This window comes from Castanea sativa, chromosome 1 (assembly GCF_040712315.1).
Source record: "Castanea sativa cultivar Marrone di Chiusa Pesio chromosome 1, ASM4071231v1".
Taxonomy (NCBI): domain Eukaryota; kingdom Viridiplantae; phylum Streptophyta; class Magnoliopsida; order Fagales; family Fagaceae; genus Castanea; species Castanea sativa.
In genome coordinates, this window is record NC_134013.1 from 18,913,526 (window position 1) to 18,985,614 (window position 72,089).

Sequence of the window (72,089 nt, forward strand, 5' to 3'; positions counted from 1 at the left end):
GCAAGTTCGTAGCTAGTTATTAATAGTAGGCTTATACCAGAATTAGTAAGAACCAATGAACTATCTATTGATACAATAATAATTTCTAAAAATATTATAAAATAATTAGTGAATATATCATTGATATTTTTCCTTAAACTAGACGTATACTCATGACTGACATCATTTTTAACTCACACTCCCACCACTCTAAATTAGGAAAAAGTTACGGTAAAAATGGTGCCTAGATTATTGAACTTTTATACCGTATGGTAGGTCAAACCTGCTCTAGAGAATCTTCTGCTGGGTGCAACCCTAGGACTCCCACCACTCTAAATTAGGAAAAAGTTGCGGTAAAAAACTAAAAATGGTGCCCAGATTATTTTACTTTTAAACCGTGTGGTGGGTCAAACCAGAGTGTAACCTTAGAACTACCACAATTTTTTAATATCTGTCATCTGCCTTGAAATGGTTCTTTTCCCTATCTGATATCAAACTTTGGAAGGAATTGGAGTGTCAAACTAGTTCTATCCTCTTTACAAGAATTACTTGTTTCCAAAGTCAAAGGTGGTCTAAGCAGAAACCATACTCCATTTAGCCCAATTGATAAGTTCTCAGTTCTGACACTTTTCCTGAGGGATTTCCATCAGCTTGAAAATACCCAGTTCAGGAAAAACAACTCAGATCAGAGTTTCTATTTTACTTTCAATCTTTCCTGACTAGTTATAGGATACCCAAGTAAGAAAATACCATTTTGTGAACTGGGATGGTGTTGTTTTTCAAAAATATCTAGTGCAGAAAACATAACAGAGACTCCAGGAATCCCAACTTTTCCTGAGGATATTCCAAAAAGTTTGATATTTACAGATCAGGGGTGTTGTTGTCTTGTTGTGTACACTTGTATCAGCAGGAGTTATGATGAAGGAAGAAAATCTTGAAGAAGCCTCTGGTGATACTGTGGAGGAACATGAGTCCGAAAGGGGATTTTGTGGTTGTTGCTGCATTCCGATCCATTGGTTTAAAATGCTTGCCACTGAAATGCATTGGAGTTTTGTACTTGGGGTGGTGGTTGTTTATGGAATAAGTCAAGGATTGGGTGGAGCTCTTGGTCGTGTAGGCACAGAGTATTACATGAAGGATGTTCAGAAGGTGCAGCCTTCTGAAGCTCAAGTTTATGGAGGAATTACTTCCATTCCCTGGCTTGTCAAGCCTATCTGGGGCCTTCTTACAGATGTTCTCCCAATTTTTGGGTATCGAAGACGGCCTTATTTCATTTTTGCTGGTAACTGACACATCATTCAACTTTCTCTTACCCCTAAAGTCAATATTGATTATGCAATTTAGCTTAATGGGATAATTTTTAGCTTCCAAATAAACATTCATTTATATACTATAATTAATTCTTCTAATGATTCTGAAATTGTCCAATAAAGCTATGAAGGTAGATAATCTGCATTGATTAGTTTTTCAAGTAGTGTCTTTTTTTTTCGCATGTGGGTGGTGGTGTTGTTAGGACTTAGGTTTTTGAGTTCCTTATCATATTTTATGTGGAAGCATTCACTGGATTTTATGCGAAACAGGTAAGAGATAAAGTGAGGATGGTGTGAGCAGAGTTACTTACCTAAGCAAGATTAGTTAGTAATGAAAGATCAAATTATTTTATATTTAGATGTAATGGGGTCTGATGTGTGAATGCTCCAAGAAGATGGACTTTTAATTGTAAATGTGAGACACAGAAAGTGGGTAGATACTGGGTAGGAAGTATTTTTTGGGTAGGGGCTGATGGTAGGAGTGAATTTCATGATTCTGGAACTGAAGTAAAGTAAGGAGAACATTCTGTCTAGTGAGGGATTAAGGTAAATGCTTTGCAACACCACAAAGAAATGTTACTGTACTTAATTTAGTAGTACATGAAGATTATATATGTTTTTGCACTCATCATATTGTAATATAAGATGGGCCAGCTTGTAACAATTGATGGATTTTATGATTAATTGCAGACAGGGTATTTCCAAATTTAGTTGGCAATACTTGATAAGAAGTTCAAGAGAAATATTTCCTTTCAAAACAATGGATAGCTTGAATGGAACACATTCTTTCTAATAAATAATATAGACAATGGATTAACCAAGTAGAATTTTGTGTTATTTTAAATGCAGTTTTTAATAGGTAAAATGATCTATTTAAGAAAAAAGGAAGCAGTTTGAATACACAATATGTGCACCAAACTACACCTGAAGGATTACAAACTTAAGTTCAAAGAATCTATAAAACGTTAGGATGCTTGACACCTTAAAACGTTTTGCTATTATGCTCATGCCAAATTGCCCCCAAAACACACAACAAAACCGGTATTATTCTGTGTCTTCATAGTTATCCTTGAAGAGATGGTCTTTTACTTCTGCCTTTTTGGGGATACATGCACATGCATACCTTACACGTATATTCTCACTCATCTTGGGGTCCTTGCATTAATCACAAGGGTTCATAATCATGACACTATCCCCAGAAACTCCTATGTTATGAACTTGACACTTGTGTTGCATATTAAATTGCATCTGTTAGATTGCATTGTCCTTATAATTTAGCATTCAGGGCTTAACATCTTAGGACATATTTGGGGAATCTGACATGTACCACATCTTTAGGCAAAGAAAGGTTAAAGGTATAGATTGTAAGAATGCTTTCCCTTGTCATATGCAACTGCATACAATATTAAACATATCTACAGTTTGATGTTGCTCCCTATTCACTAATGTGTTGTAGGTGTTTGTCATCAACATGTTCTCTATTATGTACAAATTGGAGGGTACTACAACTTCTAGAAATCTTAACATAGCTTACAAAATTATCTCAAAAAAAAAAAAAAAACATAGCTTACAAAAATGAGAGAGGGCCCTAAGGCAAGAGAAGAGAGAGCAACTAAGGTTAATTAAGAAAAACAGAGAGAAGAAATAGATATTGGTCCAATTTGTCTCAATAGAACAGATAGATTTAAATTACTCGTGAATCAGACTTATGCATTTGGGTTACTTGAGAATCTGACTTATTTTGCGATTAGAACCATAGTCTACACTTTGAGGCTTGTCATATTGACTGGAAAATGAATAGAGGTTTCAATTATGACAAAATTGACCTTATTTTTTGCCTAATAGATGTCAAAATTCCATAGTGTTACGATGCAGAAGGAACTTATTTCAGAGGGTTTAAGCATCCTTTAAATCACACACCACAGAAAGTACAGAGCATCCAATACCTATTCTGGTGATTAATCTTTGTTTAGTATATGAGGAAAATCTCTTTTGCATGGATCTCTACCTATCGTTTAGGTGGTCCAATTAGCCTGAGCAACTAGTGTTGAAATTTCCGCTTTCCCTATGTGGAAATTGTAGTGACAACAACATCTATATTGTGGAATGTACAATATAGTTACTTCACATTATTAAAATATAAAGAGAAACCTAAAATGGGGAGAGCAGAAAACTAAAATTTGAAAATTTTGCAGTTCAATTAAGTTTTGCACTTGCTTCAAATGGGAGATGACCACATAATCAGGAGTAATGGAATCTCAGACCTGGTTTGTCTTTAAGTTATTAATCCAAAATTTTGTCCTTTATTTAGCTAGTAACCTTATAGGCCGAACCTTGGTGCGATGGCAAGTGCCTTCCACCAATAGTACTTTTTAATGAGAGTAAGGTTGCCTACCATAACCTCTCACAGACCTCACAAAAGTGGGAGCTTTGTACACTAGGTATACTTATTTCTTTTCTTTTTTTGGTTAGTAACCTTGAACACAAAGGATTGACACAGTTGTCTCATTAAATATTTTCTCTCATGTTCATTCAGGTTTTCTTGGTGTGATCTCCATGCTCTTGTTATCATTGAATGAAAAGCTTCATCTCGTGTTGGCCCTAATGTCATTGACAGCAGGAAGTGCTGGGGTAGCAATAGCAGATGTGACCATAGATGCCTGTGTGGCACAGAACAGTATACATCATCCTTCTCTTGCAGCTGATATGCAAAGCTTGTGTGCCTTGAGTGCCTCTATTGGAGCACTAGTAGGATACTTCATGAGCGGTATCTTTGTTCACCTCATAGGCCCTAAGGTTAGCTTAATATCTTCAAATTTAAAAACCTTTCTTTATCTTTCATATCTTCTATTTAAATTTATGATTATATTTTTATTTTAAAGATTTTTTTTTTCTTTTCCCTGGTAGGGGGTATTTGGTTTGTTGACAATCCCAGCTGGACTTGTATTTTTAATTGGAATTCTGCTTGATGAGCCTTCTATGCCCAACTTTGATTACAGACAGGTATTCTTTTGCCCCTGTTAAATCTAGAATTCCTTTTAAGCTCATGGTCTAATATATGTATGCTGGACTCAGGTAAACCAGAGGCTTATTGATGCTGGCAAGGCTATGTGGACAACAATGAAATGCCCCGACGTTTGGAGACCATGTTTATATATGTACATTTCTATTGCAGTGAGCTTGGATATCCATGAGGGAATGTTCTATTGGTACACACAAGACTCAAAGGATGGTCCCGCTTTCTCCCAGGTATTTGATTTAGCAATTATCTTTTCCTGGACTCCCAGTCTTGAAAACTTTTAAGGGGAACCCAAAACCTTGAGAATCCTGATTGTGAATTATATTGGCAGTTTGAGTTTGAAATTTGGGATGAAGTCAAAGGAGTTGCTAAGCCATAGGTGAGAGTGAGTTCCATCCAAAATTCATTCTCAGCTATGGCTATTATTCAGAGTATTGTCCAGTATATTTTCAAATGTATATGAGCATACATGATACACACTAGCACACATGGAGATGATATTGTATTGTCTGGGTATTTCACACCATGAGACATGATTGAATATATGTCCCAGTGGTTTAATTTTAAGTTACTATGTAGTGCACTAGATGCAAATCTTGCTTAACATATTTGGCTTATGATGCAGAGAACTTTGTGCGGTGCTGGTAAAACTTATGTCTTATGATTAATGCAGGAAACTGTTGGTTTTATATTCTCCATTGGTTCAGTTGGCTCTCTTTTGGGGGCAATCCTTTACCAGAATGTTCTGAAGGATTACCCATTCCGAGACTTGCTCTTCTGGACTCAGTTACTTTTTGGTTTATCGGGAATGCTGGATTTGATCTTGGTGTTGCGATTGAATTTGAAATTTGGCATATCAGATTATTTTTTCATAGTGATTGATGAAAGTGTATTTCAAATGATTGGAAGGCTCAAATGGATGCCTCTTCTTGTACTCAGTGCAAAGCTTTGCCCCTTAGGTATCGAAGGAACCTTTTTTGCTCTGCTTATGTCAATTGACAACGTTGGACTTCTCTCAGCAACATGGGGAGGAGGCTTTCTCCTCCATGTATTGAAGGTTACCCGGACCAACTTTGATAGTCTATGGTTGGTCATATTGATTCGGAACCTATTGAGAGTCAGTCCACTTTGTCTGTTATATTTGGTACCCAGAGGTGATCCTAACTCTTCATTTCTTCCTGCTGACTTCTTGGTAACGAAAGAGGGGACTGAACCTCAAGCAACTGAGAATATTGAATTGGTTTCCCTCATAAATGACGTCGATGGTAAATAGCTGAACACAAAAGTCATTCACATCAAAATCTTCGTAGATTTTCAATCCCAAACATGCCCAGATAAAGCCAAATCACTCAGTTTGAATCTGCAGAGGCGAAAATTCTTGGAATTTTGTGGGTATCCCTAGTGTACAACTTCTAACATTTACCTTTTCATTAATATTACCCGTCAGCTTTCATTACAATTTTTTTGAATTAATGGTAATAGAAAATTGATTGGATGAACAAAGAATATTGATATTGTTAGTGCTTTTTTTGACACATGATACGTAATTTTAGTTGTATGTTAAAGATACAAGCTTGTCGGTCTTTCTTTTCAACCTTTGTATGCATTTATAGTTTGTATTTGAGAATATGATATTAATTTTAAAACATGTCAAATTGTGTTATAAGCAATGCAGTATGCAATTGATAATTGGGGTATTGTTTCTGTAGGTTTCTTGTTCAGAAATTTTCCAAGTCTTTTTACTGTTTTCTCTCTTGGTTTGGAAACTTTCTAGATTTATTAATTGCATTTCTTCTTACTTTTGGAAAAACTTGACATCATTTGAGTCAGATTTTGGCCGGTACATCAGCATAGAATGGAAATGTTTCTATCCCCAGAGACAACCTGCTTCTTGTTGAAGCTAACGTTTACGCTGGTAAGGTCGGATTAAACTGAACAAAATCAACAGTTTGTGTCAAAAGCTTGTAGATCAATTGGGTGTTTCCGACTTAAACATCCAGGACTCAAATTCCTCCTCTTCTAAAGTTATAACTATTGAATTATCAAAAGAAAAAAAAAAAAAAAAAAACAATTTGTGCATTTAAATCAGTAAAAAGTTCAAAGAATATTACATAAAATTATAAACAATTAAAAACCCATGTTCTATGGCCATTTAGATATACATTAGGCCTAGTTGCCAGACAAAACTTGCACGTGCATGTTAACAGGGTCCAAACTTTTGAATAAGAGTGGCTAAAGTGTTTAGTGTACACGGTCTTGTCACTTACCTGCGTTCCATATAGTGGACCCTGGCAAACATGTGGATCACATGCACATATGAATCCACACTTTGTGACTTGCTCCGCGCAGAAATATATCCCCCCAGTTTTAGTCAATGACCTTATCAACTCACCATCTAGTGGCAATTTTATCATTGTGATAGCTCAAATTGATCCCAGGTGATTTCATATAGTATTTTAAAAAAATTCACACAAGGTTCTAACTGGAAACATTAATAAAAAAATTGTACAAATGTTTTGCATGATGTTTGTAATAAGAGAGTCTATGGACAAAACTTTTGTGTCCCAACTTTGATGTGGTGGAGAAAAAATGACGGATTTATGTAAAAGTAATTGTCCACTATTCACAATCGACCACTTCAACAAGTTGTGATACGTAGTGTGATCCTAGAAGAACTGTTGTAACAACACCCGTTTACCGACCCCCATAGTTGAGGCTTGAGGTCATTGATGGTTGAAAGGAATGACCTTGGGGTGGAGGGATTGGCTGCAGCAGGGGATCATGCATGTCATGTGAAAGCTCTGGCAGTGGTGATTCAAGCAGAAGAACCTTAATTACTTGTCCTGTCTTTGGCCTTTCCTTGTAGTTTGGATTAGTACACCACAATCCCACAATTAATAAGCGTTTCATTTCATCCCTGTTAAAATTCATGCCCAATCTCTCATCAGCTGCATTTAGAATATCTCCTGCAAGGTAGAGCTGCCAAATCCACCTCACCAGTGATACATGAAATTCCCCATCTTGGTAAGTCCTCCTCCCGCATGCAATTTCCAGAGCCACTACACCAAAACTAAATACGTCTGAAGCTTTACTCGCCTTCCCTTCATTAGCATATTCTGGGGCCAAGTAGCCACAAGTCCCTACAACACCAGTACTTTGAGTCCTCAACCGAGGATCTACCAACTTAGCAACCCCAAAATCACCAAGTTTAGTACTGAAATCTGCGTCTAGTAATATATTAGCTGACTTGATGTCTCTATGAAGTACACAGTTCTCTGCTTCTTCATGGAGATAATGAAGGGCCGAGGCCAAGCCTAAAGCAATCTTGTATCTCGAATTCCATGGCAAGATTTCTCCATCGCCAAAGAGATGATTGTCAAGGCTTCCATTTGACATGTGCTCATAAACAAGTAAGAATTCACCTCGCTCATGACACCACCCAATGAACTGTACCAGGTTTCGATGTATTAAACGGCTTATTATCTTTACTTCGTTGATGAATAGACACTGAGAGTGTTGTGATTCCGTGAAGATTCTCTTGACAGCAACAGGGCGGTCTAAGTCACCCAAGGTTCCTCCGTAGACTAGGCCAGAACCTCCTTGACCTAGCCTTCTATCATCTGCAAAACCCTGTGTGGCTGCAAATAAGTCCAAGTAAGAAAATTTTTTAGGCAACGCTCCTCTCTCAAGATCTGTATTTATGGAGGAGACAGAATCTGTGTCACCTCCATGGCTATCATTCTTATATCTCTTCCTCTTCGCACCTACTAATAACCAACTGATGACGCCCACTACAAGCATCAAAATCAAGAAACACACTGCAACAGACACGACCACAATTGTCCTCTTTTTATTGTAGCATAGCGCCATGGACTCAAGATTTGAGTGAAATTCCCATGAATGAATTGAAGTATGCCACTTATGCTTTGAGCTGCTGGCAGCAAAGAAACCAATTGTAACCCATTTGGGAAGAGTTTCTTTTAGATCAATAAAATTGCTGCTAGAAAGATAAGACCTCCCACTAGAGGAGTTTTTCTCGTATTTCCAGAACGCATCAAGGTTCTTGGTTTTAGCATTGTAACTAATCGAAACATGTCCAGTCAAGTAAGCATCCCTAAGTGCACAGTCTTCTGAACAGGCTGTCTTTCCATTGATTTTAATCGCAATGCCTGAATTTGGATTAATTTCGAACTCAACCACCACGATATCTCCACGTGCAGTCAAGTTGAGTGGATATACCGGGGGAGCAGGAGCCAGGAAAAAGGAAAGGCTGGCACTGGCATCAACATTGTCAATGGTGAAAGAGAAATTAGTGCCGAAGTTTGCCTGAGACCTTGTTGGGCAGTCCCAAAGGTGCATGCTCTCTGCATAGACAATAATTCCGTTTGATGAATCAGAATCATCTGAGTTGAATTTAATTGCTCCGTCGGAAGCGGCAACATCACCTTTATAGGTAATTTTTGAATCATTGTAATGACTAAAATCAGTTATCTTGAAGGAAAGTGGATTAGCAAAGGAAGGTAGAAAGGAAGAGGAAATGAAGAGACCAATGAAACAGTGACGAAGTCTGGTTAGAGACATGATAAAAGTGTTGTGGGTTATGTCTGTGTTTTGCTTTTGGTTTGTGAAGGTTTTGGCACTCCTTGCTCTTTGGTTTTGTTTGCAGCTATGAATTGTAAAGAGCAAGGAGTGTGACCCGTTAAGAAGTAAAGGTATAGGATATTGGTCATATATATAGACTTGGATTTAATTAATTTAACTTTTGTCTGAAAAATTAATTATTGAGGAAAAACTCACAATCAAGGAGTCAATGAAAACTCAGTCCTCGCTACCACTAGAAATGATGAAAAAGCGGATCCATCAAAATGGCTAGTCACTTCGACTGGCACATTGAAATTGCCTTCCTTTCATTCACATGTGAGTAATAGCATTTCGATTGTAATTAGAGGACCAATAAGGCTGCTAGTAAACGAAAAATGAGAACAAGCACCAATAAAATATCTGAAACAGAGAAGATATTATTTACACACATTCTATACATAATTTTTTGTGCATGCCTTCCATTAGTAAAATTGATTTTTTTTATTTTTTATGTATAGGAAAAAAGAATTTTAAATAAAGTTCTTTTTTTAATAATTTAATATTTAGAGGCAAAGCAATTTGATTCTTAAAGGTCTACGCTGCAAACATAAAAAAGTGTGAACCAATTGCACCACAACTCCACATTTTAAACATAATTGAAGTAAAGAAAACGCTGAGAAAGCCGAAAAGAACTACAGTACAGTTGAAATAAGAAAAAGGACTATACGTAAAACATGCATTTGCAACTTTTACCTTTTATCTTTAAAAAAAAAAAAAAAAAAACTTTTATGAATATGCGGGCATTGTCACACTCCTTAATTAGGTTGTCGTCATTTCACGGGAGATGGTATGTCCATAATATTTTTACAATAAATCATAATTAATTAGTTGTTATTAATTTAAATTTGAGTCTAATACTAAGATGATTTTTTTGCCCTAATAATAACAACCAGTAACAACTTAACACTTATAATTTATTGTAAAAATGTTATGGACATATTATTTCTCTTCCAACTTTGGTTGGTCTTAATCGCAAACCCAGTTGACTTTTCAGCCATGTTTGCCGTACACAGTTCGTATAATAATAATATACTATCTTAATGGCTATTTTCTTTGAAGTTGCATCAAAATTCAAATGGCTATTTTCTCTCTGCCACAAATGTCTACACCCTCGTTAAAGGGATGGAGGCAGACTTGGACCAATTTTTTTTTAATATTGGTACAAGTATTATTCCCCTAATTTTTTTAATATTAGTATTATTTTATTAATTTTATTTTATAAAATTACACTTTATCCTCTTAACAATATCATTCATTCTTTTAAAAGTAATGTTATAGATACAAACTTTTTCTACATCATTGGTTCTCACCTGTACTCAAAATCACTCACCACTTTTTTACTTACTAAAAAATCACTCACCACATTCACAATTTGTGAAATTTTTTTTTATATTTAGTTTTAGCATTTTCCTCCTTTTAAAGGCCATAAAAAATTTATAGGTCTAAAATCTAAAATAAATTATACGAGCCCAAAAAAGTTAGCCCAACAACAAAAATTACCAATAGTAAAGTTAAAAACAATTAAGCTCAATCAACCAATTTTATCCAAAACAAACTATCCAACTCTTTAAAAAATTTTAAATAAGATAATTTTGCCCTTAACTAGCAGCAATGCATACATAAAAAACACACACACACACACACACAAAAAAATAAAAATAAAAAACCCTAAGCAATTAAGCAGCAAAGCTGGCTGCACATAGCCGCCTCCCTTAACTCTAAATCCTGACTTTGTCCCTGCTCATTAAGTATTAAGATAGTTTACCTTATATCAAAATCTATTACCAATAGTTTACTCTTGTCTTTCTCTAACTGATTTTCTTCTTTCTTTAGATGGATCTTTAATACTTACTTACAATTTTGTTATGAGTTTATGAGTTTTGTTGTTTTTGACAACTTTACTTTAGGTTAATGTGTTTTGGTGTTATGTTTCTTAATTCCCCATTACATGTCCTCTCTCTCTTTCTCTTATGACTTTGGTTTGATTTTAGTTTAGGTTAACATAAAATTGTTTTGGAAGTGAGAATTTAAGTATATATCAAAATACAATCTACTTGAAATGTGTCTATCATGCAATTGTTTGAGGAATTGATTACTACAAATTAAATTCTTATACCTTTGATTTCATTTTAATTTTGGTTACTATTAATGGGTTTGATTATCATGATAATCTTTTTCAGAGTGAGAAATTTGAAATACACCAAAATAATAAATTTGAAACTTAAAAATTTCGGTTGTATGGGAAAAAAATCTGAAGACAGAACCCACTATAACATAACTTAGAAGATATTTGGTCCATCTGAAAAAAGAACAACATGAAACACACCCAAGATATGCAACTAAGAGTAAACAACATTAAAAAGTAAATAGAAAGATACATTTGTAGAGACATTGCATTCATGGATAGAGACTAAATAAATAAATGAATGATACTTAAATGCAATAAGCAAAAAGAGAAAGAATGAACCGGGGTGACTCAAGAGAAAATTGATTATATTTCTCGATTAAGTGAATTTATTTCTTCTAAAAATGGTTAGCTTAGTCTTATTAATTAGTAGAAGTTGGAGGTAAAATTAATTTGGGTTTTAAGCCAATATAAAAAAAAGCATTAGAATTAAAATTTCAAACTCTAGTAGCAACTATTAATGCAACAAAAACGTTAAGACTATGAAGAAAGAAGAAGAAGAAAAAAAAAAACTTTAAGACTAAAATTGAATATAGTTCACCTTAAAAAGAGTTACTATTTCATAAAAAAACAAAAAGTTGAGGTTGCTAGTTATGGGCGTTCCCACATGTCTCACTCTCCCCCTATGGGGAATATATATTATGAGGAAAATTGTTAGTACTTGGTCTTCTCATATAAATAATAGATTTTACTGTGAATATAATTAGTGGTGTTTAGTGTTCACTTTTACGTGAGAGGAGAAAGTAAAATATTGTTATACTTTTAAAGTATTGAATAGTTACTCCTATTATGATAACATTTTCATACTTCTAACAATCACACTCTCAAAATAAATAAATAAAAGAAGAAATTATAATATGTTAAGTTCTTTGCTCTTATCTTATTATGTACACTTATTCTCAAAAAAAAAAAAAAAAATCTTATTATGTACCCTTAAGGAGCACCCAAATAACTAAATAAGGAAGAAATAGTAGAATAAAGAAGAAAATGACCTAAATAACTAAAGATGCACTTAATTTTTTTTTTCCCTTTCTCATGCATGCTACTATGCTAGCTATATTATACTTAAGATCATGCATGCTACTATGCTCTATTATATTTAAGATTAAGTCATTAATTATAATTTTTTTTCTTTGATAATTTAGTAGTTACAATAAGAGGGATTCAAACCCTAGACGTGTTCATTAAAAATACTAAGAGATGTCAATTTAACAATAAGGTTCTTGGTATTAGTGACTTTTTTAATTGCATCAAGTTTTTTTTTTTTAAATTGTCCAAACATTTATTTTCCATGATGCTCACTTGACACATATAATGTTTTTTTTTTAATTATAATTTAATAGTTGGAGGAATAAGATTTGAACCCGAATATCTCTTCTGATAGTTACACAATGAATGGCATGCATTTCACATATTCACACTCGGAAATGCATCTAGCCCATAGGATCATTTCCTTTCATATAATAGTTAATGGGGCTGCTTGGGAACTGACAAATTAATTAAACAAGCGAGGAAAGTGGCAATAAGTAGAGAAGACTAACATTATAAGGTTTGGTTAATACGTGTTTTTAGAGTATTTGTTAATGAATTATTTTAGGAAAATTTTAATACTCCTTTTATATGAAATATTAAAAAAATGTCAAAAAAATTATTTTCTTTTTCCCCTTCCCATAAAAATTTTATAAAAGTATTTTCTAAACGAATGTTCTTTGAACATCTGTTAAAAAAATCCATATTATAATGATGGCTAACACTTTTTTATTTTAAAAAAAATGCGCGCACCTCAACTTATCCAATTGAGTAAGGAAAATGTTAAAAGAATTATGAATTTCACTAAATAAGTAATGAATTCGATTAATAAATTTTGAAATGTAATAAATAAATATATAATTTAAAAAAAATTATAATATCCCTGACAACATGAAATTCACACATGATCATAAGACATATATTATATTTTGTATTTTTTTTCATAAATAAAAATATAAAATATAATAATAAAGAACTATTATCATGAGCTGACGTCACAAATTAAAAAAACAAAAAAAACTTGCTACTTACATCGATCGTTTACTATCGACGTAAAAAGGATGCACTTTCCTAAAATATTAGACAGAAAAGATAAAGTTGGATGGAACGTGCTCCATGTACAATATTCATGCACTTCCAAATCAATCATCACAGCACACGTGTTGTGATGTACATGCTGTTAAAATGCGCGCGCTTCGTACGCTTCTTACACAACAAGATACGCGACATAACAAAGCCGCCATTTTTTATTTAAAGCTTGTCAACTGAGAAAGCCGTTATTAATTTTTGTGTTTCAAATTCCAAGCATGTTTGGTAAAGAGAGGTTTTAATTATGAGTGGATGACACTCGTGGCAATTTGATTGGTCCAAATATGTAGAAATTGTAAATGGTGCTAGCTAGCTGCCTAGCTCGTAGACTCTGGGAATGAACCCCGTATGTGCTCCGAAGCTGCGATAGTTGTGGTCGGTCTGAGAGTTGCCTTTGCCTCTTTTACTTTCGGTTGACATTGCAATTTGCAAAGTCATGCCTTAACCGCGTAGGTGCCAAAATGAAATTGAATGCATATCATTGCTATCACCATGTTTCATAGGACGGTGCATCCAAGGTCCAGAGGAGTGAGGAGTACTACATTAATTAATGGTTGGGTTTTGGGATGCAAAGTCTTAAATCCATAAACAATTAAATTAAGTGTTTGTTTAAATACCGTTTATTTGGTTGAAAATTAAAAATTAAAAAAAAAAATTTTACTATTTGAGTTTGATTACTATTCATATGTTTGATTGTACTGTTCATGTAATTAATGGTTGGGTTTTGGGATGCAAAGTCTTAAATCCGTAAACAATTAAATTAAGTGTTTGCTTAAATACCGCTTATTTAGTTGAAAATTGAAAATTAAAAAAAAATGTTACTGTTTAAGTTTTGATTACTATTCATATGCCTGATTGCACTGTTCATGTCTCATGAACAGTGCAACAAGTGCTGGACTTAAAAAAAAAGAAAAAAAAAAGTCAAGAACGCAGACAATCTAAACACAAATGCCAAATCCAAATGGAGCTTAAGTCATCCACCAAATTTAACTATAAAATTGGTTGTAGTATAAGTTTATAATCTTACTCAATAAAATAAACATGAGTTGTGTTAATTGGCACCGCAAGCTACCCGTTAACAACTTTTTTGAACTTTTTTTGACAATATTTGTCTTTTTTGCAACTTTATACCATTTTCTCAACTATCTTTTTTGACATTTTTTTGGGGTCTTTTTTTGCTTTTTTTGCATCTTAACAAGTACCGGTCCGTGCTTGTTAACATTTCCCAATAAACATTATTACATATTTTGAAAATTTAACTGTTAAATTGTATATTCTTTACGTGCTTAATACACATGTTAAATTTAGTGTCAAATTGTCAATCATATATTATTTATTATATGATCTATTAGCTTATATTTTATGCATGATTTTAAACTACAAAAACTTGTAATTTAAACGATTTCTCGATAACATATATATTGATATTTAATTTTTTAAAAATTTTGTAGCCAAAGTTTGTCAAAGTAGTAATAATGCAAGCTGAATGGGATTATAATATATTTTGATTGATTGGAAAATTTGTCAGTCTGAATCCTACCCATGGGTTGGTGGGAACATCCTTTTACAAGGGGATTAGGTCCTCATCCTCTCTATTTTACTTTCCACAATGAAAAAAAGAGAGTCAATTTTAATTATTACGTGTTGTTGCATTTTATCATTAATTATCAAATAACTTGTTAGATTTCTTATATTGGTGCTATTTATTAGGATAAAGTGAGTTGGTAAATGAAAATGTGTGGGAGTTCCAGTTTGTTAATGGAGGGCTAGTGACTTGCATTCTAATTTATGCTCTTTAATTGGAAACTCTCACCATGATAATAATGGGTATAATATTTATGTAAACCAATAGGTTATAATTTCCACTAATCCAAAGTAGATCTTATAAGCCTATAAATTAACTCATTTTCACCATCCCTATATAAAATAAAATAAAATAAAATAATAGAGTACAATGTTCATAGATATACCAGATGAATTTATGTATAATTCTATAAAGTACTTGAATAAAGAACTGTGATTTATTTTCCTGAGCTTTGGACTAAGCTATCAGTAAAGAATTAACTTCAGTGTTTCTAAGGGTTAGGTCATTTTGAATATACACCACTATTAGTTTTTTTTAAACCTTCTCTCATCTTTCCTTGTGTGTGTGTATTAAAATATTTAGTACTTTCAACAAAAACAACAACAACAAAAAAAACTTCAATCACATGGCGATGAAGTTGAGTTATTGTATCCTGAAAAGGATAGGTCAAATGGAAATTTTTTGCACCTGTTTGCTAATCATAGAGAGCTTAAATTTTTTTAAGACTGAGATTTCTATGTATCAAGATGATCAAATTTTTTTCTCAAAAAAAAAAAAAATTGTTCTAATTTGGCTAAAAAATGTAAAACGGCCCTCTAGAGTTTGGGTTAGTTGCAAATTGACCCCTATACTATCAATTTTGTATTATTATTATTATTATTATTATTTTGAGAAAACAATTTTGTATTATTGAACCCTGAGATTTAAGAATTGTCCAAATTATATCAATTCCTTTAACTATAATTGTAAAAAAATCGTCATGCATTATGCATGTATTATTTTTTAAAATTTTATTTTATAGTAAATTTGTCATACGCACACCATGTTACTCTTTTTTTGTCAATTATAGTTAACAAAATTAAAATTGAGGGATCAATTTGGACAATTCTTAAACCTAAAAGACAAATAATATAAAATTGACAGCACAAAGATCAGTTTGCAATTAACCCAAATCTCAAGAGGTATTTTTCCATTTTGACCTAATTTTTTTATTTAACAACAGTGGGTTGGAGCAAAATAACTCAATTGGTTTTTCAAAATAAAATGCAAAATTAAAATTTATGGTCTTTATAAGTTTCTGTCGCTTTTGGCTAAAAATAAAGGCCTTTCTTTTTTGTTTTTAGTTAATATGATGATGTTAGTATTCAGGGTTGGAGTTCCAACAATTGCTTTTTGAGACTAAAAGGTAGAGTTTTACTCATTCAAATGGTAGTCTAATCGTTTACATTAAGTCCTTATTGAAGGTGGATTAAGAAGCTACAACTTCTCCAAAAAAAAAGAAGAGAAGCCAAATGTACGAGAATCTTACAAAAGAAGTTTTGGATGATAAAGTTGTTTGCAATTTTTTCTCAACAACTTTCAAATGTCAAATGTATGGTACGGTCTAAACACATCAATTATTATAAATAAATACAATCAGCCTGCATGTACCACAATTGGTAAGGCAAAACAATTTTTCACATATGTTATCTTTACAGAAAGAAAAAGAGAGAGATCAAAGATGGGTTGAAAATGGCGTTTCGTCTTCTCTCAGCGCCAAACAATTTTTTCTTTTCAAACGTACCTAAGTGGGCAAACGACATTTTTAGCATTTCTGTCGGCAAAACTTTGGACCAGTCCTCTCCTCCCCGAAGTCTAGTCTTGTCCTTTCCAGCTTCCGCAGGTCGTTTGACCAGCTGTGTTTCAATTTCACGTGCAGATAGAATATAACTTAGTCTATACACCCACAAGCCAGATGGCATGGAGATGTAAAATAAGAAAGAGAATCCCTATCTCATATGCAAATCGATCGAATCACCAAATTTTAGACTCTCATATTGAAATCGAGATTTTCAGTAGAAAAGGTGTGAATCTTATATCTGATATGGAAAGACCAGATTTAGATTTGCATATCGAAATCGAGATTTAGTAGAAAGTATGCACTAACTTTTTTTTTGGCAAAAATATAAATTACATTATTTAAGAGAATATATTTATTTTGCTGAAATTGAAATTTTTTTACTGAAAGTACTGTAAATAAAAGTAAAAATTAACTGAAATAGTACAGTGGAGCCTATGAATAATACTAAAAAGTGCAGTGAGACCTATAAATAGTAGCAAAAATAAACTAAATAGTAAAATAAACCGAGTATTTAAAATTTAAGGCTCTAAATGAGCCGAGTTTTTAAAATTTAAGTTTGTTCATTTAATTTTTTTTTTCCGAACACAAGCTAAGCTTGAGCTCATAATCAAACAAGATTTTATATTCAAGTTTGACCCATTTTTTCCAATATATTGTGAAACCATGACTAAGATTTTTACTTCTTCACACTTCTATGAATTTTTACTACAAATAATAATTTAATATCAGATGAATCTATTGACAAATTTATACAATCCAATTTTAAGTCTATATAAATATATTTTAAAAAAATTATACATATAAAAATATGATATTACATATAGTTAAATCGAGCCCTCATGTTCATGAACACATTATTATGTTTGATCTTGACTTGTTTAATAATTGAGTTTAAACTTAAGGCTTGAACTTGATTTGACTTCTAAATTAATGAACATAAACAAGTTTTTCCCTGAGTCGAACTTCATTTGTAGCCCTCCTAAATTCATAATACTAAAAAATAATTAGTTTTATATTTTTAAGTAAAATACAAATTACACAGTTTAAATTTGTTCTATTTCCTTTTTGGTAAATTGCGTTCGTTTGATGGTACTTTTTTTTAAGTCGACAATTTGGATTGGGGGGAGGGGGGATTTGAAATATTTGCTATCACTATTAGTCCTTAATGATAATTTTTTTTTAAAGAAATGAGGAAGGAATTAAACCTGTAAAAATTGGACAAGGACAAGTTAACTTGGCTCGAACCTAAGATTCTTTTTTATCTAAAATAAAAACAGGTTGACCCATGACCTAACACCTATTTATCTTATATATATAAAAGTAAGCAAATTACTCCAAATATTAAATCATATAAAGGTGACACGATGTCAACCATTCAAATGTAATGACATTTAATCAAATAACAACCACTGAAAAGTTTTAATTATAATTTGACCATGGGTCTATGGGCAACATGATTCAGAGAAAATAAGTTTACATTATAAATTTTGAGAGCATCAAAGTAGCTTTTAGATTGAAACAACATTTCTATCCTTTGGTGTGATAAAAAGCTCAAAACATTGGTCTAAACCCTAAATTTTTACAATAAAATTCATAAGATCCTTGCTATTGTTAGACTTATTTGCTGCGAGAAAAAAAATTTTGTATCTAAAAGGAAGAGAGTCAAAGGAATGCACCGCTAGCACCTAAGAATATCACTAGAGTACCGGGCATTTATTGTCCCATTTATTTTAAAATATATGGATTAGTTTTAATGTAATAAATTTGTTAAAAACCAAAAATATGTCAATTATGAGCACTTAACTGCAAGCCACCTAACTTTTTTGGCAATGATATAATGAGTGAACTTTAAATTGTGTAAACTTAAATAATGTTTATGGAGTGTGGGGGTAATGGCCGGGGTTTAAGTCTCCGGGAAGAAGTTTCACACACTTATACACTTAGATTAGGCTAGAATAGAAATTCTATTTTGTATATAAAAAAAAAATCTATGTATTATTTAACTTTTATTTTTGAGTATTTTGTTATTTTTGACATTTAGTATTTTTTTTGTTCATTTATTATTATTATTAATTTTTTACATGCGAAAAATACATATCAACCGGTAACCTGATCCAACACGCCTGCAACCCATTTATTAGGACCTGAATCCAATTAATTCAACTCGACCCAACCCATTTGCTAGGTCTAAAGGACGGTGACAGCAAATGAAAACTTACAATACCAAAATGACAAAAAATAAAACTTGTAAGATCAAATTGATAGTCAACCAAACTTAAATGGTGTAATTTGTGTGGGTTCCAATTAGTTCAGGTGGTAAAGTCTCTGATGGTTGTATAAAAGATCTGAGGTTTAATTCCCGTCTACACCAAAAACTGATTGATATCTTGGTCTGATAATAAAGAGTAATTATCAAAAGCGGACAACATAAGTTGAAACTCTCTCTCAAAAAAAAAAAATATTGGTGTAATTTGTAATGATTTTTTTTCCCTGTCGTAAAATACTTTTTTCTCCTTCTTTTTTGGTTTTTCATTTCCCCGCGTGAGTTGGGCTAATCTGAGCTATGGGCAGCCCATACAATGCAATGATAAGCACTTAAAAAGTTGTGAATGAGGTGGGCTTGTTTCACACGACGCAGCCCACTCCATTTGAAGCTCTAGATCTACATAGTAGCGCGTGAACAGAAACACACATGACACAAGTACGATACAATACACAGAGGCTTTCCTCTCTCTGTGACCAAACAGCTGGTTCGTTTTGCTCTTATTCCGGATTAGGGTTAAAACTCTTCACAATCACAGACTCTCTTAGCTAAGCCGCGCCAACTCTCTCTCTCTCTCTCTCTCTCTCTCAGTACTCAGTACAAACAGGTAAAAATCTCTTACCGTTTGTTTCACAATTATTTAACAACCTCAAAATTTCATGTTTCTCTGTCTTGCTTTCATTTTCATGGTACTACTTTGTTGTGTTTGGCATTGCTTTCTTTTGTTTTTGTTTTGGACAATGCCATTGTTTGTAGGAAAAGTTTGAATTGTCATCCTCGTACCTTCAAATTTTAATTGTGCTATTTCATGTTTGGACAAGTCTGATATCTAGGATAAGTAGATTTATTAATTGAGCTTGATTGAATTCTACAATTGAAACTTAATTGGTTATGGCGATCTTCTTGAAGCTGTGTTTTGAGCTTTTTTTCTTTTTTTTTTCTTTGAATTTTTTTGCTCATTGTTCTTTAAGCAATGAAATTTTGTGAAGTTCACACTGTGCTACTCTTTAGAATGAAGGTTTCAACTTTCAAACGGTCAAGAATTAGAGTAGTTTTTCTTTCACTGTGTGCTTGATTGAGTTTGACAAAACCTTTCGAATTCTAGCTGTTATTCTTTCTGGGTTCGTGCATTCATAATTTGGATGTACACTGCAGAGGTCTGAATAATCAATTTTAGGTTTGATGAATGTGCTATGTAGAAGCAAAATCTTAAATTTCCATTTTGGTTGGATTTTCAAAAAATGTCGATTGGCTTAAATTCGTAAGAAGCGTAGAAGATAAGGATTGGTTGGATTAAACTTAATTTCTTATTATTTGATCCGATCATGTTGAGATGTGAGGAATCAAAATTGTTAGCTCCTCCATTTTGTTTTCCATAAGAAACAGCAGAAGTCTTTAAAAACAAATCCGCTTATGTGCATTTTCTAGTCATGTATTCTGTTAGTAACAAAGCTTTATCTTTTCTGAATTCTCTTCATCCATTCACTGAAATGTCTCGTTGGTGGTGGTCCTGGTTATGGAAAACTTTAAACAAACCATCTTATATTGCACCTCTAGTCTTTTTTCCCTAGTTTCATTTCATGCTATGCGCCTATGCATGAAAATCGGTTTAATTTAATTTATTTTTATCTTTAAGCTATAGATGATAGTGATACATCATTTTTCAGATAATAATTAGTAAGGTATGTCATTCTGCCGCACCTACATGAACCTGCATTACTTTTCCCACATTATGACCTTATTAAGATGGTCATTTTGATTTACTTTTATAAGAGTATCCCAAAATATACTAACTATATGTGTTTGTGTGGGCACCCTAATGTGATTCACATAATTATATTAATAATTAGAATTCTGAAAGAATTATTAAATTTCTTAATATTCGTAGAGAAAGATTTTTCCATAGCATTAATTGTTATAAAATAAGCCTCTGACAATCTAAAATATAAAGACAGCATCAATGTAATTGATGAGGACATATCTTTTTGTGAAAGTAAGAAATCCTACTTGGTCTCTACTAATCCGACAGAGATTTGTTTGGAACTGGATATATATATATCCTTTTTAATAGGGTAAATCTACTGCTTGGCTCAAAAGGTAAATCAAGCTACTTGACGTTGGCTTGGAAAAAGGAACCATTCAAATAACCTGTTGCTTTGGCTCAAAAGCTAAACAATTCAATCCTCAAAAAATTTCTACTTGCCTAGATGTTTTATGTCTTGAAAATTCAAGCTAGTTGAGCTCTGAATAAGAAATTTTTCAATAACGTTCTTCAGACAATACCAATTTAACCCACCTACTAGGCTCATTTCCTGTACTATCTTTGTAGGTATAGCAGTCAACTACAAATAATAATGCATACCATCTCAATGATGAATAGTCAAATGTAAAGTAATAAATATGCTTTTGATTGGTACCATTATGTATGCGTATACAAGTTATTATTTTTATTAAATGAAGTTTTATTACTTAATGAAGCACATAATTGAAACAAAAAGAGCAAGGACCTTTTCTCTTGCTTGTGGTTGAGTCTGGTTTATTATGTTTTTGGTTTGTTGGGTTGCCTTCTTCTTTAGTTGTATTTGATATGGTTTAAAAGGAGTCTATTGTGATGTCTGACGTAAGAAAATCCTTGCTTAACAATGATGGCATGCCTAAATCAATTACCTTAAATAAATTAAATGGTTTTAAATTATTTAGTTTGGACACACGCTATGAACAACTTTCTATGTGTAAAACAAAATTGAAATATTTGACAAATGATCCTTCCCAATTTAGGCTTATGATTGGATTGAAGATTCTATTGTTATGGGATGATTTTGGCATAGTAAGTAATCCCATATTGTGACGACAGTCAAATTTTGTGGCTTTTCCAATTCTAGGACTCTTCTACACTTTTTTTTTTTTGCATCAGAGTAATGTTTTTCCGGTTTTTGAGATATTCGAGAAAAAATTGTCCATTACCTGTTTGGAAAATCATTGGTTGAATACTACAGTACCCTTAATAATTTATGGAATCATTTATTGCAATATCAACCCCTTAAGCGATATTGCAATAAGCGATTGATTTGATTTGAAGCAACATGAGCGATATTGAGCTTAGATTCTGATCCACATGGTTTTAAAGATCAGATTCTTTCTAGTGAAACCCTCACTTCAGCTGCCAATGTTTATTCTCATTATTGTGCTCATGCTTAGGCCAAGGTTCTATTAAGACAACCTTAGAGTCTTTTGCTTTAGTTTTTAGCATTGGAGGTTGTAGTAGCTTCTAGTGGTAATGGTCATAAAGGTGGATGTGGTGACAAGAAGTGATCATTATGGTGGTATGAATCATACTAAACCTTATTGTTGGGTGAAATACAACAAGACAGAGTACGTGCATCAGGTTATAGATGGTGTTAAATAATCACAGTTTACTTCTGTTCTAGTTGGGCATACGGCTCCTAGCACTGGTATCATGATGCACTCACTTCTCAACTTTGCAAACTCATTCAGAAATTGAGTACTGCTCTCCCTTCTTACAGTGTTACATTAGCTATTTCAAATAATGCAGCCCAATCTTCTCCACTGTGGGTTATTGACTCCAGCGCGAACAAACATCTATATGATATATTGTCTCTCTCTTTTACTTCTTCTTTTTCATCCTGTTAAACACAATATTGGTTTAACTAATGGTTCATCTCAACCTGTCCTTGGGAAAGGTGTTCTTCATTCTACAAGACATTATCTCTAGTCTCAATGCCCCTGAATTTTCTTCAATTTGCTTTTGTTAGTCAATTGACGAAAGCCTTACACTGGTCTTTAAACATTGATCCTACTTCCTGTGTCTTTCAGAACCTCAAGACCAGGGAGATGATTGGTTCGGGGCTTGAGAAGGATGGCATTTAGTTCTGGATCCTGATGGCTTGTTCTCCCTTACTCTTTCAGCTTTGAGTGCTACCATGTCTCCTTTCCAATGGAAATTTTCGTATGGGTCACCTGTCATCGACCAAACTAAAGTTTGTGACTTCTTTATTGAGTCACGTGTCTAGTCTTGAATGTGAAGCATCTGACTTAGGAAAACATCATTTTAGTTCCTTTTTGAGTGGTAGTTATAGTCATCAGTTTGAGTCATTTAATGTAGTTTGCATTTGCACTAGCATATGGAGTCCTTCCCTCACTACCATTTTGAATGGATTCCTTTATTATATTTCTTGATAATTTTTCTCATATGACATGGTTATTTTTTATTAAGGAAAGATCTAAGTTACCTTATATTGTCAATAAATTCTATTATGATATCCTTGTTCAATTTAATAAGCACATTAAGGATTTGGAACGTTCAGAGGCGCAGCTCAAAGAATTGTTTGCTGGGACTTTGTTTGACTGTTCTCATTCTGGGGGACTCACTTCTAGTGATTCCATTCCATTGTTCATAGATTCTTTATTTTCTTGTATATAATCTCTTTTTTGTTGTTTTCCTGTACATATTTTTTATTCTGCTTCATTTTTTTCAAATGAAGTAGTACTTTCATTTAATATGACTTTTTCTTACTTATCAAAATTTTTTATAAGCGCATTAAGATTCTTTGCTTTGATAATGCCTAAGAATATACACAATCTTTTATTAACTCTTTTTGTGTTGACTGTGGTATTGTTCATCAAACCAGTTGTGCACACAACTCTCATCAAATTGGAGGAGTTAAAAAAAAAAGCATCTTCGTTTATTAGACATTGCCTGTACCTTGTTGGTCAATATTTATGGGGTGATCTTGTTCTCACAGCATGTCATCTCTTTAATTGATAAACTTTCCCCTTGGTCTCACAAGCATGTTTTCCTTGGATACTTTCGTACTCAAAAGGGCTATTGGTGTTATAGTCCTAAGTCTTGACCTTACTTTGTGAATGCTGATGATACACTTTTTTAATCCTCCTTTTTCTCATTGGGCCAGAATTTGTCTGCCAATCTCATCTTTAGTTGTGAGGGGAGTTTTCCATACCTTCTCCTACTCTTCATTTTGTTGTTTGTCATATCTTGCATTATTTGAAAGGAGCTCCTAGGTGTAGACCATTGTACAGACCTTTTAATTCCCCCGTCTATTACTGGTTTAAGTGATGCTGACTGCTCTGATAGGTGGTTCACCCCTGGTTATGGTACCTTTGTTAGAAGCAATCTAGTTACATAATGCAGTAAAAAGAAAAATGCTGTTGCCCTGCTAGTGCTAAAGTTAATATAAAGCTACTGCTCATACTTCTTTTGAATTGTTCTGTGTTTGGTCTCTCCTTTGAGGTGATGTTGTTCCTCTTCCTATGGAGAAAGATTATGATAATCAGAATGATATATATTTTTTGATAAGTAATCAGAATGATATCATTATTGCTAACAATACAGTTTTCTATTAGTATGCCAAATATATCAAGGTTGATTTCCATTTTATTCAATTTATTGATGAGGAAACAAACTGTCAACCCCCCCCCCCCCCAACAGAAATGTTAGCTTGAATGATTAGCTTAGTGATGTCTTGAGAAAGTCGTTAGCTTGTGCCTTCTTCTAGCGATTGTCTTCCAAGATGGACTTGTTTGATCTATTGGCATTATTGGTTATAATGGGGTTGTTATTGTACTTATCAAAAAAGTAATTGGGTTGCTATTGTATTAGCTTAACAGTATTCTTGAAATCATGCCATATTACTCTAATATAAATATATGCCTATTTTCTAGTCTTTCTCCTCTTTGAGTATTCTCTCCTCTTCTGAAGTTTACAACTCAACTGATGTCTTGTCCAGCTCTCCTCTCCTCCAATTATTAGATGATATGAAAATTTTTCAATCTATTAATTTATTAACCATGAAAAAACAACTGTACTACATGCATCTTTGTTAAGATTAAGGTTGTTTTGCTTATTGTCTTGGGGCTTTATAGTTTGTATTTTTTATGGTGTTAATGGTAGAATTTTTAAGTTAAAAATCCAACCAAGTCTCATTATTTGTATCTTTTTGACTGAATGCTACCACAACTTTGTTTTAAACTTTTAATTGCAAGACATGAGCATTAGAATTCTGTAGAAAAGTCACATTTACTGCATTATGACCCTTATTGCAGATTTGTCCTTTTCCTTACTCTTTAGCTATTCAAAAGAAATAAGGTCGTACCGAATGCACAAAACTCCCACTTTTATAGGATTTGAGAGAGGTGATTAGTAGGCAGTCTTAACCCCATTTTTTTCTGTTGAAAGACAACAAATTCCCGGTCTTGAACTTGCAACATGCCGCTTTGGGTGAAAGACACTTCCACTTTAGCTATCCAAACAAAATGATTAATAATATTTGCAATTTTTAGGGGACAGAATGGGTAGCCAAACTGCTACAAGCAATGATCGATCAAGGACATATTGGACACCAACAATGGAACGGTATTTTATTGACCTTATGTTAGAGCAGATGAATAAAGGCAATCGGATTGGCCATACTTTCAACAAGAAGGCATGGACGGACATGCTCAGTGTGTTCAATACAAAATTTGGATCTCAATATGACAAAGATGTTCTAAAAAGTCGTTATACAAATATGTGGAAGCAATTCAATGATATAAAGAATCTTCTTAGTCAAAGTGGATTTTGTTGGGATGAAACTCAACAGATGGTGGTAGCTGATGATTATGTCTGGGATGCTTACATTAAGGTACATTACTTTTTTATATTTATTCATATCGTAAAAGCATCTATGCCATTACTGTTTAATAACATGAAGTAACTGCAGGCTTACCCTGATGCCCGAACGTACAAAACTAAACCAGTGCATAATTTTAATGATTTGTGCTTGATATATGGGTATACAACTGCTGATGGAAGATACAGCCGATCAAGTCATGATCTAGACGTTGATGAAGAAATGCAAGGAGTGAATATGGGTATGTATCCTTTTTCTGCCACAGAGGGTTGGCTTTGGGACTGAATATGATCTCTTATTGATATTCTGTTTATAGACTGGTTATATAATGTTTATATTTATTTAATATTAAGATTTTACGCATATGGTCAAGAAGAAAAAATCAGGAAGAAGCTCTGAGCTCCTCACAACGTATTCATGGTTTATGAAATTTATTCACAAGATAGGGAATGATTAGGAGGCAGATAGAATTCAGCCTTACATTCTTCAAATGGTAAATGTTCCAAATAATTCCTACAAAAAAATTGCAGCTTAGGGGCCGTGTTATTTTGTTTTGAAAATATGACCTTTCTTAGTGGACCAATGAACATGAGTTGCAATTAAATTCTAAATATATAGTTTGACTGCTATCATGATGGTTAGCTTTCTAGAATGTACTTCATAGTGAAGAAAGATGTACATCCAGTAATATGAGATGACTGTGTTCACCTATATGTTCCTCAATTGTAGGTGATGGAATGGGTGGCCTTGCGCCTTCAAGCAATGAGCGTGGAAGGACCGACTGGACTCCAGCAATGGACCAATTTTTCATTGAGCTTATGCTGGACCAAGTAAAAAGAGGGAATAAGACTGAAAATACTTTCAATAAACAAGCGTGGAATGATATGCTTGCTTCATTCAATGAAAAATTTGGTCCACAACATGGCAAAAGGGTTTTAAGGCATCGATACAAGAAATTGTGGAAGTACTATAGTGACATAACAATTCTTCTTAAACAAAATGGCTTTTCTTGGGATGAAACACAACAAATGGTTGCAGCTGATGATGATGTTTGGGATGCATATCTCAAGGTACATAGTTATAAATAATTTGTCATTCCTGTTTTTTGGGGGGCATATTTTATTTACTAACATAGATTTGCAGGCACACCCGCATGCACGGACATATAGAACAAAAACCCTTCCAAACTACTATGATTTGCTCCTAATATACGGAAGTCAAATTGATAATGCGATTCACTGTGATTTACATCAGAACAAAAATGTTGAAGACGACATCTCAGAAAGAAAGGCCGGTGAGTTACACTTACTATATCTACCAAGCTAAGATTAATTTGCTTGACTTTTACAATCAAAAGATTTAATGGGGTCTTGCTTTACACTGTCATGGAAAGTCTATTGAGACTTTGATCAAGTGGAAAATAGATAAATGGGAATCCCAGCAGTAGTTATTTACTTATCTATGCTTTAATTATTTAATAACTTATACTTTTAAGTGAAAAATAGTAATTGGTCCTCTGGCTTCCGTATCAAATCTCTTGGATGCAGTTAAATGAGCAATTCTCAAGGCCATAAATCATAGCAAGATTTTCTTGTAACTTCTTTTATTGGCCAATGAGTTACAGGGTTATGAACATGGTAAAGTATTTGGAAGATGTTTAGAAAATCTAGTTACATAAGAACTGCATTTTATTCACGTGAGATGCTTTGAAGTACTTGTCAGTCATTGTATGCTTCTATAACTAAATATTTATGACTGTAGGTGAAGGAAAAGGGGGGCAGAACCCTACTTTTGGTGATCGTACAAGAACATATTGGACACCACCAATGGACCGTTATCTTATTGACTTGTTACTAGAACAGGTTCATAGAGGAAACAAACTTGGGCAGACTTTCATAACCCAGGCGTGGATTGACATGGTTACATCTTTCAATGCAAAATTCAATTCTCACCATGACAAAGATGTTCTGAAGAATAGGTACAAACATTTAAAGAGGCAGTACAATGACGTAAAGATTCTTCTTCAGCTGAGTGGGTTTTCATGGGATGAAACAAGAGAAATGGTTACAGCTGATGATCATGTTTGGGATGCTTATACCAAGGTTAACTACTCTGTATTTTATTTCTGGTTGGTTTGTTCTGCCCTTATGCTGCTTACATATAGTGCTTGCAGGAACATCCTGATGCTCGATCATATAGAGTGAAAACTCTTCCAAGCTATCACAAATTGTGTGTGATATTTGGAGAAGAACATGCTGATGGTAGATACAGCCGTTTGGCACGCAATGCAGACCCCAGTGGTGAATTACCTGTTTCAATGACTGGTATGCATTTTCCTGTTCCTCCTGATAGTGGGCAGTGACCAAAAGTTTTATCTTGGGTCATGAATTTGGTATGCAAAGTGTGAGTTCTGTTGCGTCTTAAATCAAATTATATGATGCTGCTTTTTGTTGCTGGGGATTAAATTCAACAAATAGTTACTCTAATGTGGGGATTCAATTTTAGGTTTAGTCTTAAAATATGTTGTATTTACAACATTTAGTTGATTGTAGTGAACTAAATTAACTTCAGAACAACCCCCCCACCCCCCCCCCCCCCTGAAAAAAAGGGAAAAAGAATTACTTGATAGAACATTGGGCATGATCATAATGAACAAGTAGTACAAGCAACTCTTCCTTTAAGATGATTTGTTCTTGATATGATGTGCTAGGACTATAAAGCATAGCCATTCATGTATTTTTTTTTTGGATAAGTAACGTAAAAATATTATTAATAAAAGAAAAAGTGCCAAACCGAGTACATTGGGATGTACTATGGGGGCACAAATCAGTACAACGGTCAAGAAAAATGGAAAGGGAAGAACAAGAAAAATGAGAAAAGACCACACTCCATTCAAAGAGAGTGTGCAAGAAAAAAGACTTAATTCCATAGATGTTGACAATGCAATAGTGTAAACATCAGTCAGTTCCCTTCACTTTGTGGGGTTTTCTTTCCTAATATTTGCCCATGAACACATTCACCAAAAGCACAAACAACAACAATATATAATAATCGACTTGATGATTCAAGATAAATAATTTACTCTAGAAGTTCTTATGCAAACAAATTCAACAAAAAAAAAAAAAAAATTAGGACTAGTTTATTCCAAGTCGACGTTTAGGCTTGCTTAGAATCAAGCCCAAACAAGAAAGAGAAGACAAATTCTAAAAATTACTGTTTGGGGTTTCTCAGAATTAATTAAACTTGTCTTCATTAGAGTATAACACTGCAGTTATACAGTAGGACTAAATCCTAATCCTAATTGATTTGGGCAATGCTCAATTATTGAATTACAAAAATAGCCTTGACTCTAGGAAATTAAATAAAATACAAATCAACTAATTAGCTAATAAAATCCAAGGATGATGTAGGACAAATTGGAGAATTTGTACGTGTGGTTGTGGTGGGTTAAGGTTTTTGGGGGATTTGTGGATTTTGGGGTTTAGAACCTTTTAAGAAGGGTCAGGGTTCAAGAGGGAAAAAATACCAAATTGACGTAGGAGACTTGTGCAAGTAGGATTTAGAGTTGTTGAGGAAAGGGCTATGCAGTGTTGATAGGAAATTGAGGGACATGTGATGAGTTATTTGATGGCTATTTGATACAAGAAAGTATGTGGGGGATTTAGGGTTATGATAGGTAAAAGAAAGGGCTTGATTTGGGGTTGTTAGAAAGAAGAAAATGAAAGGTTTGTATGGTATTTGGGTCTGTATGAACAGTACCCCGTGAATCTTACCATAAGTAAGGGAAGAATAAGCGGAGAGAGAGAAAATATCACATGAAGGCCAACATGCCTCAATACTTAAAACACTCAATAATTTTTATTAATCAACTACATCTCTCAAAACACTCAATCATTTTTATTAATCAACTTTTGAATACATTGAGCACATATGTTTATAAAGACTCTTGTTCTAGTAGTATTAGGACTTCTTTTTTTTTTTTTGATAAATAACGTAAGAGTATTATTAATAATAATAAAGGAATTGCCAAGCCGAGTACATTAGGGATGTACTATGGATGCAGAAATCATAAAACAAGAGAACAACGGTCAAAAAAAATAGGAAAAGAAGAACAGGAAATATGAGAAAAAACCACACTCCATTCGAAGAGAGTGTGTAAGAAAAAAGACTTAATCTCCAACAAAGAACATTTGCAACCCTCAAAACTTCTAGCATTCATTTCTCGCCAAATGCACCAAATCAAGCAGTGAGGTACCAACTTCCAAACATCAATGTGACGATGTCGCGCAAACGTTCCTTGCCAAGCCTCAAACACCTCAAGAACAGTACGAGGCATAACCCACTGAATACCAAACAAGCAGAAAACCAAAGACCACAGCTCCCAAGCTATGGTGCAATGAAGTAGAAGATGGTCCACCGACTCCCCACACCTCTTACACATAAAGCACCAGTCAAGCACAATCACTTGTTTTTTACGAAGGTTGTCTGTTGTTAAGATCTTACCTAAGGAAGCAGACCAAGAAAAAAAAGCTACCCTTGGAGGAGCCTTCTATTGCCATATCATTTTCCATGGAAAGGAAACAAGATTATGAGGGTAGAAGGAACTGTAATAATCTCTAACCTCAAATCGTGTATTCCTTGCAGACTTCCAACAAACCTTATCTGGTCCAAACCCTCTCACTGACGAGGAGTAGACTAGCCCCATAAACCGATCAAAGGCTTCTTCTTCCCAATCTTGTGGAGGACGACGAAATAGCACATTCCAGTGAAACCTCCCAGCAGACCAACCCATAACTTCAGCCACTGAGGAGTCCTTGGACCTACTAAGACAATAAAGCTCCGGAAAGGCCTCTTGGAGAGTACAATCCCCACACCACACATGCTTCCAAAATTTCACTCTAGTACCTTCCCCCACATCATAAACAAGGAGTTTAGAGAAGTTCAACCAGCCACTTCTAATATATCTCCACAAGCTTACCCCATAAGGGCTTGTCACCTTCTCCACACAAGTAGTATTAGGACTTCTAGTTTGACTAGTAAACTAAAAACCTAATAAAAGATGAATTTGGACCCAAAGAAAATAAAACCTAAGATACTTAGGAACCTAGAAAATTCTAGACTCAACTAAAGTACCAAAATACTCCAAATTCGTTGGAATCACAAAAATTATAGATATGCCCAACCACAAAATTGATGATAACTAATATTTTAACCCTAAAAGACTCGTACTTAGACCTTTAAAACCACATGACTCTTACCTCAATTGGACTTCACATGTGGACCCCATAAAATGATTCTTGCCAAGAGATAGCTCAATTGACACTTCTGGTATTTCCAAGAGAGACATATAGGGTTCGGATCTCCCCTCTCCCATTGTAATTATCGAACCATCAAAATTAATTCTTGAATAGGTGAATTTGCAAAGTAATAGCAAATTAATTGTCTATGGCTGCATCAAAGGACCAATAGTATAAATACAATTGACTTCTAAAATTATATAAACTTCCCACAAACTCAAACTTTGAAGAATTGAACGAAAAATACTCTTTCACTTGAGACTTGCACCAACTTTTGGAGAACCTTTAGCAGTACAAAGAACAAAGAAACTTTGTGTTCCATCATATGGAATGATAGAATTAATGGTTGGAATCAGAGTTTCAAATGATATAGCATTATTTTGATCCACATAAAGCATTTCTACTTCATGCACTATGAAGGGCTGATCAATAGGAATCGCCACCTAGAGTTGCTTGACAATTTTTCCAATGGGAAAATTTTATTATCAAAGCAAATTTGTCTCGATTGGAGTTCAATAGTGCACTTATATAGAGTTTAGACCATGATGAATAAAACTTAATCTGACTTGGAATAATTGAAGTATGAAAAGATTAAATAAAATACTAATAATCTAATTAGCTAATCAGACCTAAGATAAAATTCCTTTTGTCTGATATTAAAAATATAATTGGCTTCTAAAATTAAATAGCCTAAACAAAATATGGTTCCCTGCATCTTGTTCCCTTTTATTAGCCTAGGTGTGTGCCAGGACAATGTAGACAACAGGGAGCTGTGATATCATGCATTAATTTAGTAAGCTGATCGCGTTAGTGTTTGGTGTGATTATATTGTCTTGACTCTTTGAACTTGTTATTTGACAGTTGCCTAAAACTGAATTTTCTGAATTTGAAAAACAAAGTTGTCACCACTCACTAGTATCAGGAGAATCTTGTTGGAAAGTAAAACAAATAGGTCACTGACTTCTTTTTATTTCTTATTAAATTAAAAATTAAATGATGCATGAATGCTGGAGAAAGGATTTGTCTTAGATTTTCTGAAATTTAATGTAGAGTGAATTTGAGTGCATGCCATGGGAAGCAAATTTGTTTCATTTTTTCTGGACACTACTTAACAGACCTTTTGTGTACTCGTCATTTTCCTTAATTTGTAGGTGAGGGGACAAATGACCAATCAACTGCTGGTGATGTTGCTTTGGTGATAGATTGGATACCATCAATGAAGCTCTATTTTATTGACCTTATGGTAGACCATGTGCAGAGAGGCAATAAGGCTGATCATACATTCAATGAGCAAGCATGGGCTGATATGATAGAATCATTTAATGAAAAATTTGGACTAAAATTTAACAAAAATCTCCTAGAAGATCAGTATACATTCTTGATGAAACAGCATGGTGAAATCAGCAATCTTATCAATCATAGTGGTTTTACGTGGGATGAATCTCAACAAATGGTAACAGCTGACAATGATGTCTGGGAAGCTTATGTTAAGGTGCATCCCTCCCTCTGCTAATATTGTTATTTATTTTATTTACATAATTTGGCTTGTGGTTCATGGCAACTCCAACCCCCCCCCCCCCCCCCCCCCCCAAAAAAAATGAAAAAAGAGTAAAGGGAAAGTTTAGGATGTGAACTATTTAAGCTTTTCTCTTTTTGTGTGTGTGACAGCCATGCCTTCTGCATTATAGTTTATCATGTGAACTTTGTTATGAAATGATGGCAATGCATCCTGCATAATTGTATTGACTGTAGTCTGAATTGTTTGCCAAATATACGGCTTATTGATCCCATCGATCCTAAGGTGTTCATGCATGAATTTTGCAGGAATACCCAGATGCTGTTTCATACAGGGATAAAATCTTATGTAGGTATAGAGATCTATGTAAGGTCTTTGGAAATAAAGTGTCAGGTGAAAGATTCACTAATCACGGTCTGGTTATGGAAGCGGACATAACTGCCCAGGGAATAGAGATGGAGGGAACATCTAGAGATCAAGAATTTCCAACGAAGAATACTCATATGTCTGTTGATGAGAGAAAGCGGCCAAGTGAGGCCCCATTGGAATCACAACGTCCTAGAAAGGTACAAAAGACTGACAATAGAATGGAAGAAGCTCTTTCCGAGATTGCGGGTGTAGTCAAAAGATTGGTCAATAAGAAAGAGAATAAGAACTGTAAATTGATAGAAAGTGCAATTGATGCTCTCCAGGCAATACCAGACATAGATGATGAGCTTATGTTGGATGCTTGTGATCTTCTGGAAGATGAGAAAAAGGCAAAAACGTTTTTGGCATTGGATATCGCTTTGAGAAGGAAATGGTTACTAAGAAAGCTTCGACAGTAGTATTGTAGTGGCCCTGGTTTTTTGAGTGTTGCATACAATTGTCTCATTTGAGAAATTATTTTTTATTACTAGCTTAGATACTGTAATTTGTAAATATATCTGTTCAGGCCTCATTTTTCTGGCCACGTGGCAGCTCCCCAAATCCCCACAAAAAACTCTATTGTAGCAAGGCTAAAATGAATGGACTTAATATATATTAAAGAAAAAACAATGGCCTCAAAGTCCAAAAAGAAAAAGGAAAGCCCAAGAAAAACTGGGAATCAACCCAACAACAAAATGAGTTTTGCAACCGACATTCCTATTCCTTTATTTTATCTAGGATTTTATAAGTAAAAAAAAAAAAAAAAAAAGCTCTAAGTTGGGTTAAGTGACCCCCAAATCGAAGTGGGTTAAAAGACCCACAAACAAATTGGAGTTCACAATCGGTGACCTATATTTAAAGTTGGGTTAAATGAGCTGCAAATTTTAGGCTAAAAGACCTACAAATAAGTTGGACTCTACAATTTACAATCTGCACCTAAGTTGGGTTAAATCATAAAGGACCTGTAAAATTTTTCAGGCTAAATGACCCATATTCTCACCAAGATAAAATATTCATATCTTATTCATTTTACTGGGTAAACTGATCCATAAAAATTGAGGATTCTATAATCCATGATGTCTCGTTTATTCGATTTTGGGCTTCCAATTAACTAGTCCTTATTAACGCACAATGGAGTTAGCACGAGGAAAACTCAAACCTATATCAATTTGAAAACCCAATTATTTAAAGAGGCATTAAAGGGTCTCTCTTTGACTAAAACAGTTCATCATCTTCCTCAATTTTGGAGATAAAAGCCATGGAACGACACATCAAAGCCACCAAGAAAGCTAGAGGATCCTGGATAAGATACCTTGCAAGTTTTGGCTCAATCATGGTTCAATTTTATACTCTTTGCTGACCATGCCACATCAACAAAGGGTACAACAAAATGAAAAATACGAGACAAAAGTGTAACACAGGTCATGGTTCAAGTTTGCTATAGGCCTAAAAGATGCCCAAAAGTTTCCTTTAAGCCCACATGGTTTAGGCCCTTGTCTAAAAAGGCTTTTTTCAAAATATAGGGTCCAAAATTCACCAACACATGCGACAGGCTCAATAACCCAAAACCCATCACAACACTGAAAGGGTATAAAAGCCTGAATCTCCTTGCCACGTGGATTGGGATTAAAGGCCCAAAAAGCCTACATGATGGCCCCAAAAGCCCAAAATTCCCTCATCTTATGAGCTTCTTTCATGCAAACTTGAAGGCCACCCTTAAATAGGTCATTTCAGCCATTAAAAATTATAAGGACCAAGTTCCACTTCAGGGCAAAGCCCAAGTGCAGGGCAATTAGAGGCACTGAGTATAAGGAAAGAAGAAAAAAAAAAAAAAGTCTCTAAACTAGTTTGGAGAAAAATTCTTCAAACTTCTCATATATCTCTTTTTTGGGTATGAATTTTTAAAATCTAATCGTTAAACTTCATGTTTCCTATGTTCTTAACATATATATCAAATTTCGTTTAAATCGGACGTTATTTACTATTCGATCGATAAAATTATTTTTTATACACAATTTTAGATCACAAAAATTTGAAACTTTAATATTCGTTCGATAACACAACAATTAATTTTTTTATCTTCTTGAATTTTAGATATTCAAAATTCATACTCAATATAAATTATATAAATATATATGAGGAGTTTGAATGGTTTCTCTCCAATCTAGTTTGGAGAGAAACTTTGTTTAAGAAAAAAAAGGTGGAAGACCAATTGTTGGGTCTCTTGAAGGGACAAAATTTGGTTACAAAATTAGTTATAGCTTAAGGCTACAATCCCCTTTTTAAAAAAATTAATTACTATATATTTTGAAAATCTAACCATTTAATTGCATGTTCTTGGCGCTCTTAATACACATGTCAAATTTTGTACCAATCGAATATTATTTACTATATGATCTAAAAACTTATATTTTATGCATTATTTTAAACTATAAAAACTTGCTATGGGGATGAAAGGCCCAAGGTGTATTTTTGGGCCATGGGCTTTGTCCGAGGTTGTTTACTTGTCCGAGGACGGATTGATGGTGATAAAGATGTCAGACCTAGAGACCCACATGCAAATTGTGGCAGAAGAAGCTAAGGGAAGTAATCTGAGGAGGGGTATCTCCTCGACTAAGTAAAGTAAGGATTAGATGGTGCGTCATGTTGTCTAGAATGATCTTCTCGGAGGACTTGTGGATGAGGATATGTTTCACGGGGGCACAGAGAGTAGGAACAATTGGAAAATATCTAAGAGAAAGCTGCTGCCACCGCATTGAATGCTTTGTACCTAAGTCTTTGGCCGTATTAATGAGGAAGTGATATTTGAACAGAGATTTTCAGCCTTACAGCTATTACCTAAAGACTTCTAGAAAGTGCTGATGGGACAAGTATCAACGTTAGCAGACTAGACTTACATGTGAAAAGCAAGAAGGAGGAGATATAAGAGGGTATAAGGTCCTGAAGAGAGGGGGATCAAGGAAAATGAAGAAAAAAAATACTGTAGACTGAATATCTGTAGTCAATCTTTAAGAAATAAGATACATAAGAATCTATTCCTCGGCTTGAGTCTGATGATAACTTTTATCATACAAACTAATCCATCCTTATCATTTTGTAATTTTGGGCCATTGTTGTCGTCATGAAAGCTCATTAGAAACAAGATTTCTAACACACTCTCTACGAATTTATTATATTGGGTTATTTGGGCCGAAACCCTTCCTCTTGTTGGGCTTAGGTGCAAATTGCGACCTTACAATTGGCGTCGTCTGTGAGAAATCTTAAATTTTTAGTGAGTCTAACGTCTAGTTTTGGCAAATTCAAGTTCACACCAGAGAGAGTCTAGGGGGTCCCTGCGTCAAGATGACTTCTTCAATCTTGAACGAGGTGGAGACCGGGAAGGAATTGTGCATACCACCCATACTAGCAGGAGTTAGTCACGAAATGGAAGCAGAGTCTTCCATGAGGAGAATGCCAGGGCCATACAGTTGGAGATTGACCATTTGAGGAGGAAGTTACGTCATGAACGACGAAAGCGAACTTTGTCCATTTCTGACTCTTCGTCTGATGAAGATGGGGAAGGCAGTTACAGGCCTAGGTCAAGGACTTCCCCTAGTGAGTCTTTTTGATATGAAAAGGGTAATCCCCATAGTCGCAAGAATAGGAATTCGTCCTGCAGGGGCCTGGGAACTGATGCTATGAGCAGGGCATTGAATCAAATTTCTAAATCACCCTTCACACGTAAAATTAAAAGGGGAAAACTTCCTTGGCGTTTCACTCAGCCAACATTCACCATGTATAATGGTCGAATTGTCCCTGTGGAGCACATAAGCCATTTCAACCAAAGGATGGTTGTGCACTCCAAGAATGAGGCTTTAATGTGCAAGGTGTTCCTATCCAATTTAGGGCCTGTCGCGATGAGATGGTTTGACGGCCTAGGATTAGGGTCTATTGATTCCTTTAAGGAACTCACACGAGCATTCGAATCTCGCTTTATTACATATAGTAGAGTCCCTCGGCCTTTAGATTCTTTGTTGTATATGACTATGCGAGAGGGTGAAACCTTAAAAACATACACAGACAGGTACTGGGAAATGTTCAATGAGATTGATGGAGATTTTGATAATGTGGCCATACGAACTTTTAAGGTTGGCTTACCGGCCGAGCATGGTCTGAGGAAGTCATTAACTAGGAAACCAGTTAATAGTGTGCGTCAGCTCATGGACCGTATTAATAAGTATAAATGGGTTGAAGAGGACCAGCAATTAGGTAAAGGAAAGGCGAAGGTGGTCTCTTAAGATAGGAGGGACTTTAGGTCAGATAAATATAACGATAATCGTCCTCAGCGATATTTTACTAGGCATATTGGGGCTGCTATTGTACCACAAGCAGTCAACACGGTGTTTTGAGAGCCAGTTTACTAGATTCTAGAGAAGATCAAGAATGAGTTATACTTCAAATGACCTAATAAGATGAGTGGAGACCCCACCAGACGTAATCAGAACCTTCATTGTCAATATCACTAGGAGCAAGGACACACCACTAAGAATTGCAAAACCTTGTGGTATCATTTGGAGCAATTGGTCAGAGATGGAAGGTTAAAATAGTTCTTATATTGACCCAATGGGCAAGCTGATCGTACAGGCTTAGGCACTCAAGGGAACACTTCTTCAAGGCCTCCATTGGGCACCATCAATGTCATTTTTGCCGTTCCTGGGAGGACAGGTTCATGTCCCTCCCGTGTAATGACTGTAGCTCGGCCTTTACCTAAAGACTCTAATAATGAGCCGAAGAGGGCTAAGATTGCAATCCAACTAACATTGAGTTTCTCAGAGAAGGATAAGTTTGGAACTATACAACCACACGATGATGCTTTAGTGTTCACGCTCAGGACAGGGGGTATGATATAAGGCTTATACTGGTGGATCAAGGTAGTGAGGCGGAAATTATGTCCCCCAACTTGTATAAGGGATTGGGGTTAAAACCAGGGGATTTGACTAGTTATGATTCACCTCTAGTAGGTTTTGATGGAAAGATAGTTATACCAATGGGACAAGTCAAGTTGCTAGAACAAACGGGGTCAGAATTTGTAGAAGTCAACTTCATAGTGGTGGATGCATATTCTCCATGCACAGCCATTGTGGCAAGACCTTGGCTTCATGCCATGGGGGCTGTCCCTTTCACTTTGCATTTGAAGGTGAAGTATCCATCTGGCGACCAAGTTGAGGAGCCGATTGGAAGCCAATCTACAGCTAGGCAGTATATGGTGGTTGTAGTTAGACATTAAGCTGAGGGAGAGTCCTCGGCATCAAATGAGCACAGTTTGTAGTAATTAAAGGAGTCGGTGTTATTAGAGGGTCTAGTGGTGGAAGCAGAATGTGAAGGTTTAGAACGTTTTTATAAATGATGATCAAGAGAGGTATTTTCAGGTAGGTGCTCAGCTGCCTCCTAAGGAGAAGGAAGAATTGATGAAGTTCCTTAGGGAAAACATTGATGTATTTGCTTGGAATGCTTACAAGGCCCCTGGGGTCGATCTGAGTTTCATTTGTCATCATCTGAATGTCAACCCCGCTGTCGTACCAAGAAAGCAACCACCTCGGCGATCATCTAAGGAACATTCTGAAGCTGTTAAGGAAGAAGTAATCAAGCTCAAGCAGGCAGGAGCTATCAAGGAGGTATTTTATCCTAATTGGTTGGCCAACACAGTGGTGGTTAAAAAGAAGAATGGAAAATGACATGTATGTGTAGACTTTACTAATTTGAATAAAGCGTGCTCCAAACATCCTTATCCCATGCCTCATATTGATAAATTGGTGGATGCCACAGTTGGTCATCCTCGGATGAGTTTTCTAAATACTTTTCAAGGTTATCACCAAATACCTTTGGCTTTGGACAATCAAGAGAAAACAACATTTGTCACTCCTACAGGAAATTATCATTACAAGGTAATGCCTTTTGGTTTGAAGAATGCAGGGACTACCTACCAAATGATGATGACCAGGACGTTCGAATCGCAGTTAGGGAAGAGTATTGAGGTTTATGTGGATGACATGGTGATGAAGAGTAAGTTGGTATCCGAGCATGTGAGGAATCTTGGGAACATCTTCGAGATACTAAGGAAACATAAGTTACGCCTAAATGCTTCCAAATGCTCTTTTGGCGTGGGGTCCGGTAAATTTCTGGGTTTTATGGTTATACATCGTGGACTTGAAGTTAATCCTGATCAAGTTAAGGCGATTAACAGCCTGCAGCCACCGCGTAATTCTAAAGAAGTTTAGAAATTGATGGGAATGACGGTTGCCTTAAACCGATTTATCTCTCGGTCTGCAGACAGATGTAGGCTTTCTTCCAGCTGTTGAATAAATGGAAGGGATTCGAGTGGACTGAGGAATGTGCTTTGGCTTTTCAACAGCTTAAAAAATTTCTTTCTCAGCCACCTGTTATGTCCAGGCCCGAGGTGGATGAAGTGTTGTTTGCTTACATTGCTATGGCTTCCCATGTAATTAGTTTGGTGTTGGTCAGGGTTGACAATGGTGTTCAGAGGCCAATCTATTACTGGAGTAAATCATTGCATGAAGTTGAGATTCGTTACTTGCCACTGGAAAAAGCCATTTTGGCAGTGGTGCAATGCACGCGTAAGCTTCCACACTACTTCCAGTCTCACATAGTTGTGGTCTTAACCCAACTCCTGCTTAGGTCTCTACTTCAGAGTGTTGATTATACAAGAGGGATTGCCAAGTGGGGAACAATTCTGGGGGCTTTTGATATCAAGTATATGCCACGTACTTCTGTAAAAGGTCAGGTCCTCACTGACTTGGTGGTCGAGTTTGCTGAGCCCTCGTTAGAAGAAAATATGAAGAAGCCGGAAATGGATGAAAAATTAGTTGGCATGATCTCCCTGAAAGAATCTCTATCGTGAAAGGTGTACGTAGATGGTGCGGCAAATCAAAGAGGATTAGGGGTGGGGCTGGTTATAATATCTCCAGATAAGATTGTTATTGAGAAATCTTTGAGGATGGGTTTCTCGGCCACAAATAATGAAGCCGAGTATGAAGCTCTACTAGTAGGAATGACCATGGTTCAGAAAATTGGAGGGAAAAATGTGGAGATGTTCTCGGATTCAAGATTGGTTGTAGGCCAGGTGGAAGGGGAGTTAGAAGCCAGAGATCCGAGGATGCAGGAGTATTTAAGTCAGGTTAGACATTTGCAATCAAATTTTGTATCTTTTACTTTAGTGCAGATCCCTAGAAACATAAATACTCATACTGACTCTCTAACCACCCTGGCAACGTCATTTGTACAGAGTTTACCTCGGGTCATTTTAGTGGAAGAATTGTGTATGCCTCTTAAGATGAATGTGGATATAGTCTGTGTTCATCAGATCAGGGTGGGACCTAGCTGGATGGACCCTATTGTGCTGTACCTTAAAGAGAATATCTTACTTGAGGAAAAATCTGAGGCTGACATGGTACGTAAGAAGGCTCCTCGATTTTGGCTGTCCAAGGATCAAAAGTTATACAAGCGCTCTTATTCTGGACCATACCTGCTGTGAATACACCCTGAAGTAACGGAGCTACTTCTAGAAGAATTGCATGAGGGGATTTGTGGATGTCATACAGGGGGTAGATCCTTATCTCATAGAGCCCTTACCCAAGGATATTGGTGGCCTAATATGCAGAAGGAAGCACTGGAGTATGTAAAGAAGTGTGACCAGTATCAGAGGTTTGCTCCCAACATTCATCAACCAGGGGGCATCCTCAATCCTCTATCCAGTCCTTGACCTTTCGCTCAATGAGACCTAGATATTGTAGGATCAATCCCCAAGGCAGTAGGGAATAGAAGATGGCTATTGGTCGGCATGGATTACTTCACTGAATGGATTGAAGCCGAGCCACTGTCAAATATCAGGGATTTGGATGCAAGAAGATTTGTTTGGAAAAATATTGTCATTCGGTTCAAAATTCCTCATACCCTTATCTCAGATAATGGCGTTCAGTTTGGTAGTAAGGCCTTCAGAAGATATTGCTGCAATCTGGGTATTACGAACAGATATTCCACCCTTATTTATCCACAAAGGAATGGATAGGCTGAGGCTGTTAATAAGGTAATAGTTAATGGGCTTAAGAAAAGATTAGATGATGCTAAGGAAAAATGGGTGGAAGAGCTGCCACACGTCCTTTGGACCTATAGGACTACACCTCGTAGATCCACAGGAGAGACCCCATTTTCAATGACTTATGGGGCCAAGGTAGTAGTTCCTCTCGAAACATGTTTCCCAACGCTGAGGACGAACTCTTTTAATCCGAGCAACAATGATGGGTTATTAGAAAGGAGTTTGGATTTGGTTGAAGAATGAAGGGAAAGTGTCATAGTTCAACTAGCATATTATCAGCATAAGCTTAAACAAGGTTATGACACGAACGTGAAGTTAAGACCACTAGCGCCAGGAGATTTGGTGTTAAGGAAAGCTTTGGGTACTACAAAAATTCCAACTTGGGGGAAAATTAGGGTCAAACTAGGAAAGGCCATATCACATCACCTCAGTAGCTGGAATAGGGGCTTATTATCTTGAAGACCTGGATGAAAATGTTGTACCATGTCCCTGGAATGTAAATAACCTGCGAATGTATTATTATTAATGAAAATCTTTTCTATTATATATAGCCTATTACTTCATGCGTTATATTCATTAGTTCTGTAAATATCAAACAGAACCTTAGTTATGCCTGATCCTCAGACCACATACATTGGGAAAATTGATATCTTCAATTATTTTTCTAAGTATCAAACAAAACCTTGGTTATGCCTGGCTCCTTGGACCACATACCTTGGAAAAATTGATATCTTCCATTATTTCTCTAAGTATCAAACAAAACCTTGATTATGTCTGGCTCCTCAAACCACATGCCTTGGAAAAATTGATATATTCTACTATTTTTTTAAGTGTGGAAATTGATTTTGGTCACATTTGGCTCCTCAGACCACAGTGATCTGGATAAACTGAAGTTCATGAGCATCATTTAAAGCATTTGTAATCATATTAAATATATATCTGTTTCCTGGTCAGTATCTTATTACTTCCTCAAAATCCTTAGGCTTATGAGGAATGATGTGGATGATAGCTCTGTTATGATGTATGGATTATTGAGTTAAAGTGTGTTTTACTAATATTATGGACTTAGTAATGTTTGTCTTAGTATTATTGTTTATGTAAATTTTGAAGTGGGGCATGTCTCATTATCCTACTAAATGAGTACTAAGAAAAACAAAAATTACATAAGGAAAGGATACAAGCATAATTACCATGAATAAAGAACTTGGAACTCTCATTAATTTAAGTCTTGGGAAGAGGCAATTTGCTTGCAAAAGATCCACTTACATATAGTGGCAAAATGCCATCACCAAAAGAAAAAAAAATGTAAAGAAAAATTTACAAAAGAAAAGAAAGATGGCTGCTGAAGAAATAAAACCCTATAAGCTAAACTTTGGCTGTAGGAGCAGGGTCTTCTTTGGCTGGAGGAGGAGGGTCTTCTTTTTTGCTTGTCTGAGAGGCATTAGTATCTTTGATTGTGGGATCAACCTCTTTGGATTTGGCCTCCAACTCCTTCACGTTGGCCACAACATCCTTGGCCTTGGCAGCATCCTTGGCCTCTAAGGGGGGCTTGACCACCTTGCCCTCTAAGGGGGGCTTGACCACCTTGCCCTTGCCTTTATCCTTTCCCACCTTGCCCCTTTGGCCTTGTTCACCAGTTTGGATGGATTCTTTGGAAGCTTCAGGGGGCGGAGGAAGACCCTGCGCAGCCAAGGGCTACTCAGAAGATTCTAGGGCAGTGGCAGGAGAAGGTGTAAGGGCAACTAGAATTTCACGAATGTCAAGATGGTAGTGTACATTCCTTGGTTGCCTCCACTCTGAGGAAGCAGGGACTCCTGCAAGGTTGAGGGCTTTTTCCCATATTTCCTTGCAGTAACTCCTACATACCTTGGCCAGCTCCTCAGCCAATCGGATCTCGGTTTCTTCTACTCCGCGGTTGTAGGATGCTTGTTTTGCGGCCTCCACAGCTTCCTCGGCCGCCCGATCGGAGACTTTGGCCTTCTCCAAATCAGCCTTAAGCTTTAGAACCAACTGTTTCTGCGTGGCTAGATCTATTTCCTTCAGATGAAGTTGCTTACGCTAGTCTTCATCCTAGTCCTAGGCGCCCTTTAAACCAGACTCTGCGCTATTACGCGCCCTCTCCTCAGCGATCAATTTGTTGGCCAGCTCCTAGTTCTCCTATTTCACAGCTCCCAGGGCTTTAGTGGTTTGGGCGTGGAGTTGGATCTCAGCCTGGGTCTTCTTCCTAGCATCTTTGACCCACTCCTCGGCCAAAAAACTGCTTGGATAGCCTACGTAAATATGACAGAGAAACCAATAAAGGAGAAAAAGAGAGCGGGTAAGAGAGTAAAGGATTAAAAGAACGCCTTACAATTTATTTAACAAAGGTGATAACAAAACTTACCATGGCGAGATCTCTCTTCAGCGACATGAAGAGGTCTTGCTGCCTTATGTTCTTCAGAGCATTAATGTCTCTTAGCAAGAGGATGGGTTGCTCCAAAACTTCAGCGATGTAGGCAAAGTGCCTTCATTGGAATTCTCTAATAGAAGAATTCCATGGGATGTCGATGCCATCCAACTCCAGTCGAGGAGCCCAAACACGTTGCTGGCGCATCTCGGTTACAGTTGGATCCTCCCTATTATCCGCAAGGGAGACCCGTTTATCTTTAGCCATTTTTTGCTGTTTGGCCCCATTCGAAGGGACCACTTCTCCTTCCTTCATTTCCTGCTCCTTCCTTTTCTTCTTCAGATTATCCATAGGAAGCAGGCCAGTTGTGGTTGTAGGAGAAGGAGGGTGAGTGGAAATTGGGATTTAGGGGCCTCTTTGGATGACGACCCTTTGTGCCTAGTAGCCATTATATCCTTCAAACCCTTCCTTGGATTCAGAGCCATTGATTCTTCCTCGGCTTTGCTATCTACCTCGACGATTATCAACAAAGGGAAATGGGCTACTAATCTATCGAGCTCACTCTCAGAATCTGAAAGGTCGATTGGATTGATTTGCTCCTCTTCTTCTTTCTCAAGTTGGAATCGGTCTATTTCCTCCTCGAGAGACAAGCGTGAGGAGGTAGATTCCTCCCTAGAAGCTGCTACTTCGGGATGTGCAGGAGGGGGAAGTGTTGCTACAGGGCGTGCAAAAAGAAGGGAAGGAGACTCATCCGGCAGGTCTGCTCAGGCAAGAAATCCAGCTTTGGAGACGTCTATTCTTCGGCGCCTAGGGTCGTCGACTGTGATTACGTTACCCACGTCTTGGAAAATGACCGATATTGGCTCAAAGCCCAAGATGAGATGGATCGCCCTCAGCTGCCCATCTTCACTCACGAACACCTCGGACCTTAAGACTCTGTTGAGGTCTTTGATGTTGGTAAGGCTTAAGTAAGGCACTACGTGTTGTTTGTCTGTAAAAACATCCGAGGAGCAACTCATGGTCAGACCAATAAAGTCCGTCATCAAAAGGAAATGTATGTAAAAAAAAAAAATGAACGATAAAACTAAGAGAACTAAATCCCGTGCCAAGAGACCTAATCCTATGGAATCACACCTGGTGTTTCCTCCCAAATTGGGCAGTGAAGACCGTCGTGCCACTCCCCAGAGGCGATTAGGTAGTCGTCTTTCATGCCCTTGTTGGACTTGGGAAGACACGATATGAGCCTAACAATGCTGGACCTAGACTTGAGGTAATACCCCGAGTCAGCGAGTGAGTGATACTCATACATATGGATAATGTCGTGCCATATGAGTCTCAAACCCATCTGTTCATTGAAAGCGTCGACGCTACCTAAAATTCTAAATACATTGGGCGCACATTGGTGAAGGCACAACCTATGGCCATACAGGTAATCTCGAGTTACGTTCCCCATGGGAAGCATCATTCCCCCTTCTATGAAGACGATCATAGGAATAATGACCTCCCATTTTTGCCTATTGGTGAGTATATGATCTGAGGCACAATACCTCAAACCAACTCCCTGGGGAATGTGGTATTTGGCTCTAAAGCCCTCCATACCAGCGGAAGTGTCTACTAGGTCTTTGAATCTACCCATTTGAACAAAATTAAAACGAAGATTTTGAAAAAATGGTAAGATTAGGAGGCTAAGAAGAGTGGCCGAGGAGAAAAGAACCTAGAAGCGTGAAAACTTATGAGAAAAAGAACAGATGACTCTTCAGGAACTTCTTGAGAGTTAGGAAAGTGAAGGATTTTTAAGGGCTAACCAGTTTATGAAGTAAAGGAAAAATTGTGATCTTCTAGGCATTTTATATGAGAAGCGGGATTAAGTGGGAGTTATCTCGCTCAAAATTCAAGGAGAAATTCTGACCGTAGGATCTGCATTGCACCATTGAATGCAGAGGACAGGGAGTCGCCTGGAGCATTTAATGAGGCATCACGGGCCTCGAAGCGTTAGAAACAGTTACTAGAGTGGGAAATGACATTCTCCCATGTAGAGGTTGAAGAAGTGTGTAGAAGTCGTTGCGCTAGATCAAAACCCCAATTTTCTCCTCGGATTAGAGAGAAAAATGGAGTTTTGAGGGGCTATTATGGGGATAAAAGGCCCAAGGTGCATTTTTGGGCCATGGGCTTTGTCCGAGGTTGTTTACTTGTTTGAGGACGGATTGATGGCGATAAAGATGTCATACTTAGATACCCACAAGCAAATTGTGGCAGAAGAAGCTAAAAGAAGTAATCCAAGGAGGGGTATCTCCTTGGCTAAGTGAAGTAAGAATCAGATGGTGGGTTTGTTGTCCAAAATGATCTTCTAGGAGGAGTTGTGGATGAGGATATGTTTCACGAGGGTACGAAGAGCAGAAACAGTTGGAAAATATCTAAGAGAAAGCTGCTACCACCATATTGAATGCTCTGTACCTAAGTCTCTAGCCGCATTAATGAGGAAGTGATATCTGAACAGCGATTTTCAGCCTTACAACTATTACCTAAAGATTTCTGGAAGATGCTGATGGGACAAGTATCAACGTTAGCAGACTAGACTTACACATGGAGAGCAAGAAGGAGGAGATATAAGAGGGGAGAATGTCCTGGAGAGAGGGGGATCAAGGAAAAGGAAGAAAAAAAAACACTGTAGACTGAATATCTGTAATCAATCTTTAAGAAATAAGAAATATAAGAATCTACTCATCGGCTTGAGTCCGAGGATAACTTTCATCATACAAACTAATCCATCCTTATCATTTTGTAATTTTGGGTCATTGTTGTTGTCATGGAAGCTCATTAGAAACAAGATTTCTAACCCACTCTCTACAAATTTATTGTATTGGGCTCTTTGAGCCGAAACCCTTCCTCTTATTGGGCTTAGGTGCAAATTGCGACCTTACACTTGCAATTTAAACAATTTATTGATGACATAGCTATTGATCTTTAATTTTCTAAAAATTTTGAAGGCAAGAAGGATATAAAAATAAAATATAATCTAATGGTAGATTTATCAAAATTCACCTCCATTAAAAAGATATTGAGTAAGGTTGTAAGCTTAGTCTACAACTAATTTTGTAGTTAAATTTTCTCCCTATTGAAACCCAATCAAATCAAGGTTTGAGGTAGTTATGAGAGCATAAAGGCCTAGTGATTTCGTGTTTTGGAGGGCCTAGGGGAGTGTGTTCAAAAAAGCTCTAGTGATTTAAGGATGATTAATAACATATAGCTTAGCATTACTCGTCAGAATTTCGTGGACATCTTTTTAAAGATTTTTTGTTTTTTTGGATAAAAATTTCGTGGACTTCTGATGACCTAGCATGAAGCAAGGTTATATTTGGTCAACGCCCCAAGTACTTGACATCACATAGGACGGTGAGACATCCTTTTTACTCTTTACCGAAGCCTAGTCAAATGTTAAATGTATATAAGGTGATTGAACATCTCGTAATCCAATAGTCTGACCAACTTGTACCATTTTGGTACTAATACCAGAAGGCTTGAGAAGGGCTAGGAAAGTATCAAAACTTAATGCCCAATGGATCAAATTTAAGAAGTGCAAACACTTCATTTAGGGTATTGTACCCATATTATACTAGTGTCATACATGTCATTTCATTTTATAATTTTTCAGAAATTACTCGTGTTGTACCTGTATCCATACTTGTACCCGTATTCGTGTCCATGATTCTTAGGATCAAACCATCATATGACCACCTATTCACACTCTTCTTCATCACTCTTTGCCTTTTTTTTTTTTTTTTTAAAAAAAACACAAACAAAAAACAAGAAGATATAAGGGACTCCAATCTAAAATAAAACCAATCATCCATCAAGCAAATCCCTAATGGTTCCATACCTCTCATAACCTCCAAACAAGTTAAAAAATATCCTTTCAAAGAAAGCCATACACCACACTTACAAGTAAAGGTGTTCATGGATCGGTTTGAGTTGGGTTTGTGCTTAACCCATACTCGACCTGACTAGATCAGGCGGAAGAAAATTCAACCCGTTGTTGACCAATAAGGTGCAGCTACTCAGACAAATCTGGCTTTTCATGGGTGGCAATTGGATCAGTCAACACCAACTAATGATGAGGAAATTCCAAAAAAATGTTCAAAACAACAAAGATCCAGTGAAGTTCTCATTAGATTTGGTGGAGATCTTGTTGGATTTGGTAGATCTATGTCAAATTTAGTTTCCCGCCACTTGATCCACCATTGTCGGATTTTGAAGGTGGAGAACCATTGTCAACTGTCGCAGCCATAGGATCGATTGATTTTCAATTTAGGTCCAATTGTATCCCTTGGGTAGGTTAGGTTCAACGGGTTTGTGGACAGCCCTACTTACAAGGCAAACCCACTGAGATAATAGTAGAGAATGAATCCCTTATTAGTGGAAGTACTGTTGGAAATACACAAAGAGATAGGGAGACTATGCACAATGGAAAGCCCATTGAAATCACTTAGAGTCCATTAGGTTGGAGGGGTGGAAGGATAGAAAATGGGGAAGAGATGGAAAAGTGGGAGGGTAAAAAAAATTTTAGTTTCCCTCATTTGTGTTTGGTTGGAGAGTGGTGTGGTAGGCCTTTTTTGTAATATTGGGTTGGACTGCTTCCTGCCGTGCTAGGCCCAAAGTGTTCTGGATCAGGGAGTTGGGATCGGTCCAATTGCAACCCACCTTAGTCCAGCTTATGCACAAACTATGCCCTGTTTGCTAAGATTTTTGATCACATGCCCATGGCAGGCAGAGCTGCTATGGTAATATTGGGCTGAACTGCCTTCTGCAGTGCTAGGCCCAAAGTGTTCTAGATCAGGGAGTTAGGATCGGTCCAATTGCAACCCACCTTGGTCTGACTTGTGCACAAACTATGCCCTGCTTGCCAAGATTTTTGATCACATGCCCATGGCAGGCAAAGCTGCTATGGTAATTACGGTAGACAGATATAACAAAGAGAATAAAAAAGATACGTTCGCTATTTAGACAAAAGTAAATAATGAGTCATTACAAGGAATGCACGTTTTATGAAATAGCAACAAAAGATAAATACGGAAGAGATAGGAACAAGCTTATTGAATCAAAGAGAAATGTCAGTTTGCCATGTCAAGTTGTGTTACGTGGTCTAAGTCAAGAGGGAAGCCATTTCCTCAATGCGAATAATCTCTCCGGGAAGAAATTAATTGCTTTGAGGGAACAGGCCTAAATGACTTGTGCCCAGAGAAATCCTTTGCCTTTAGTAGAGAGCATGGGCTTTAGAGGGAGAGAAGGAATCAACCTATCTGGTGCATGCCTGTCATTCTATTTTCTCCTTTTTGTTTTTCCTGTTCTCTCTAATTCTTTCTTTCTTTTCTCTTCGTTTTCTATCTCAGTGTTTACTTAGTTATTGTGATTCTCTCCCTAGAGGTTACTATTTATGTCCCCCTCTCTGTGCATGGTAAGTGTTCTTTATATAATGCCTATCGCAGCTGGCTTTTACCATTTTAGCATTTAATGGTATGGGTGTCCTTGCCGACTATTACTGATTGGTCAGTTACCCAGCCAGCACCACTTACCTGTGCTGGCCGCACCACTCCACATCACTAAATGAAGAGAACTATTTTGTTTGTTTGCTTGTCGTGGCCTTCTGACCTGCCATGGCATGAGTGCTCTCTCTCTTCATCCCTCATGGCATGCATCTAGTGGTTCCAACTCATCATTGCTTCTTTTGGGCGGTATGTCATCCCAACAGGACACTTCCCCCAAAAGAGCCTGAGCAGGAACCACAAAAATAGGTTTTCCCCTCTCCCCACCGCCAGACCATGCCCTCTTACCTCTATCCCATGATCCACCACTTCTTGTATTGGCTGGGTATAGGCTGGTGGTGTCTAGGTCTTGAGCGTGCCTCACTTCCATGCTCGTCAAAATCTACCTGCTGCTCATGTGTTTGCCACGGTCTGGAGGTCCGCATGCCCATTCTGTCGTTCGTCCTTGACTTCTTATAGCATGGGTTGCTTCCTGATTCCTCATTCTTTATGGCTTGCTCCCTTAGGTGTTGGGCTTTGCCTGATTGTGGGTTTTCCCTCCTTCGGACCATTCTTCTTGCTTTATTCCTATGGTCTTGCTATTACTTCCTACTACATCATTTTGCTATTTCTGTCGTGATGTTATTTGACCCAGAACTGCTGGGCCTCTTTGGGCTTGCTGCTTTTTTTTTATGACCCAATAAGCTCATTGAGCCTTTTACTACATTGCTTGCGGGCTACCATGTCCCATTTACTTCCTTTTGGGCATCCTTGGCCCATTCACTTTCTTGGGGCATCCTTGACCCTTTTTAATTTTGTGTTTCCCATGGGCTTTTACTAATTCCTTGGACTTCCCTGGCCCAATTACTTTATCCTTCATCCTTGGGGCTTATGGACTCTCCATTGCCCCTTACTTTCTCTACTTGCATTACTTCGGGCCTACTATGGCTGCTGTGGCCCATTCTCACTTTTCTACATCACATACTGCCCATGGGTTTGCTACTTCTCTCTTTCCGGACCTTTTTAGGCTCGTTTGCTTCCTTAAGGTCCATTTGTTTGCTTTATGAACTTATGATCCATTATTCATGCCGCTTGGGCTTAATGGCTTGTCTATCCAATTTCTAACTCTCTTCTGACCAAGTTGTTGGGCTTCTTCTTCCTGCTGGGTTTCCCAAAAAACGAGCATCTACAAGTGGAAAAGTGGAGGGATGGAAAAAATGAGTTTTTATAAATTTACTCATACACCCTTATTAAAAAATGATGCCTAATTAAAACAAAAAAGAGAAAACAACCATAAATAAATAAATAAAAGGCAATCACCCAAATTTATTTAAAAAGATAATTAAGCCCAAAATAAAGCAAAAAAAAAAAATTCACATCTAGTTAAACAAAGAAAAGAAAAAGAAAATAAGTAGAGCAAAACCTGTATCCCAAGAAAGTAAATAAAATAATAAAAAAGAAAAGAAAAAATAACCAACAAGTCCACGCCTAAGAAAGAAAAAAAAAAAAAAAAAAAAAAAAGGTGAAAAAACAACCAGCATGTCCATGCAAGAGGAGGAGGGGAGTAGTTTAGTCATTCACTGCAACTATTTATCTCTCTTCTATTTTCTTCCCAAATTGGGGAGATAGAATTTTGGTGAGTTATGAAAAAAAACACCTAGATTCCACCAATTTTTCATCATTCTTTTCTCTCCAATCAAATACTAATAAAATTAGTTTTCTCTCCATTTTTCTCCTCTATTTTCTATCTTCCCTATTTCACCCAAACCAAACGGACCCTTAAACTTGCTTATTTCAGTGATGGGTAATCCAATGGAAAATAGGAAAAGACAAGGATGCACGGATGACCTTTAGAAACTTGACAATATCCTCCAAAAAAAAAAAATGAAAGATGCAAATTAAGCTGAATTAAAGGTGATACGATAGGCCAAAATGGGATTGGCCTCGATGAATTGAGTATAGCACCAGTGAAAATGGACAATTTAAAAGCAGAAGTTCAAGATCCTCCTAGAACCTATGAAGCGAGGAGGATGAACAAGTGTCTTAAGTAAGTGGCCATCATGGGCCATAAGAATTTGAAAAACTAGTGGAAAATTTTAAAGATTGCTTTGTCTAGGATTATATATCTAACAAGCACCACAAAGCTGAGGGCTAGGGAGTCTCACAGGCAGGCCAAGACGCACGAGTTGCCCGTGCTAGAGTTGAGTGGGAAACCAAGCATCTTAGGACTTCCTCATGAGCAACATGATTTCTAGCGTGAATAGGTCGAATCGTTACTATGGTAAACCACTCAATCCAGTTCCAGTTTGTTCTGACTTTATGCCAAGCCCTTCATGTCAACAGTTGTCGAGGTTACATAGGGAACTTCCCATTTATCAACGTTGCACTTGCACCCGTCAACTAGGTTCCAGCGATTCCATTTCCAGTGTACAGAGCAACACTTGACCATGCCTGGGCTACCTCGCCTCAGTACCTATGCCAAGGATTCATACCTACCATTTTGCTGTCCAGGTACTAGGAGATGATCCTCGCCACACTGATCAACAGAGCTACCATTTACGTTCTTTTTTTTCATTTTCATGTGCCTTAGGAGGATTTACATTGTTACTCAGGCATGGAAGATTTTTTATATTCATTCCTGGAACCCGGGACATGTATTACTCTTTGCTGGACATGCATTCTTTCCGATTGTTTAGCATTTGAACATTGTTTATCTAGGGTAATGTTTAGACATATTTTGATTGAATGGGTGTATTTGTACCCAAGTATGATTGGTTTGTGATATTGTAACAATAATAATGATGTTCAATGTCCTGGATCGCCTAAAATATCTCCTTTTCCAAGTCTCCCTGATATGTCTCCGAAGAAAGTATTAGCTACACACAATGTGTACGTCTCTCCATTGCGATCATCCAAGGTACTTGTATATTTCTTTAGGAGTTGTTAGTAGGATATTTGCTCCTTTTCCTTCTTGATCAAATTTGTCGACCTCACATATTGATGAGTCCCCTCTAGCAGAAGACAAGAAGCATTTGGAGATGAGTATTATTCTTCATGTGTTATGTGAAGACTAGGGGTGTGCATGAATCAGGTTGAGGGAATTTTTTGACCCAACTCACCATGGTGGATCAAAAAAAATTCAACCCAATCTAACCCATCACATAAGTTCAACCCAACCCAACCCAACCCAACCCACATGAGTTGGGTTGGGTCGGGTTGAACCCATGGATTGGACAATTTTTTTTATTACTATTATTATTCAATTGAGCAAAAAATATATATATCACACTTGCCACCTAAGTTAATAAACAAAATATACATTAATATATAAACTAATATTCTAACTTAGTTGTAAACAAAATATGTTTAAGTATCCAACTGAGTTGATAAACAAAATATAAATGAACTAGTATCCTAATTCACTTATAAACAAAATATACATGAGTTCCTAACTCAGTTATAAACAAAATATATCTAAAATTTGTTTATTAATTATATAATATATTTAAATATATATTAAAAGAACTAATAGGATTTTATATTATATATGATAGTAGGAACTGAGGAAGTGCTCTACAACTTGTTTTTTTTTTAAATTTATTAAATATATAATATTTTATATATATATATATATTAAAATATGGGTGGGTCAAGTCAGGTTTGGTGGATTTGTAATTTTATGACCCAAACCCAACCCGCTATAAAAAAAAAAATTTGTAATCCAACCCAACCCACCAAACCCTAAAAACTGACCCAACCCGTCGGGTCGGGTTTGGCAGGTTTTTTGCATAGCCCTATGTGAAGTCATTTTAGATATTTGACATTTAAGTTCTTGTGCATCTTTCATCAGAGAGTTGACTATGCAATTCCGTTACATTTTCAGTTTGTTGGAACCTTGGCTAAACCCCCCCCCCCCCCCCCCCCCCAAAGGTGATTTTGATTCACTTAATTTTGGTGTGAGAATTACCAATTGAATGGACATATGAAATTTATATATATTTCATAGTTGACTGTTAAGGGGGTGTGTAGATTTGTATGAATTCGGTGGTATGATTTGACAAACTTGAGTAAATGCAAATACACACGTTGATGAAACTCATTTTTTTTGGGCTTTTGTCGCTGTTTGACTAAGGAAACTCCCATTTTGTCCATAATCTGATCAAACAGGGATAATTTCAGGGTATTTCCTCTCCAACAGTATCATCTAAGAACATGCTCAACATTTGGGATGTGCAAAGTCACCCCTAAATTTATAGGGAGACTTGTTCAGGACCTTATAGACACCCTCAAGATCCCCAAGGATTTGAAAATTTTTGGTTGCCACAGCAAAAGTGTAGATGCCATACCTGCGCACACAAAACACACACTATTGGACGAAGAAAGTGAAATATGATATTCTTTAGGATAGACAGGCCATAATGCCTTCTTTTTCTCCTCTTCGTTTTTTTTTGGTTGTGGGAGGGGGGTTTAAATAGGCCTGTGCAACAGCAAAGGTGGCAATTGAAGTAAAAATTATCAAAAGATTCAGAACAGTTTCCTCTCTTTTCTAAGCTAAAACATTTTCTCTAATTAAATAAAGGATCAAACTACCAACTTGACCTTCCTCTTTGGTGCAGAAATGGAGTTAAAAAACTATCTACATTCAGGAAATGTTTGGAACATTGAACTCACAATAAATACAACACCGAAGTGAGGAACACAGAGATCTATGACCAAGGGCAGTACACTTCTCAACATATAAACGCAGCGATCACATAGGAAAGATAGGTGCCTTAATCCTGCTGGCGCATGTTTCCACAACAGTGCATTGCCTGCCCAGCAGCTAAAACATGTCAACTTAAAGCAATCAAGCACTTACTCATTGACCACTTTTAACACATCTGAGACTGAGATGTTCAATTTTTGAAATCCGCATCCCTCTTACTACAGTGTTGTTTTTAACATTAAACATATTTCCCTCTTGGGGGGATCATCCCTACATGGGAGGAAATTTTTCCTTTCATAACAATTTAAATGCAATCTTTTCACAGAAGGCATCCTGGCCTAACTAAATGGGCATCTCTTCATCTCAAAACATTCCACGTCAATTCACAAAAACCAACCCCAAGAATAGCTTATTTTGGTCGTCTCCTCCTATCCCTGTCTCTTTCTCTGCCTCTGTCCCTGTCGTGGTCATCCCTCTCTCTACTTCCACTCTTCTCACGATCCCTCCCTTTCTCACTTTCAATATCATGAGTCCTATCTCTATCCCGGTGCCTTTCTCTGTCCCTGTCTAATGCATGTTCCCTTTCTTTGTCTCGGTTTGATGATTTCCGTGGTGGGCTCTCACTTTGGCTCTCGCTGCGGTGCCGCTTTCTTGAAGGGTCACGGGTATCATCCCGTCTGTCCCTCCTCTCTGAAGATGTTCTCTCTGCACGAAAAACATTTTATAAACATAAACCCTGAGCATGAACCATTTAAATATTAACCTGAATATTTGCTATATAGGCAACACGAAGCAAAAGATTACAATAACAAGAGACTTTACATAGATCAAATCACATATGACATTAAGCATATTAAAGAACATATTTAATGCTTCTGATTCATAATAAGAACTGCATTATGAGAAATCAGCATGACTGGATAGAAAGGGTACTCTTTTACTGGAAGTTGTGAAACACCAAAGCCAGTTTGGTATAGCCAAGACTCGGGCCTTTTAGTAGAAAACATCAACGCTGTAAGTTAAAGACAGTATAAAATAGTAGATTCCAAACTCACTGCAACTTCACATGACAATATCATCTCATTCATTATTATCTAACTATTAGTTCCACGGGTTTGAAAATTATTTTTCAAGAGTCCATGCAAAAATGGCAGTAATAAGCAGTAGTTCAATCCTAATCTGAAGGAATACCAAGTAAACTCAGGCAAGGGAAGACCAACCCAGCAGAAATAGAGCAGGGTTCAGTCAAGCTACATATAACCTTTCAGGGGAGTAGATCTTTGACAATGTATTGATATTTGGAACCCAATAATCTCATTTTAACAAGAATCTGCTGGAACAATTGAGTAGTTCTGAAATTTGGCCATCAACTATATTAACATCTCATCAAGTATTAGATTAGTGAAGAAATATGTATACTAATTTACTAAAATATCACCAAAGTTGAAATGTACCCCTTGAGTTTAAAACTGAGAAATTAACCCCCTAATGTTACTCAAAACTCTAATCCCCCAACAATCCAAATTTGATCAAATTAAGAACAAATTAATTTAAATGTATAAATGAAAATTTGAAATATCAGTTCTCCATTTATAGAATTCCATGTGCATGTGCAAAGCACACCTATTAATTTCTCTAAATTTGATGAAATTGGCACTGGTGAAGGCTTTTTGGAATTTTGAGCAACATCAGGGGGATTAGTTGCTCACTTTAAAACTTTAGGGGGGACAATGCAACTTGGGTGTAGGGTGGATGGTTCTAATTTTCCCAAAAAAACCTATCATTTTCACATTATGTTGGCTTTATGAATATTAGACAACCCTTTGTCTAATATTCATGAAGGGTATCTGACACAGCATGAAGCTACAGTAAGGTTGCTGAGACTTCATCATTAGTGTCATTAATGCAGCCAGTTATAGCCATGATTTAAGTTTCATATTAAATAAAAGCACTTTTGTCAAGATATTAAGCTTCTATTTTGTAGCTTGTGTTGATTATGTCAAATGATTAGTCCTTAAATCTATCAAAAAAGTCCTATTTAAAGTTTGATGTTTGCCCTATGAGGCTCTAAGAGGTTCCAATTGTAGGACTTTCCTTGGAAGAGTATGGTGCACTATGGCTCCAAAGAAAGTTGCTTTCTTCATGTTAAAAGCAGCATGGGAATTCTTTTGACAAGTGAAAATCTTTTTTCAATAGGTAAGAGAAGTTTTATTAAAAAGAGACTACTTCAGGAGCAAAGGACAAGAAGCAGCCTAAAGAATTACAAATTTTTTTTTAAATGACACAGTGGAATCACAATTCATAAAGCCCCATGCACGAGACTAATCAAACAGAGCTAGAGAAAAATCCTAGCAAAAGGGGATATTTTTTGGCAGATTCATGTTGCATGTGCAAATGTAGAGGCAAAACGATGAATTGTTGGTTAATCCATAGTGCAGCAGCCTGAGATGTTGTTCTAGCTATGTTTGGAGAGGGTGACCTGAGAGGTTTTTTTATCATTTAATCTGTAAGTACCCAAGAGGGTTGTGTATGTTTTCCCTTAAATGGAGAAATTACTTTGATAAACGTCAACCAGAGCCCCTTTATTCTTGATGTGGGCAATATGGAGGGGAGGCACAGTCATACATTTAATGGTATGAAGCTATCAATTCCGATGTTGAACTCATTGTATGTGAGAATGTTCTTTGAGTGTTCCTACACCCTGGGCCCAAATGACATGCACTCAGTCGTAGATTTCATTAACTCTCTTTGTTTTCATATGTAATTCTTCCATCATGTCATTCTTTTGGGAAACCTAGCATACAAATCCTACATGAGGTCACTCACCTACTTTCAATTAAATTTTATCTTATTTACAAGAAAAAAAAAAAATTTATTATCTGACATTTGACTATATTGTGAACTAGAAAGTATTATCTACCATTTTTTTTTTTATAAGTGCACTTTGGCCATAAGGAGAGGCAAAATTGTCTTGTGGAGCCACTATCTCACAGCATGTTCTAAGAACTAAAAAGTATTTGTTATGCAAGTTCTCTACTGATAAAAAAGTGTAATATAAGTCAGGTCAGCGGCTAAAGTAAACAATCTTCTTTTTTTTTTGGATAAGTAATAAGATTTATTTATATCAAAAAAGGGCCACCTAGTACACAGGAAGTGTACAGGGTAAACAATCTTTTGCTGCCTAAATTTATCTATCCCAGATAATTATTCTCTAGAACCCTAAATTGATCTATTTATCTGTTCTAAGTCAGTTCCAGCAGTGCATTTGGGATTGTGGGCATAAGTCATACACAGAAGAAGTAATATTTGGAGTTCGTATTTATACATTACAGATTTTAAACAAAATTCAAGAGTTCAATCTAGGAAAGTAATTCATTATAACACTATCTTTAATGACCTGGAACCTCACCAAGGCAGGGCCCTCTGGACCCACCCCTGGGGAATCATTCGTTATAACACTGTATCATCCCAATTCTCAGGTTATGGTCTTTGTTTATAAGTTTATGGTATTTTAATTCTTAGGGTATGATTTAAACAAAACAGCAGTGAAGGCAATAGGCATATCTAAAAACTAGCACAGCAGGTCAAAACTAATGTTATAAGTGGAGAGAAATTCCACACTTTCAATTATTTTCTATCTTGCACGCCAACAAAAAGAGCACTTACTGTTTGCTGAAGAATCTTCATTAGAATGTAATAACCCATATTCTGATTGTAGCTGTTTCCGACGCGTTGCAACTTTCTTTTCGATTTCCTCTGAACTTTTTATTCCCCGCTCTTCAAGGGATTCACGATATTCTATCAAAGCCACCTCTAGACGTCTCAACTTTTGTCTGTAGTGACAAGCACAGTCAAGTATTTTCACACATAAAACATCATTAATATATATATATATATATATATATATATATATATATTATTGATGGCAGGGAGCATTTGACAACAGATGTAAATGAACTCGTCAATTTTTTCTAAAAATCATTTGAAAACACATATCCCCAATTCAAATTGGAAACATAAAACTAAGGCAAGCCTTAAAAAAGAAAAAGAAAAGGAAAAAAAAATAGACAGGAAATAAACCGGGGGGGGGGGGGGGGGAATTGGGAAGGATGAAAACCATCTTTTCCATAAAAAAAGAAACAAAGACAGCAGGTTACAGTGGAAGTATCATACTACCTCTGCTCTTCATTCATTCCAGTGTCAGTTTGCGCTGGGATACTTGTACCAGTAGCAAACTCCGTCTCATCAGCTTTACTAGGATCATCACCAGCATTCTCACTTCCAGAAGATGAGTAGCCCAACCCCAGACCCCTACCACTACTCTTTTGTTCATCATCACTGTCATCATCCTCTCGAGCCCATTTAGATGCTGGCAAAACAGGATCGTTTTTCTCTTTCTTCATGAAAGCTTTTAGATCAGGCTGTGGAATGGGAAGGGTTGGAGCCAAAGGAACAAACCCTTTGCCTTGTGCCTGCACCTCATCCTCTCCGTAACGGTTCCATCCAGATAGACCTGCTAGCTCTGGTTCCACATTCATTTCGCTCTGACTGTTGGAATATTTGCCAGAACTCGAATGGCTTTGTGCATATTTCAAGTCATCATCTAGCTCATAGCCCCTTTGTCTTTCTGCCTCTTCCAGACTTAGCAATCGTGAAACCATCATTTCTCTACCACCAACAAGAGACAGTCCATTATGTCTGCATCGTCTCTCCAGCTCAGCAATGGGAAGACTCATTAGTTCTTTCGTGGCTGCTCCTTTGCCCATTGCCAATGCAGTATCTTGGTTTCCCTTACCCCCTTCACCTGTATCTTCGGAACTAGTCTTTTTTTCTATTTCCGGAGCATCACCACATATGGAATGAAAGGGGACAACACCAGAGCTCCCAGACCGAAGAAAAGTAGCTCGCAGACCATTCACATATGCATCCGAAAATAAAAACCAATCTGACCACACTTGCAACACTTTGAGTACTCGTTCCTCCAGAATTTCAAACAAAAATTTACAATAGAATCAGAAATGGACAATAAATTAAGAAAGGTTGGGAGCCCCAAAAATCAAGAGATATGTTCAGCTTACCTTAAGGGCCTCAGCAGTAATCCTTCCAGTGACACTACGATACAAATCATTAAAGCTCTCCATAATGTCAGGTAATGATGCTTCAAATTTAGTGCGGTATGCAGATGCATTCTTTACAGGAGCACTACTATTATGAAGAACATCAGAAACAAGCATAAGCCTCGCAACTTTAGTTGGAATAGGAGTTTCCTTAAGCGTCAAAGATTCTGTCAGAACTTCAACAATCTGCAATACAGAAGGCACCAAGTAAGAAATTGAAAAACCACACATACTTCATAAGTAAAAAATAAAATCCGTAAAAGTAATCCCAGATCCTGATCTTCCTCTTTTTTTCTTATATTATTCTGTATTTTATTTAAAAATTTAAGCATCTCTACTGACAAAAGTTTATCATTAGCAAATAGATGAGAAAAACAAAGAAAAGAAAACCAAAAAATATTTAATAACATGTGATAGTAGCATATTTGAAACAAATCAATAGCAGGTGACTTGTAAACACCATTTAATATGGTTTACAACTAGGGGATAAAATCCACTGTGCCATTCACACGGTGAACTACCCTATGGATAGTTAAATTGGGTGACCCTAATATCAGGCAGTACCTCTCCAGCTGCATCAGCATTATCCAGGGAAAACCCCATCGCTTCCTTTATCTGACTCCTCTCTAATGTAAGAGCACGGAGCATATCCTCAAACTCATCCCTCTGAGAATCAGTCAGTGTTCTTTCTGATTCCATGCGCTTTAGAAGTTAATGAAATTTTATGAGTTAAAAATCATGTGTGGATAAAATAAAATAATCCTGTTCTTGAATTTAACAGAGATACCCTGCTTCTTCCTGCAGCATATGTGGAGCCAGACTCCTTTTCATGATCTGGGCTTTTTGCTGTTGGCAGAGGTGGTGGCATCCATCTGGAAATGATAATAAAACAAAATTTCACATCATTAATGTAGTCCATTACACCACCTTATTCACAAAACAGCAAGAACATTTCAAATGACTGCACCAATAGTTACTGAAATAGGTAAAAATGGATGCACATTACCTTCCACTACCAGTTATCATGATAAAAGGTTCTGTCCGCCATCTTTGAAGGGTATCACCCTGCATTTATTCCCCCAAAAATCTAAACAACCCAACAATACTTTTTTTTTACTAATTAAGATTAATATATTGAGGAAATCACTCTTTAGGACTAAATTAAGATTATTATCATTAACAAAGATGCCTGAAATTTCTATAAAATCGAACAGGGCAGGTGGCACAATTTGATTTGGGCACATAATAGGATATCCTTTTCTTTTCTTTTTTGTGATGGCTGGACTTAAGGATGATAGGAATTACCTGAGCAAAGGAATAGAGCCTCCAGACATAGTAAGTATGTTCCTTTGAACCAAGCTCAAACAAGAAGTTGAAGAGAGGATTCCCACGACCTCTCTCCATTATAGCTTGTTCGAAGGCGCATCCTCCATCCAGAACATAGAGAGCCATTGTGTCAATCACATGGTGGAGATGATCGTCCTCGGGTGGAACAACCATTATATCAGGGACATTTGGGGTAAGAACCTAGTCAACCATATCATATCATTAACAAAATGTAGAATTTAAAAACAACAAAGCCAAATCCCCCAGTTAAAAAAGTATGATTCAGAGTGAAGATAAGATTCATATAAAATGCAGCAAAGGCACAGGACTAAACTGGCAAAAGGTCTTTGAAAGAACCTTAAGTCCCCAGCGAAAGACAGGATTTTCAGGAAGATTCAGATAGCATCACCATAAACAAAGTCACCCACCCAGAAGGTCAATTATACAATTTGACAGTAACAATGACCAGCCTTTTCCTTGTTTCAGGAAGCCAGTGGAAATTAGTTCTTTTTAAATATGAAACTGGCCTTGATTTCCTGTAATTGGCCTTTTGACATTGCTGAACCACCCGATAGTTTCAAAAATTGAAAGCACTGGTCATTTAAAGCATGCTTTACTATTTTTGACAATAAATGCAATTCAAATTTTGTTCAAAATGTTTTATTTTTTCCCCAAATTCCAATATAAAAGTGAGGATCTATCACACATGGTGGATGCACAGTGATGGTCAATCATATTCACATATCAGACATCCCTTTTAAACAAGCTGAAACTTAATCTAATAGTTTCAAACTCATAATTGACCATATCATTCACGTGCTTTACTTTGAAGAACAGTATATCCACATTAATTTGTCTCAGGAAAAAAAAAGACCATTAACTACTAATAAATATACAATTTTAATTCCAAGAATCAGACAGCAGTGAAATTTATTCTATCTTTATCATGGCCATAAGTAAGATTTAGTCAAGTCAAGGGGTTTTGTGCAAGCTTGATGTGAAAAAGGCTTCTGATTATGTCAATTTGGACTTTTTAACTTACATGTAACACTGTAGCTTTGTAGAAAAATCCCGAGTCCAGTCAGATGTTCTGTTCTGATGAATGACAATCCCAACGACTTTTCTAATTGGAAGTTTGGTGGAAGTTTGGAGGGAGAGGAGAGGAGAGGAGAGGAGAGTAGGGGGAAGGAGAATAGCGGGGAGGAGAGTAGAGGAGAATGGTTATCCTCCACCTTGTTTGAATGTTTTTAAAATTAAGTAAGGGAGAGGGGAATAATTAGCATTTTCATAGTTTGTAATTTTGTTAATATAGTAAGGGTAAATTTGGTAATTTATTTGGTTAAGCATTTCTATGCTCACTCTCCCTCTAAATCTCTCCAATTTGGGGGAATAAAAAATGAGGGATTAATAGTAGTTAGAACCTCTCCAAATCCCTCCCCCTCCTCCCTTCAAAAACATCTAAATAAGGTAATTTAACTTACTCTCCCTCTCTCTACTCTACTCCCCCTCCATCCAAACAAGCTATAAAAGTATTAGGGGATTAAGTCAAGAAGATCCACTTCCCCCATTATTGCTTGTAATTATGGAAGCTTTAAGCAGGATGTTGATGAGAGTGGTATCAGGGGGGTACTTTGAATGGTTTCTTCTCTATTAACAGTTCGTGGGTGACATAATTGTGATTTCCCATCTCATTTTTGCCAAAAACACACTCATCTTTTATGAAGCTAACCCCACCCAATTGGCTAGCAGATGAGACACAACATTGGAATCCCTCCTAGTCCATTGAAAACTAATAAAAAACGATGCGTTATTGATCCTTTAGCAACTGCAAAGTATCTTCAAAGATTTGAGCAACTTCCCAACTCCTCCCAAGAAGTGCTGCTCAGGGAATCCCATCTACTGTGACATAGTAGTTATCACTTTGGAAGGGACATTTTGAACATTTTGATAAGAGGGGTAATGGGAGGATTTTAGGGAAGCAGTTTCTTTATGCATGATGTCTTTGGAAAGAGAAACTCTCATTGCTTTGAGAGAAAAGAGCTAAATTTGATTAAGCTGAAGTTCTTATTTTTGAAGACCCTATATGAACAGACTTTGACCTCCAACACTTTTTCTATGGTAGACTTTCTTGAGCTCTTGGACACCCTGAGCTCTCTTTAGTCATTTCCATATTTCTATTTTTTTTTTTTAAATAGATAAGATTAATTTTATAAGAAAGACTACATGAGCAAAGGACATGAAGCAACCTAAAGAACTACAATGAAAATATTTGTACAAAAAGGCAACGATTCTAAAAACATCACAATAGAATCACAATGTGTAAATCCCCATGTACAGGACCAAGCAATGACCACACAATAGAATCACAAAAAGTAGTATTTTTGTTTCTTTGTTTTGCCACTTCTTTTGTGTACTCCCAGCGTATTAGGGTCACACCCCTTTTTGTGCTTTTTAATTAAATTTTATCACTTATCACAAAAGATGAAAAGATATTGACAGCACAAAAAGAGCAAAAAACTGAAACAACAATAACCTATTGAACATAATCTCTTTTGAATTATATCAAAATAGTCTTTTTAATCCCTTTTTTTATAGGTAAGAAAATTTATATTGAAAAAAGACTACTTCATATATAAAAGATGAGAAGAAGCCTAAAGAATTACAACAAAAAGAATTATATATCTACATATAAATAGTAAGACTAACTTCCCCGGTGGCCCAAAACAATGAACAGATCCTAAAGGAAAGAAGCTAGCTCAAGGAGAGCATGCCAGGCCCAGGACAATATTCTAGCAAGTAAAGATAATTTTATTGAACAAAAACAAAAGGGAGTAACTTATGTGCACAGATACATTAATTAAAAAAATTTACAATAACAAGGAAACAATATAAACTGAAACAACCTACCAATTCAGAATTCTGACTTGGAACAGAAGTAACGGGTGGGCCGGATGGACCAGACAAAATTACAGTGGCACCCTGTCATTCAAACAAGGAAAATATGGAGTAGTTGTCTAATTTGATATTTTATAAATAATTTACAAAATTAGAACCAAAAATCAAAGTATCAGTTTGTCTTCATTTGATGCTGAGCCTGAGAATAATGAATGAAGCAATGTTGACCATCTCGCAAGGGTAAAATTAGCCCAAAGCATCAAATATTAGAAAATAAATAAATGCATGCATATTTCTTTTTCTTTTTTCTTTTTTTGATCACGTGGAATCTCACCAAGGCAAGGCCTTTGGACCCATCCCTGGGGAGTAAATATAAGAAAAGAAATAAATGCATGCATGCACTCCATAATTAAATCAAAATAAAATTTAACAGACCTCCTTACTCCTGATCGCCATATGCCCTGGTGGAGGAGCAGGTAATGCTTGCGATGGTAAAGCAACAGACTTGCCCCATCCAATCTTCAACTCATATTCATAAACAACTACTCCTGCAAACAAGAGATTTTTTTCAATTCTTAATATCATTCATTCCCTCACACTGTCATACATATTGATTCTTTTTTTATATAAGAAAAAAAAAATCCAATATATCCATTATTGGATATTCTGATATTTTAAAAGAGGATATTATGTAACAGAGACCAGCCAAAAACAATCTTTGACCAATAATAGAGATATCAATGATTATACAAGTTGGGACATTTTGTCATCGCTGGATTTTAAAACTATTATCTCATTCTAAAATGCTACCTATATGTTTATAGAATAAAAAAAATTTCCTGAAGAAGTGTCATATAATTTATATACCAGAAAATATGTCTCAATTTTGCACCCCAAAATTTTTGAGTTTCAGATGCCCCTTTACACGAGTAGAATGAAAAAGCTAATTAAACAATGGTAACAACATCTTACAGTATAATCTGGGGCCTTTGCTGGCACCCTGTCAATTATAATTTATTGGAAGGAACACCAGGGCTTAAGTTTCAATTTGATGCCAGGTAATCAAGCATACAATGGATCATGACTTGGATGACACTGTCAATAGTTATCTTGGTCCATCACAAACATACATACACAGATACTAATGTGCATGGCAAGAGAACATTTGGGGAAGAACATCCGTGTTACAAGGAATCACAATCATGCCACTTCATGATGCAGGCAACCATGATAACAAGGGAAGAAAGTTTCTGAATATATAAATAAATACATAGGTCACAAATAGTGGGAGTAACTGCACTTTTAGCTTTGTGGGAAACTTCATGCTCAAGAGAGACAATAACATCCAGAAGACTTATATTTAAAACTTTCATTTTCAAAGAAATTGGGAGAAGTAATGGTGAAACATCCACATGTAATTTTGTCATGAAACTTCTTATGTATAATGGAAGATATTTTTGCTACAAAGGTAAACCCACACTTTCTTGGTTAAACTTAAAAATAATTTTATCCACATAGGAAGCAAATCAACTAAGAATATCAAGTAATATAATTTGAGAGCAATCATCCAAATGATAGGAAAGATGAACAACTAGAAAGAACCAGACCTTGCATTTCATCCTTTGCAGCCTGTCCATCAGCTCTATTCATGAAAGCCACAAAGCCACAATTTCTTTGCCGCCTTCGCTCCTCTTCAGTCCTAGGCCACATTATCTTCACGCTAGCAATAGGCCCAAATCTTCCAAAAGTCCGCAGAAGGAAATTTTCATCCACCTAGTATTATTAAGAAAATAAAAAAGATGAACTTGATGTGTTATTATTTTCAAAACAACAGATTATTAGAAAGTAAAGATACAACAGATTTAAAGATAACAATCTTACCTGAGGTGAGAGATTTCCAACATAGAGATTAGTAGTTTGTGGATCGCCATCATCAAATGATCCAGGAAGCTTTCCACTTGGATCAAAGTCATCAGGCAGTTCATCAAAGCGACTAGATGGCTGAAAATAGTAAGCTAATAAGCTTCATGTATGTTTAATCAAACTGAAGATGAAAAATTGATGCAAAGAATTCAGTACGTGTAAGTACAGATGAAATGGCGCAAAGGAATTCAGAAGGATGTTTTCTGTGCTTAGGGATGGCAACAGGGCAGGGCGGGGTCGGATCAGGGGTGCCCCGTACCGACCCCATTTCCTCTTCAGGAATCAGGGTGAGAAAAACCAGCACGGGGCAAAAGTGGGGCCGGTTGCCAGTATAATTCAACCTTAATGATGTGGGTTCCATAATAATGAGGTAGAGATGAAACTAGAAAGAGGAGGGACAATCTAAGAGAGAGAGAAATAAAGTGTTTGGGGGATGGTGATATAATAAGTGCAAAAAATTAAATTATAATTATATGTATAAAAAAAATTAAATTATAATTATATGTATAAAAAAAATTAAATGATATATATATTTTTTAAATATATATTAAATAAAAATATAGAAATACACATTTGAAGGGGGATGGGGGACCAGACAGGGCAAGGCAAGCAAAACCCGGCCTTGCCTTGTCACCTATTCAAGGAATGGAGAACCTGCGCGGGATAGGGCGGGTCAAACGGAATGGGGAATTTTTTCCATCCTCTTGTGCTAAGATAACAATAAACAAATGATATCCAAGAGTGTGATGTGTGCATGTATTTTATTTATTTATTTGATAATTCAATAATTGGGAGAGGGGACTTGAATCCTAGATGCCTGCATTAGAATCACCAAGAGCCACCATTGAGCTACAAGGCTCTTGGCAGTGTGCATTAATTAACATATTTTCCAAAATCTACCCTGACATTCTGACTATCTAGATCAACTACTATAGAAACACAATAATAAAAACAATACATATGGACAATTAAAACAGTGATAAAATTATACATAAATAGGCAGAAATCTTGCAATTGCATTTTTCAGAAGACTGAAAGAAGCTAGCAGGGAAAAACACCTACAGCAGAATGTTCATTCTGGCGCCCATCACGCCAATGTTCACGGTCTTGATTTCGCCTCTCCCTCATCTCTTGCTCATGCTTCAGCTCCTCCATAAAATGATCTATGTTACGAGACTTCCCTTTTTCTTTTTCCTTTGGCTTCTCCTCCTCCTTCTACAAATTAAAATACAAAAGATTTAGACTTAAAGATTCCAGTGATGACTTACAAATGCTAAAAATAAAATCAAAGAACTCCTATCATTAATTTACTAACTTTCTTTTCAGATTCTTTCCCCTTAGCTGCCATAGGAGGTGGTAAGAAAGATGGAACATACCTGCAATAAGAAAAATCAAGAACAAAGTTTCACATTGCCAAAAGATTTTTTTGAAAGGTACATTGCCAAAACATTTTTGCAGACAATAATTTAAAAAGATAAAAGAGAAGACATAAAACCCAAGAGAAATGTCAGATTGACCACTAAGCTATAGTTCAATCCTCAAAGACGTGGAAAACTTCTAGCATTTCTACAAGGCAAACAACTAAACCACTGATTTTCTTTTTATCATTGGTAAGGATTTAACTCAATTCTGCTGTCATGCCAAATGTCCTAAAGCCTTTGACACAACCAGTCATATGCCCAGAGAAGGAAATTTGCATTAGGCTGAATGCCAATATCTTAGACACATTTTTTTTTTAATAATATCTTTAGACACAAATTATGAAAATGGATACTTTAGAGAAATGAGTTCGGGTTTGTAGCCAACAACAATCAGTTGATACAAGGACTCAGTTGGAATTTAGTCTCAGTTGAGTTATTTCAAATTTTTCACCCAAGACCTTTCCCAACCCTGCCCAACCACTTAACCACTTCAGCAACAACATAAGTGGCAGGAGGTCCGTTGAATGCCATAAAAAAACTCTATTCTAACAGACTTGGTGAAGAACCAAGTTGAGTGGTCACTGACAAATCAGCTAGTGCAACACACGCCAACCACATAGGAACATGATATGAGAACTTCACACACTAATCACAATCACCAAAAATAATATTCTTGAACCAAAGTCATATTTTTTCTAAGAAGAACCTCAAACTTATAGAACATACCACAACTTACAATCTCCAATAGAACATACCACAACTTACAATCTCTAAACTCCCATCATGAACGGCATCCAAATAAGTGTGCACAATCTCTAGATATACAGTTGCAGCATTTTATAATAAACGTGTAAATTTTAGCAATATTACACCACCTAATAAATTTTTATTAGAGATATATATAAATTATATATATATTAAAATCTCACCATTGGATTACATATTCTCTATGTTCTAAACACATGCCAAATTTTGTGTCAAATCGGATGCTATTTACTATTCAATTCGGAAACTCATCTTTTATGCATAATTTTAAAGTACAAAAACTTGTAATTTAAACATTTTATAAATCAAATAGTTATTAATCTTTTATCATCTTAAAACTTTGCAAAGGTATGAAAATAAAACATAATCCAACAATAGATTTGTCAGAATGCGCATCCAATAAAAAAATAGAGTGGTGTAATATTGCTTATAATTACACAATATGTATGTATGTATGTATGTATGTATAGACACACATATAAAAGGCATCAAATATCACAGTAGCTCCTTTAGTATTTACTTCTACTCAGCACCACAGTACAATCCAAAGCACCCAAATCCATCTGTTTTTTATATCTTTATAAGCTGCTATATTAGCACATCATTAGAGTATCACATGGTCAAAAGAGTGTGATCCAATGATGAGGCTTCTCCCAAAGAAATGAAAGATGTGCCACACTAAGTCAATAATTGAACTTTTTTTTTTCTTTTTTAATAATTAACAAAGTTGAAACATCTAAACTATTGTAAATAAACATAACACCACCACATTTTCTATCAATGGAATTACAAAGATTCATTGAAAGTTGGCCAGCTTAAGAACCACAACTAGAATAACACAAATGAAACATGAAAAGGCACAAAGACAATCTTACGAACGTCCTAAAAAGTCATTATGCACTCTGTTTACTTCTCAATCAAGTAAAAAACACCATTGTGAAAATGCAAGCAAGCATAAAATTATATTTTTCAAATCTATCTTTGTTATCAATAATCCAAATCTTCACCCATCTTTAGGGGTCTTGCAATCTCTTTTTTGACACTGTCATGTATGGCATTACAGAAACCACCACCAAAATGCCCCAAAACAGAACTACATTGCCATACTTGATAAGACACAGCCCAAAGTAAACATGCTATATACCTACAGCACTGGTTTGTAAGCGCATGTGTGTAGTTATATACATACTAAATTCAAATGGAAACATGCTCAAAACAGCAATTTTTTGTGGCTCACATTGAAAATTCTCAACAACACTCTAGACATTGAAAATATAAATCATCAGCCTGATCCACCACACACCTTAGATTTATAATGAGAAAATAATATATAACTTAGCTCCAAGAATCAGTATTGTCACTTCCTGTCAAAAGCCTATAAAGCTACAGATGGTGCCTAAATAAACTTGCTGAAATCTCAAATCATTATAGCCTCTATAACATCCTACTCCCATATTAGGAGAAAAGAACCTATGATAGCCTATGAAACCTCCAATCTTAGGTAAAGCTCTGAGTCCGTAACCAAGATTCCTCAATTTACACTAGGAAGCCAAAGATCATGAGATTTATTTATAACAAATTATTTCAAGGGGAAAAATCATTTTTGGGATTAAGAAAGAGATCATGTGATGGCACACTGTTGTTTTACAATTGAAATTCTCAAACCATGATAGCCTCTATAACATTCAACTCCTGTATTAGGAGAAGGACAAAGTTTAGCTACAAAATCAGTTGTAGCCTAAGGCTACAAATTGGTCTAATAAACTGACATGTGTAAAAAATGGCATGTGCACTGTTCATGATTACTTAACTAAACTTAAGCCAACAAACCCTAGTTAACCACACCACCTATTTTAAAATAAAAAAATTTAAAAAGCTAAAAAAAACCTATACGTATACGTATTCTCTCTCTCATTAACATCTCTCTAAGACTGTAAGCCTGTAATCCAGCCCCACCGTTCACCCAAGCTCTCTTTTCCCTCCACTAGTCACCCCCCAAACTCTCCTTTGTCTCCACCACCGCTCACCCTCAAACCCTCATCTATCTCGACCATTGGCGCACCCTCAAACCCTCCTGTGTCTCAAAGAAACTCCTGATTAGACTTTGGTTTTGTCCTTTTGTTTCTTCTAGTTTGTTTTGCCATTCACCAGCTTGAGCCTCATGGGCAGTTCTAGCCTTTGAGGTCTTAATTACCTGGATGTTTTACCCACGTCTTAGTGTTTTTTCTTGTATCATTGGTTTGGTTTTCATAATATAAATTTCTTTTGTCAAAAACTAGTTTGACATCGTTAGGCCCAAAGCTTGCAGAATAAATTTTAGTGATATGGTACACAACAATTGCAGAACAAGTGTTAGCATTTTGAACCACAAACTATATCTCTCACAATAGCTCAAATAAATTCAGCCTAAAGTGTAGACAAAGGAGGGTTTGAGGGTGGGCCTGTGGTGGAGACAGAGGAGGGTTTGAGGGTGGGCCTGTGGTGGAGACAAAGGAGGGTTTGAGGGTGACCGGTGGTGGAGACAGAGGTGAGTTGGGGGGTGACCAATGGAGGGAGAAGAGGGCTTGGGTGATTGGTGGGGCTGGGTTACTGAGATCTCAATAAGAGAGAGATTATACGCAATAGGATTTTGTTTTTGTTTTTTAATAAGTGGTATGGTTAACTAGGGTTTATTGGGTTAAGTTTAGTTAAGTAATCATGTGCAGTGCACATGCTATTTTTTACACGTGTCACTTAATTAGAGCAGTTTGTAGCCTTAGGCTACAATTGGTTTTGTAACTAAACTTTGTCCTTAGAAGAAAAGTCTGAAAGCCTATGGAAACCTCCAACCTTAGGTAAAGCTCTAAGGCCATAAACAAGATTCCTCAATTTAACTAGGAATCTGAAGATAATAAGTTTATTTTATAACAAATATTTCAAGGGGGGAAATCATTTTTGAGATTAAGAAAGAATGTGTGATAGCAAACTGTCGTTTTACAACTCTTTTTTTTTTATAAGTAAAAGTTTATTGATCTCAACAAGGTGAAACACCTTAGTACACAGGGAGTGTACAAGGAGTCAAACAATCAAGAACAAAAATTACAAGAATCTAAGAAATCAAGAAAGGACGAAAAGGATTGGTTCCGCAAGGCAGCCAACCAATCCATTAAAGTTCTAAAGAAAAATAGCTTCAAGTCTGATATGGATCTCTCCTTATCTTCAAAGCACCGACTATTTCTCTCCCTCCAAAGGCACCACAATAAGCAATGGGGAACCATAAGCCATATATACCCATTTCGATGGCGACCAAAACTTCCTTGCCAACATGCTAGAAGCTCCACTACAGATTTCGGCATAACCCAGCTCACTCCAAACAACCCAAACACCATAGCCCACATATCCATTGCAACCAGACAATGAAGAAAAAGATGATCAACCAATTCACCATTACACTTGCACATATAGCACCAGTCCAATACCCAAACCTTCCTTCTTCGTAAATTGTCAATCGTTAAGCATTTCCCTAAAGCAACAGTCCAAACAAAGAAAGCTACTCGATAAGGAATCTTCTGCTTCCAAATGTTTTTCCAAGGAAAACAATAGTCATTAGGGCCCACTAAGGGTTGTAATAATCCCTAACCGTGAAAACCTTCTTTCCATCAGATTTCCAGCACATCTTATCCTCACCACGCCTTCTCACCGACGCACCATATATGGTATCCATGAAACCGGCCAGAGCCTTTAGTTCCCGAGCATGCACACCCCTAAAGAAACTTATATCCCAAAACAGGATTCTGTTATCAAACTTCATAACCTCAGCCACACTAACCTCTTAATCTCGGCAAAATCTAAACAATTCAGGATAGCTGACTACAAGAGATGGTTCACCACACCAATGGTCTTGCCAAAATTTCACCCTAGACCCATATCTAAATAAAATTTCTCTTCAACCCATTGCCATGGCTGATACAATTCATATCAATCTATGAAATATGCACAATTAGATCAATGATTTGAAAAAAATAAAATTTAACTGAAAACATTCGCAATTATATAAAACACTAATGTAAAATAGAGAATTCATAAGATTACAAAAAGGGGGGGGGGGATATATTAACATAGAAATCACCCATTGAACACAAACACTAAAGAAGGATATAAAAGTAATCAATAAAATACAAAGAAATATATTTACAGTTAATTTGATTATTCATAAACAACCTCTAGGAGGAGGAGGAAGCAGGTAAAATCCCAAGTTTTACATCCTTCATACCAATATTGAAATGCCAAATGAAATGTAAAGGCAAAAATGTAATACTTAGAAGAACCAAAGTTGGAGTTTCTCTTCATATAGATCATGAGTAAAAATTCATAATAGGTGTACAGTGAATGGCAGAGCCAGATATTTTCATTTTAGAACTCTATGGTGATACTTTGTAAGATGATATTATCATACCATTTTGCAATTATGTTAATTCATCAATACAAAAATCATTTTCTTCCTATGTTTAATTCTACATTTTTTTTTATCAATGAAGAAAATTTGTATATCTATAATTTTTTATTGGTAAGTTGCACACACACCTAATTGGTTTTGAACCCAGGCCTCACCCTCCACCCATTGGAAGGCTGCTCATGTTCTTCCATCATCTAATACCAATGTGCTAGTGCTGCTAGTGAATGACCTCAACGTGGAATACAATATAGTTGATGCTTTGAAGTGAAAAATTTTCCCCGCTCAATTAACAACTAGGCGTCCAGGGAAAAAAACACTTGTTGTATGTGAGTAATGAGGTTCAAAATTCATACAAATCTTTGACCCAAAAAAATAATAATAATAATCCGAAATCCAAGAATCTCACATCGAGGTAGATAATGGGTTTTAGAATCCACAAGTCTAAGTTATATGCTGCCTCAATCAAATAATACATACATAAATACATGAACGTGTGAAAGATTACAAGTAAAGAAAAATGAGACCTAGAAATTCAGCTCATTTTCTCAAATATATTCATTAGATTCCCCCTTTTTCTAAAAACAGAAAGAAGACAAAAAAAAAAAAAAAGGACATCTTAACAGACTCTACCAAAATACTACCCCGTCTTCTTACTTATACAAGCCTAAGACAAAAGAAGGCTGACTGAATCATGGCC

The 72,089-nt window shown here is 36.2% G+C and overlaps 4 protein-coding genes across 4 annotated transcripts in view; 2 read left to right on the forward strand and 2 right to left on the reverse strand.

Annotated features, from left to right (window-relative positions):
- The first annotated feature begins 430 nt into the window (after positions 1 to 430).
- Positions 431 to 5,971, forward strand: LOC142622873 (putative folate-biopterin transporter 2). The gene is made up of 5 exons (XM_075796432.1): positions 431 to 1,261; positions 3,826 to 4,085; positions 4,197 to 4,292; positions 4,365 to 4,538; positions 4,982 to 5,971. The coding sequence occupies exons 1-5, from the start codon at positions 895 to 897 to the stop codon at positions 5,579 to 5,581; spliced, it is 1,497 nt and encodes a 498-aa protein (XP_075652547.1). The 5' UTR covers positions 431 to 894; the 3' UTR covers positions 5,582 to 5,971.
- Positions 5,972 to 6,391: 420 nt separating this feature from the next.
- LOC142622512 (L-type lectin-domain containing receptor kinase IX.2-like) lies at positions 6,392 to 8,992 on the reverse strand. The gene has a single exon (XM_075795994.1). It carries the CDS (start codon positions 8,887 to 8,889, stop codon positions 7,003 to 7,005), a length of 1,887 nt encoding a protein of 628 aa, XP_075652109.1. The 5' UTR covers positions 8,890 to 8,992; the 3' UTR covers positions 6,392 to 7,002.
- Positions 8,993 to 19,371: 10,379 nt separating this feature from the next.
- LOC142621803 (uncharacterized) lies at positions 19,372 to 33,352 on the forward strand. The gene is made up of 9 exons (XM_075795169.1): positions 19,372 to 19,547; positions 25,259 to 25,599; positions 25,678 to 25,828; positions 26,317 to 26,657; positions 26,731 to 26,881; positions 27,349 to 27,689; positions 27,761 to 27,911; positions 32,036 to 32,376; positions 32,709 to 33,352. Exons 2-9 carry the CDS (start codon positions 25,267 to 25,269, stop codon positions 33,225 to 33,227), a joined length of 2,328 nt encoding a protein of 775 aa, XP_075651284.1. The 5' UTR covers positions 19,372 to 19,547; positions 25,259 to 25,266; the 3' UTR covers positions 33,228 to 33,352.
- A 19,945-nt stretch (positions 33,353 to 53,297) lies between these two features.
- LOC142639756 (protein RRC1-like) overlaps positions 53,298 to 72,089 on the reverse strand; it is a 19,951-nt gene continuing 1,159 nt past the window's right edge. Inside the window, exons 5-18 of the mRNA XM_075813895.1 lie at positions 66,087 to 66,147; positions 65,834 to 65,986; positions 64,730 to 64,849; positions 64,456 to 64,621; positions 63,284 to 63,396; positions 62,861 to 62,932; positions 59,933 to 60,154; positions 59,634 to 59,692; positions 59,415 to 59,499; positions 59,192 to 59,329; positions 58,589 to 58,813; positions 57,687 to 58,489; positions 57,177 to 57,343; positions 53,298 to 54,215 (exon numbers count right to left, since the gene is read on the reverse strand). Coding sequence (XP_075670010.1) covers positions 53,920 to 54,215; positions 57,177 to 57,343; positions 57,687 to 58,489; positions 58,589 to 58,813; positions 59,192 to 59,329; positions 59,415 to 59,499; positions 59,634 to 59,692; positions 59,933 to 60,154; positions 62,861 to 62,932; positions 63,284 to 63,396; positions 64,456 to 64,621; positions 64,730 to 64,849; positions 65,834 to 65,986; positions 66,087 to 66,147 — 2,680 coding nt within the window. The 3' untranslated portion in view covers positions 53,298 to 53,919. The remainder of the gene's footprint in view (positions 54,216 to 57,176; positions 57,344 to 57,686; positions 58,490 to 58,588; positions 58,814 to 59,191; positions 59,330 to 59,414; positions 59,500 to 59,633; positions 59,693 to 59,932; positions 60,155 to 62,860; positions 62,933 to 63,283; positions 63,397 to 64,455; positions 64,622 to 64,729; positions 64,850 to 65,833; positions 65,987 to 66,086; positions 66,148 to 72,089) is intronic.

What these genes read in the sequence shown, in the direction of transcription:
- LOC142621803 (XM_075795169.1), top strand. Translation starts at nt 25,267, where the DNA reads ATGGGTAGCCAAACTGCTACAAGCAATGATCGATCAAGGACATATTGG. An exon ending in AATGCAAGGAGTGAATATGG is followed by an intron (nt 25,829 to 26,316) that starts GTATGTATCCTT and finishes CCTCAATTGTAG; the next exon opens with GTGATGGAATGGGTGGCCTT. An exon ending in TTTGGGATGCATATCTCAAG is followed by an intron (nt 26,658 to 26,730) that starts GTACATAGTTAT and finishes ATAGATTTGCAG; the next exon opens with GCACACCCGCATGCACGGAC.
- LOC142622512 (XM_075795994.1), bottom strand. Translation starts at nt 8,889, where the DNA reads ATGTCTCTAACCAGACTTCGTCACTGTTTCATTGGTCTCTTCATTTCC.
- LOC142622873 (XM_075796432.1), top strand. Translation starts at nt 895, where the DNA reads ATGATGAAGGAAGAAAATCTTGAAGAAGCCTCTGGTGATACTGTGGAG. An exon ending in TTCACCTCATAGGCCCTAAG is followed by an intron (nt 4,086 to 4,196) that starts GTTAGCTTAATA and finishes TTTCCCTGGTAG; the next exon opens with GGGGTATTTGGTTTGTTGAC. An exon ending in ATGGTCCCGCTTTCTCCCAG is followed by an intron (nt 4,539 to 4,981) that starts GTATTTGATTTA and finishes TGATTAATGCAG; the next exon opens with GAAACTGTTGGTTTTATATT.